The sequence below is a fragment of the Triticum dicoccoides genome, chromosome 5A (genome assembly GCF_002162155.2).
Source record: "Triticum dicoccoides isolate Atlit2015 ecotype Zavitan chromosome 5A, WEW_v2.0, whole genome shotgun sequence".
NCBI lineage: Eukaryota > Viridiplantae > Streptophyta > Magnoliopsida > Poales > Poaceae > Triticum > Triticum dicoccoides.
This window is the reverse complement of record NC_041388.1, coordinates 423,075,582-423,131,614: the sequence shown is the minus strand read 5'-3', so window position 1 is coordinate 423,131,614 and position 56,033 is coordinate 423,075,582. Positions and strand designations below refer to the sequence as shown.

Here is a 56,033-nt window from a genome sequence, read left to right as displayed (position 1 = left end):
GACAACCACCATGTTGTCCAAGTGGATTACTAAGCCTTCTTAAGATCACATCATGTGGAAGAAATAAATCTTGGTTATTCACCAATTGAATCTAGCTTGTTACATATTGAAACCTCACTAGAGGAATATGCCCATATGGCACTTGCATCAGAATGTCTGGTCTTTGTCAAGTCTATGCATGATGAGATGATGGATAAGATCACTCCACTTGTAAAAAAAATGGCTTTGAAAATCAGAAGTGCCATCAAGACTAAAGTTTTTTGTTTGGTTCTTATGCCGAGGGTGATCCTAACCAAGGATGACTTTACTAAAATGGAGTAGAGTAGTAAAAGTACGTTCCTTTTGTGATCATGACTAGAGACATCTGTTCTTTGACTAACGTTTTACTTTTATATCATACCCCCTCCATTTCATAATGTAATGCGTATGTATTTTTAAAAAAGTAACTTTGACCGAGTTTATAGAGAAAACTATTTATATCTACAATCAAATATATAAAATGTGGAACTACATCTTATGAGAATCTAATGATATATGTTTGACATTCTAGATGTGAATGCTTTTCTCTACAAATTTGGTCAAAGTTCGTGAGGTTTGACTTTTTAAAAAATCTATATGCACTACATTATGAAACGGATAATACTACACCTATGTAATACTACTTACGTGTTTTACGTAATATGCAACGTGGACAAATAGAATTAGAGATAGGAGGATGAAGTGGCCCACCCTCCTGAAAATCAGAGGGAGGCAAGTAATTTTTACCTTCGTTCCTAAATATTTGTCTTTCTAGAATTTTCAACAAATGACTACATACGAAGCAAAATGAATGAACCGATAACATTTCCTTTTGTAGGTATGTAAAAGGTTCAGGACAAGCCATCGTGGCCCTCGCGGTCCTGCAAGTGTCCCAACAGGAGTGTGCTGACTAGCGACCACTCGTGCTAGCAAGACGTACCAGCCACCCCCATCAACACTGCTCACCGGTGAGTAGTGTACCGCCTACCAAGACGACCCCATCACCTCACCATTACCACAAGGAAAAAGAAACCGACCCTGTCACAGCTAGGCACCACCACGGATTGATCGAAATGCACACACCACCATGCATGCGTCCATGTCGTCCTGCGTGGGCGGTGGTTGCGCATTACTCAGCCATCATTTCCATCTCCTTCGCGCACGGCATATACTCCACTACATCTCCATTTCCATCTATCTATATATATTCTACGATCTGCTGCGACACATGAACAGCATAACCAGCAATGGCGCCGGTGAAGGTGTTTGGGCCGGCCAAGTCGATCAACGTGGCGCGGGTGCTGCTCTGCCTGGAGGAGGTCGGCGCCGAGTACGAGCTCGTCCACATGGATCTCTTCCAGGCCAAGGAGCAGAAGAGCCCGGAGCACCTCGCCAGAAACGTACGTGTGTCCAACTCAATGCATGCCTGCTTCCACCGTTCCTCCATGCCATAGCCAGACCTGTCCATCCGGTGATGAGTGCTGACTCTTCTTAATTGCTGCAGCCGTTTGGGCTCGTCCCGGCCTTACAAGACGGGGATCTGGTCCTCTTCGGTGAGCATCAAACTTCCATGGCTCACTCTCGCTCCAGGTCTCAAACTTGCACTCTAATGTCCTCATGCATGGCTTGCAGAGGCCCGTGCGATCGCGAAGTACAAGACGGAGCAGGCGGACCTGCTGAGGGAGGGCGACCCGGAGGAGGCCGCCATGGTGGACGTGTGGACGGAGGTGGAGGCGCACCAGTACCGCCAGGCCCTGAGGCTCATCATGCTGGAGTGCTTCCTCAACCCCACTCTGCGCGGCCTCCCCACGAACCAGGCGGTTGTCGACGAGGCCGTGGAGAAGACGAAGAAGGTTCTTGAAATCTACGAGGCGCGCCTGTCCGAGCACAGGTACCTCGCCGGAGACTTCTTCAGCTTCGCGGATCTCAACCATTTCGCGAGCACTTTCTACATCGTCGACGCGACGCCGTATGGGTCGCTTCTCGACTCGTACCCTCGCGTGAAGGCCTGGTGGGAGGACCTCATGTCCCGGCCCTCGTTCAAGAAGATCAGCGCCAATATGACCACCAAGGTTTAGTCATGACAGGTTTCGAAAGTCTTCCCCGGTCCGACAGAGCACGTACCTGTAAACGTTTTGCAGTCTTTTCTGTCAAGAAATTCAATAAAAGCAATGTATCCAACACATCCTTATACAAATATACATTCTAAAAAAGTCAACATCACACAAAAAGGGTGCCCGCGTAGCTTCATGGTGTGCAAGAGTACAACTAGAAGACTCCCATGCTAGCAGCACGTACAGTTGTCCATGTCAACTTTAAGAGTTAATTATATTATGGACTGTGATAACTGGCAACCGTGTGTCAGATTGCGAAAACCACCACACCCCCTTGTGTCGCACGAAACCCATCCCTTCTTCTCCTGATTTTCTGGGCCATCCCGTTCCCCCCGCATGAACCTCTCCCTTCGCCCGATTTTCTGGGCCACCTGAATCCCCCCGCTGGGGGCGGGCCTGTCCCAATTCTGCGCACGCACATTTGCAGCTTGAAAAAAGCGAAAAATGCGCTAGGAGGGGGGATCAAACCCACAACCTACCACAACTAATTTAGCAACAACAACCAACTGGGCTACACCATTTTATTGGTTTCTTTCAACTTACACGCTATTTGTACCTTCTTGAAATGAGATTGAATGAAACTGAAAATTCAAACAGACAGACTCACTTGTCTGGGATTTGAAACTTTTTTATGGACGTTTTGCACCGGTTTAGATGGTTCACAAACTCAGGCGTCCCCTTCCCTCCTTTTTCAGATGCAAATCACCACAGTATTTCAACAATTTTTTCCCTCTTGGTCAAATGTTACCGCAGTGTTTGGACTAAATTTATCAGGTATGAGGTTCGTATATTACCATGCTATTTACATAGAGATTACCGTGCTATATTTTTCCGGAACTTTTTTCTCCTTGTTCAAAAATGTTACCGTGCTGTTTGTACTTAAGCTAACGTGCTATATTTTTAGTAACTTTTTCCTCCTTGGTCAATAATGTTACCGTGGTGTTTGTACTTAAGTTATCAGGTATGAAATTCTTATATTACCATGCAATTTACATAAAAATTACCATGCTATACTTTTCAGCAACTTTTTCCTCGTTAGTCAAAAAATGTTACCGCGGTGTTTGTACTTAAGTTATCAGGTATGGAATTCTTATATTACCATGCTATTTACATAGAACTTACTGTGCTATATTTTTCAGCAACTTTTTCCTCCATGGTCAAATATGTCACGGCGGTGTTTGTACTTAAGTTATCAGTATTGAATTCTTATATGACCATGCTATTTACATAAAAATTACCATGGTATATTTTTCAACAACTGTTCCCCCCTTCGTCAAATTTACCGTGTTGTTTATACGCAAGTTATCAGGTGAACGGTTCGTATATTAGCATGCTATCTTCACAAAAGTTCTCGCCGAACAGTTTTTTCATCCTTGGTTAATGTTACCGCGGTGTTTTGTTCGTAAATTATCGAGTACGTGGGAGGTATATTAGCATACTATTTACACATAAGCTAGCGACGATGTGTTTTTTGACAAAAAGTTTTCTGGGTCAAAAAGTTACATGTTTGTATCTAAGTTATCGGTTATTGGAGTTTATATCACCATGTTATTTACATAGAAATTACCGGGCATGTTTCGAACAAAAAAGTTTCAGGTTAAAAAATCAACATGATTTTGTTTGTAAGTTATCAGGTCTGGGTTGCTTAAAAACCATGTTTTTTACATCAAAATTACCGGAGTATTGTTTCAGTGGTATTTTTTCCCAGGTCAAAAATTATCGTGATGTTTGGACGTAAGTTATCAAGTCTGCAATGCGTATATTACCATGCTATTACACAAAAATTATCGTAGGTATATTTTCCAATATTTGTTTACCCTAAGTCAAAAGGTATCATGATGTTTATATGCAAATTATCAAGCCTACGCTGCTTTAAAAATCTTATTTGATCAAAAGTTACATGTCATTTTCGACCACAACTACTATCCACACCATGAAGAACCAGACACGCACTTCATCGAACATTTCGAAAGCCTATTAGGCAATGTAACCTTGCAGTGAAGTCTCTTCCTGCTCCTGCCAAGGTTGTTGTCACACGCCGACGGTGGTGATGCCAGCTAGGTGGTCACGAGGGGCGTGGAGGTGAAGGCATGCTTGTAAGTTGGCTTTCCTAGGTAAAAGATATTGTGGTGTTTATATCTAAGTTATTAGGTTTGCAACGCATATATTATCATGCTATTTACGTAGAAATTACTGGGATATGTTTTTAACATTTTTTTCTCCGATTAAAGTTTACCATGGTGTTTGTACGTAAGTTTTCAACACTGTGGTGTGTATATTACCACACTTTTTACACAAAAATTACAAGAGTATGTTTCACCAACTCTTTTCCTTAGGTCAAAAAGTTACCACTATGTTTGTATGTGAGTTATCAGATCTGCAGATCTTAAGTTTCCATGTTATGGACATAGAAGTTACCGTGGTAAAATTCAACAACCTTTTCCCCAGTCAAAGTTACCATCGTGTGTGTGTGTTCATATGTTATCAGGTTTGCGGTGCATAAATTAACATGTTATTTACACAGAGATTATCAGGGAAATGTTTCAACAATTTTTTTCATTCGGGCGAAAGTTACCATCGTCAACTAAAACAAATATAGAATTACGGAAGTTGAGATGTACGGAAATTGAGATGCCGATATATATAGTAGCAGCAAATTTTGAACATTAGTCAGTTGTTAGAGAGTGCCCAAGCTTTTCTATTTACGCGAGCACGAGATGGATCAAATTTTGGTTTGGATCCATTTGAACTCTGACAATCTGAATACTTAGCTAATCCGCTTGTGCATATGCCAATGAAATTATCTCAGTGGTACCCAGCCTACATGCGAACCTGTTGGTCGAGGGATCGAACCCCACTTAGCGCTAATTTTTTTGCGCACAGAGGAAAAAAAGATCACGCGCGCGGGAGAAGCGAAACTGCTAGGCGGGATCGTGAGAAGATCGTGCGTGGGAGAAGCGAAACGGTGCGGGTCGATCGGGTAGCGGGATCGTGTCCGCGGACATTGATGGGATCACGTGGTAGTTTTGCAATCTATCACACGGTTGCCAAATACATTTTCTGTTGGGGAATGTAGCAGAAATTCAAAATTTTCTACGCATCACCAAGATCAACCTATGGAGTAATCTAGCAACGAGGGGAAGGAGAGTGCATCTACATACCCTTGTAGATCGCTAAGCGGAAGCGTTCAAGTGAACGGGGTTGATGGAGTCGTACTCGTCGTGATCCAAATCACCGATGATCCTAGTGCCGAACGGACGGCACCTCCGCGTTCAACACATGTACAGCCCGGTGACGTCTCCTACGCCTTGATCCAGCAAGGGGAGAAGGAGAGGTTGGGGAAGACTCCATCCAGCAGCAGCACGACGGCGTGGTGGTGGTGGAGGAGCGCGGGACTCCAGCAGGGCTTTGCCAAGCACTACGAGAGACGAGGAGGAAGAGGGGTAGGGCTGTGCCAACAGGGAGATTCAATCGCGTGTTGGGCTGCCCCTTTGCCTCCACTATATATAGGGGGAGAGGGAGGGCTGCACCCCCACCTAGGGTTCCCACCCCAAGGGGTGCGGCAGGCCTAGATCCCATCTAGGGTGGCGGCCACAAGGGGAAGAGGGGGAGGCGCACCTAGGGTGGGCCTTAGGGCCCATCTGCCCTAGGGTTTGCCCCCTTCCCCTCTTGGAGGCGCCTTGAGCCTTGGTGGGAGGCGCCCCAGCCCAGCTAGGGGCTGGTCCCTTCCCACTATTGGCCCATGTAGGCCTCCGGAGCTGGTGGCCCCACCTGGTGGACCTCCGGACCCCTTCGGTGATCCCGGTACACTACAGGTGATGCCCGGAACAATTCCGGTGGCCAAAACCATACTTTCTATATATCAATCTTTACCTCCGGACCATTCCGGAACTCCTCGTGACGTCCGGGATCTCATCCGGGACTCCAAACAACATTCCGTAACCGCGTACATACTTTCCCTATAACCCTAGCGTCATCGAACCTTAAGTGTGTAGACCCTACGGGTTCGTGAGTCATGCAGACATGGCCGAGACAACTCTCCGGTCAATAACCAACAGCGGGATCTGGATACCCATGTTGGATCCCACATGCTCCACGATGATCTCATCGGATGAACCACGATGTCAAGGACTTAATCAATCCCGTATACAATTCCCTTTGTCCATCGGTATGATACTTGCCCGAGATTCGATCGTCGGTATCCCGATACCTTGTTCAATCTCGTTACCGGCAAGTCTCTTTACTCGTTCCGTAACACATCATCCCATGATCAACTCCTTGATCACATTGTGCACATTATGATGATGTCCTACCGAGTGGGCCCAGAGATACCTCTCCGTTTACACGGAGTGACAAATCCCAGTCTTGATTCGTGCCAACCCAACAGACACTTTCGGAGATACCTGTAGTGTACCTTTATAGCCACCCAGTTACATTGTGACGTTTGGCACACCCAAAGCACTCCTACGGTATCCGAGAGTTGCACAATCTCATGGTCTAAGGAAATGATACTTGACATTAGAAAAGCTTTAGCATACGAACTACACGATCTTTGTGCTAGGCTTAGGATTGGGTCTTGTCCATCACATCATTCTCCTAATGATATGATCCCGTTATCAACGACATCCAATGTCCATGGTCAGGAAATCGTAACCATCTATTGATCAACGAGCTAGTCAACTAGAGGCTTACTAGGGACATGGTGTTGTCTATGTGTCCACACATGTATCTGAGTTTTCTATCAATACAATTATAGCATGGATAATAAACGATTATCATGAACAATGAAATATATAATAATAACTAATTTATTATTGCCTCTAGGGCATATTTCCAACATTTTCCGTTATATTATTTACCACTATGTTTCACATTTTTGGCAAATTTCACTCCATTTAAGGAAAACTCTTCCATTTTACTTTATTTAATCAATTGTTTGCTACCTTTTACCTTGTTAAGAAAATGAGTATGGGTAGGAGGTGCTGAAAAATCTAGTGTTCTAATATTCAGCAAAATATTCATAGAGATATATGCCACATTTACACAGGATGACCGGTTTAACTAGCATACCTCCTCCAAGATTAATTTGCTGGAAAATACCATTTGGTTCTCCGCCCCGTGAGTAAATAGCATAAAACTACTAGTTTACAGGTTAGGGTTTCAAAAAACTACCAGATTTTATTTTTTTCTCAAAAAACTAGCAAACGTGTGGTCGGCTGTTTAAAAAAAACCCAAATCACCGAATGCTTTCAAATTAACCGGCAGGGAAGGGGATGGAGGGGAGTGGACGGCGGCCGGTTGCCGGAGAGAAGCCGTGCGGGATTGGCCTAGGATCTGATTGCTTTTTTCTTTTCTTCACAAGGACCCGATCGCTTTTTTTCAGAAAAAGTACAAGGACCCCATCGCTTTTCTTTTGAAAATTACAGGGACTCAATTGCTTTTTATAAATACTTGGGCCCCACCGGTCATAACCTGTGAATGGTCAATCTAACGGTCAACCTAACGGTGTTAATTTTTATGCCACATGGACCTGACGGGTGGGCCACAACTGTCAAAAAACGGTTTACAATTTAAACACTCGGTGATTTGGGTTTTTTGAAACAGCCGACCACGCGTTTGGTAGTTTTTTGAGAAAAATTAAAATCTGATAGTTTTTTGGAACCCTAACCTGTAAACTAGTAGTTTTATGCTATTTACTCCCGCCCCGTACAACTTTAGAAGAAAGAGATGCTTGGACAGTTCAAAATTCATGTCTTCTACTGATATGTACAAGCTGGCCTGATCTTTCGATGAGATAGTATCAATTTTGTTAGAGGAGACTTTGACGACTCAACTACACCAAACACTTGACGATGCACCTTACCAATCGCTTCACCAACTCCGGTATAGGTGTTGACGGTGTTTGAAACACAGCCAACCAAATCACTAAGATCAATCCCTATATGCAACCAAAAAAGGATTTAAATGCAGTTGGAATTGCAAATATACGATGAAGTACTTTAATAAAATAATAGGGCCTAAACACCCGCGACACTATACTACTCGAGAGTTTCGCACTTGCTAACACCCAAAGATGACTTCCTCCTTGATCCTCGTTATAACCACCATCGTGGGGTCATCGGTGTTGCGGAAGACTCTGACATTGTGTTCCTTCCAAATCTCCCAAGGGAGAGGGCCCTGCTATTCAGTCTTGACTTCCTCACCAAATCGGCCCACCAAGCTCTCACCGAAGTGGCGTTTGCCCAAGACAAACAGACTGAAATCATGGAGACCAAGCTAAGTGCGAGCATGGTCCAAACACGAGTCGTGTATTGGCATTGGGCGAGGAGGTGCAAGGCTGTAACGCCCCGAGACCGATGTGTCAGGTGTCCTTCAGTTATTCGCTGTTGTTGCCTTGTCATTGCTTGCGTGTCATGCATTGCATATCATGTCATCATGTGCATTTCATTTGCATACATGTTCGTCTCATGCATCCGAGCATTTTCCCCGTTGTCCGTTTTGTATTCCGGCGTTCCGTTCTCCTCCGGTGGTCATTTCTACCTTCTTTTCATATGTGGGGATTAAACATTTCCGGATTGGACCAAGACTTGCCAAGCGGCCTTGGTTTACTATCGGTAGACCGCGTGTCAAGTTTCGTACCATTTGGACTTCGTTTGATGCTCCAACAGTTAACCGAGGGACCGAAAAGGCCTCGTGTGTGTTGCAGCCCAACACCCTTCCAAAGTGGCCCAAAACCCACCTAAACCCCTTCCATCCTCTCGGTCGTTCGATCACGATCGCGTGGCCGAAAACCGCACCTCTTTTGGACTCTCCTAGCTTCCTCTACCTATAAATAGGTGCTCTCCTCCCGAAATTCGCGGATGAACCCTAGATCTTACCTCTCTTCGCACCGCCGGACATGTCCGCCCGGCGGCCGGACGCGTCCACCCAGCCGGCCACCTCACCCCGTCCAATGAGGGAGCGCCACCTCAGCGCCGCCGCTCCCACGCCCAATTGCGCCATGCCACTTGGTGCCCCGCCACCCTCGCCTCCCACCGGCCCGCGAGGCCCGCGCCTGGCCCGTGGGGCCCGTTCCCTCGCGCCGCCGCGCCGTTCGGCCGCCGCCGCCCCGTTTCCCCGTGCGCCGCCGCCCGCGAAGAGCGCTGCCTCGCCGCACCGCCTCACCTCGCCGTTCGTGCCTCGCCTCGGCTTCCGCGCCTCGCCGGAGGTTCGCCGGAGCTCATCCCGGCCAGATCTGCCCGGTGGATGAGATCCACCGGGAGATGAACCAAATGACCATCCCGAACCGGATCCACCTCGTCCCGCTTCTCCTCATCCCGGGTTGACTTTTGCGAGGTTAAAATTTCTACTAAGTCCCCGAAATTCCCAGATTCATATGCTCATGTTCATCGCATCGTAACTCCTCATCCGTAGCTCCGTTTTGGGCATATAGCATATCAAAATGTTCGTCTCAGAGAGTATCATTTCATTCCATTGCATCATTTTCATTTGAGTTCACCTTGATGCCCGAAATGCTGTTAGAAGAGTACTATTTGAGTTAATTGTCAGATCTGCTGCTCCAATTGGATATTTGTTATTTTTGCCATGATTATTGTGTGCATGTTATGCCCATGAGCTCTACATATGTTTTGTTAAGGGTTTTTTCATCTTTCTAGAGGTGCAACCCATGTATTTTTAGGATGTGTGTGGTGACTAGCACAAGCTTGCAAAGTGAGGCACTTGGTAATGCTGATTTCAGGGACTTAGCATTTCCACTAAGTCATTGACCTGTTTATCTCATATTGCCATATGTTCATGTTGTTTCCTAGTGATCCGTGCCTCTTTTGAGGATGATCAGTAAGGATATTTTGTTAATCTTGTAGTGCTCTATCCATACATGTCTTTGTGTGCAATTATGGAGCACCCTAGCTTGAGTCAATCGAGCTCTACTTTTGCCATTTCGTGAATCTGGGCAGATTGTCTACTTGTTAGCGATTTTGCCGGGGATGTTGTAGTTGATCCGTGCATGCTATGTTATTGTTCTTGCCATGTCTAGCTTGTATAATGTGTATTATTGATGGGTGTATGCTTAGATTGTCATGCCTTGCTCTGTAGTGAGTGCATCGAGCTCGTAAACATGCCTACTTGATATCTGTTTCAGCATGCTCCAGTTTCACTAAATCTGAGAACTGATTATGTTTTTGCAATGTTCACATGCGTGCAATTGTATTTTCTGATCCCTTTTTGCTCAAGGTCACTAAGAGACTTTTGTTAAGTTCTTTGAGTAGCTCTGTACCATGCTTTACTTTGCCATGTTCAGGTCCTGTAGCATGTAGTTTTGTTGCTCCAAAGTGTGCTATCTGATCTGAAATTCCAGACAAGTGTTAATTTCACCAAGTCTGAGATCTGTTTGTCAAATGCATTTTTGCCATGCTTGTTTGAACCTGTTAATGGATGAATTGGCCGTAGCTCAGTGCTAGTCTTTTGTTAAGCATCATGAGTAGATCCCTGCCATTTTTTTTGTTGCCATGTTTGAGTGCTGTAGCATGTTTTTCTTGTTGCATTTAGATGGCCACTTGCCGTAAATCGCAGACCGGTGCCATATTTGAATTGCTTGCCATTTTCAAACCGTAACTCCGATTCCGGTGATCTTTATATCGTTTTCAAGCGATTTTATCTCATCTTTCCAGTGGCACACTTGGATTTCCAAGTTGAGGCCAGGTTCATTCATTCCTTTGCAAATCATGCATATGCATCGCATACCGCATCCCGCATATCATACCATGTTCATGTGTTGGTTGTTTACTATGTTGTGTGCTTCTTTTCCGGTGTTTGCTTCTTCGGGTTGGTTCCGATAACGTCGCGTTGTGAGGACCCATTCGTCTACGTTCCGTTTGTCTTCTTCATGGACCCGTTCTTCTTCCTTGCGGGATTTCAGGCAAGATGACCATACCCTCGAAATCACTTCTATCTTTGCTTGCTAGTTGCTCGCTCTTTTGCTATGCCTATGCTGCGATACCTACCACTTGCTTATCATGCCTCCCATATTGTTGAACCAAGCCCCTAACCCACCTTGTCCTAGCAAACCGTTGATTGGCTATGTTACCGCTTTGCTCAGCCCCTCTTATAGCGTTGTTAGTTGCAGGTGAAGATTGAAATATGTTCCTTGTTGGAACATGGAGTTGTTGTTCCTTGTTGGAACATGTTTACTTGTTCGGATATCACTATATATCTTATTTAATTAATGCATCTATATACTTGGTAAAGGGTGGAAGGCTTGGCCTTATGCCTGGTGTTTTGTTCCACTCTTGCCGCCCTAGTTTCCGTTATATCGGTGTTATGTTCCCAGATTTTGTGTTCCTTACGTGGTTGGGTAATAATGGGAACCCCTTGACAGTTCGCCTTGAGTAAAATTATTCCAACAATGCCCAACATTGGTTTTACCATTCGCCACCCAGCCTTTTCTTTTCCCTTGGGGGTCGCGCGCCCAAGGGTCATCATTATTTTAAACCCCTGGGCCAGTGCTCCTCTGAGTGTTGGTCCAACTTGTCAGCCGCCGGTGGCCACCAAGGGCAACTATGGGCTGGCCTACCAGAAGTTTAGACAATCCGGTGTGCCCGGAGAAAGAGATATGTGCAGCTCCTATCGGGATTTGTCGGCACATTCGGGCGGTGTTGCTGGTTTAGTTTTACCTTGTCGAAATGTCTTGTAACCGGGATTCCGAGTCTGATCGGGTCTTCCCGCTAGAAAGTCTATTCCTTCATTGACCGTGAGAGCTTGTGATGGGCTAAGTTGGGACACCCCTGCAGGGATTTGAACTTTCAAAAGCCGTGCCCGCGGATATGGGCAGATGGGAATTTGTTAATGTCCGGTTGTAGAAAACCTGAAGTTGACCTTAATTAAAATGCATCAACCGCGTGTGTAACCGTGATGGTCTCTTTCCGACGGAGTCCGGGAAGTGAACACGGTGTTGGAGTTATGCTTGACATAGGTTGCTTTAGGATCACCTCTTGATCATACTTTTATCGACCGTGCTTTGCCTTCTCTTCTCGCTCTCATTTGCGTATGTTAGCCACCATATATGCTAGTCGCTTGCTGCAGCTCCACCTCATACCTTTACCTTACCCATAAGCTTAAATAGTCTTGATCGCGAGGATGTGAGATTGCTGAGTCCGGTGACTCACAGATACTTCCAAAACCAGCTTGCAGGTGTCGATGAGTCCATGCAGATGACGCAACCAAGCTCAGGAGGAGCTCGATGAAGATCTTGTCCTTTGTGTTGTTTCGTTCTAGTTGATTAGTAGTGGAGCCCAGTTAGGGTTGATCGGGGACCATGTCGCATTTGGGGTTCCTCTTTTATTTTGGTTCCGTAGTCGGACCTTGATTGTATTTGGATGATGTAATGCTTTATTTATGTAATTGTGTGAAGTGGCGATTGTAAGCCAACTATGTATCCCTTTTCCCTTATGTATTACATGGGTTGTGTGAAGATTACCTCACTTGCGACATTGCTTTCAATGCGGTTATGCCTCTAAGTCGTGCTTCGACACGTGGGAGATATAGCCGCATCGAGGGCGTTATAAAGGCGGACTCAAGAGCTTTGTTGCAAAGGGGGCATAGACGGGAGTTTGACCATCCCCGCTGATGTAGTGTATCGATTGTCCAAATCCTATTTTGTAGGACCAACCAAGCAAAGAAGTTGCACATGTGTGGGTGGGGGGGGGGGGGCTTCCAAATGGTTGTTGGCATAGTAGAGAGAGACATAATTATATCTTGGGAGGGACCATTTGGAATGCAAGTAAGGGCATGTTTATCACATTTTTAAAAGTCTTAACTCCCCACAAATTGTTATCTATATCAATACCAATATAAAAAGAGTGAGTTGCGGAGATCCAACACATCTCACATGTTCGAACACACTTATCCAATGGTCTATGTTGCTCCGATGTGTAGCATACATTTATAATACTTAATATCAACTTCGGTGCTAACCACATAATTGTATCCTACCTAATATCTGCGTGCAATCAATATCTTTCCTAATATTAACATGCAATGCAATTAATATATTTTCTAACATAACGTGTTAATTATATCCTACCTAATATCAACGTGTAATCAATATCTTTTCTAATACTAACGTGAAATGCAATTAATATATTTTCTAATATAACCTGCATTGCAAGTACACACTTACTAGTTGTATTAGAGTTAGACCACTCTAGCCCATTCCCAACAATTGTTTAGCTCAGCAAAAACAAGGGATCTCCAAACTCCAGCCGATTCTTCCCAAATAAGCAGGGATGGGATGCTCCCTCTCAGCCTGTTCCCAATCCAGATTTTTTGGTGTAGGAAACTTCATTCCCCAACCGTCACCTCCCAATACCGCCAAAATTGCCACAGGACCTCCAATGAACCATACAAATTGGAGTGTGTGTGTGTGTGAGAGAGAGAGAGAGAGGGAGAGAGAGAGAGAGAACTCTAAATAATTCAATACAGTGATAACGTGTTACCAAATAAGATGCTCATGTTCTACAAAAAAGGATTCTTGGAGTAGACACAAAGGCAAAATCCATTGGGATAGGTGTACATGTGCAATGTGGTGGATTTGTGGAGAAATTTATACTCCACGGGGAAAGCGAGATGTGATTTATCGATTTCCTTTCATAGTCTATCTTTAACCCATTTGTCTCAGATTAAATAAAATCTCAGTATTTTATATATCTAATGCACAATCGTACACAAATGATTAACCAATAAATCAATGCACATGTAAGATAAAACAAAAGCATGATTCTTGAAAGATAAAACAAATCCTTTCAAGGGTACATCTATCGCCCATTTAATGGATTAACAAATTCTTAGCCTCTTGAATCTCAATGGCACAATAATAAATGAGAGATAAAACAAAATAATTTAAAAATAAGATAAAATAAAAACACAAATTCAATGAAATAGTGTAAGCTAGGTCCACCGGCACTTAAAATAAAATCATTTGTTGAGCAATCATAAATCTATGTTTTTTAGGTATAGCAGGGTTGGCCATCAACAAAAGTCGAGGAAAAAAATTCACATCTTAGTCCATAGTATCACAATTGTTAGCCACTACCACGAACTGGAGTAGATACAAAAATGTACCTATCATCTTATATGTTACACTTAATTTATTTTGGTGAAAACAGGGATACAACAATTGTGGATACAAAAATGAGTTAATTCTTCTTTAACAAATGGATGAAATATAATAAATTATTTGTGGGAAAGGTGCAAATCTGAGTGATGGGTGGATTGGAAGAGGAACATATGCATTAGGAAGAATAAGAAGACGGTGTCTTGATATTTCAAGGCTATGTCTATCGCTAGTCAATTGAGTCTAAACAAAATCTCATCATTTTCATTCTCTAGATCATTTTCATAAATCAAGGGTAAATAAATTTGAGATAAAATCAAAACATAGATTTTCAGAAAAAGTTATTTATTCAACAATTAAGAATATCTTATTTATTCAACAATTCCTAATCCATCTGTTAAAGTATACCACGGCATGCCAGTCAATTACTTCCTCCATTCGGAAAAGCGTGTCCCATGTTTGTCCTTCAAATGGATGTATCTAGCACTAATTTGGTGCTAAATACATCCATTTGAGAGAGCTTTTTCGGACGGAGGGTGTATCTTTTAAGAGAAGTTGCATGTTAGTTGTAATGCTACAATAATTTAGTCATTACTACACGTCAAACAGAGCGAAAACGAACAGCTATCGCGCACTTACACTTTTTGAAACATAAACACACGCACGCGCACACACAAACACCATCACCACACGCAGACACTCGCGTAGCGCTAACTGACATCTGGAGTTGCCAAGCTTCAAGATCACCAGCTCCTTTGCTATAGAAGGAATTGTTGCTTCCCGAAACGATAATCCACATGTTGCTCACTACATTTTTTTTAAGTGAATAGATGTGCTAATTATTGGATAAGCAAGTCAATGTGATTTTTTTAACAAGCCGTATGAAGTCAATAAAATTATTTCCAAATGCTGAAACTATACATTTCACAACAGATCAGCTAATTCTCCTTTCAAGTTTTTTCACTCCAAAAGTAACACACATTATTACATCGCCCACACATTTGCGCAAGCCACCCTGCGTTCAAAAAACAAGTTATTCCTTTGACTAATTCTATCTTTTCGCAAATCATCACTCTCTCCTTTTTTAGGCCAAAATGTGTAGTTTTCTGCCAAGTTAGGTAAAGCATAAGAGTCTGAAGAAGCATAGTTTTGTGCTGAGCTTTCACACAATGTGCAATTTTATTATAAAATTTGTTCAAGATACAAATACATGTACATATATACCACACAATCAGTAATTGTGGTAAGCAATCTCAAACCAATATCAACAAATACATGTACAAATAAAGATAAATGTGTAGCTAGCTACTTAGCTAGTTAGCTACCATGTACACAAAAGAAAGAGCTAGCGGCCCATTTTGCTGGCCGATCACCTGCTGTTGGCAAATGGCGGGATGCTCTGCTCGTTCCTGAAGTAGTCGTCGGGGTCGATCTGGCCCTTGGCCATCGCGAGCCTCTGGTAGTTGCCCTTGAAGTACTTCTGGCCCCAGACCATCCCGGCCTGGTAGCTGCTCACGTTGCCGACGACGACGTTCTCGCCGAGGTCCAGGTCCCTGTAGTTGAAGTAGGCCTCCCTCGGGTTGGAGCTCACGAACGGCGCCATGAACGCGTAGAACTCCCTGATCCACCTGGTCTGCACGGCCCCGTCCCCCGACGCCATCGACCAGAAGTTCATGTACTGGATGTTGTAGAGCACGCCGGCGCGGTGCGGGTACGGCGTCGCCGACTCCGGCACGGCCGCGATCTGCCCGCCGTAGGGGTCGAGGATCATGAGCCCCGCGTTGGGCTGCGCCAGCTTGGTGAAGATGCTGGCCCACGCGTCCCGCGGGATGGCCTGCCGGACGTAGTCGGACGTCGCCTTGTAGCCGCTGCTGAAGACGGACTCGGCGGTGGTCCGGTTCAGGAGGTCCTCCACGGTCGAGGCGCTGCCGAGGTAGATGTAGGGCACCGACTGGATCCAGGTCATCTCCCTGCAGTCGGAGCGGTTGAACCGCAGCTCCGGGAAGCGGCTGCTCATCACCGGCAGCAGCGCGTCGCAGGTGCCGAGGAACAGGGACTGGAAGTTGGCCGTCTTCTGCTGGACGACCACCCTGATGATCAGGTCCTCCGGCAGGGCCGGCGCGACCTGCTGCCACCTGGTGACGAGGTCCGCGGCTCCCTGGCTGGCGGTCACAGGGACGTTGAACACCGTGACCTTGGGCGGGACGGGCAGGAGCTTCACCTGCCACGACACCACGACGCCGAAGCTCTCGCCGCCGCCGCCTCGGAGGGCCCAGAAGACGTCGCTCCCCATGGTGTTCTTGTTCAGGAGCCTCCCCTTGGCGTCCACCAGCACGGCGTCGATGACGTTGTCGATGGCCATGCCGTACTTGCGCAGCAGCATGCCGAAGCCGCCGCCGCTGAAATGGCCTCCGACGCCGACGGTGGGGCACAGGCCGCCGGGGAACCCGAGCACGCCGCTCGCCTTCCCGATCGCATAATAGAGCTCGCCGAGCTGGGCGCCGGAGTCCACCCACGCGGTCGCCGCCTGCGCGTCGACCCGCACGGCACGGAGGCTCGACAGGTCAAGCACGGCGAACGACTCGGCGCGCACGGACCGGTACGACAGGCCCTCGTAGTCGTGCCCGCCGCTGCGCACGCGGATGCGCAGCCCGCTCCGGCGGCCGCACAGCACGGCGGCCTGCACGTGGGAGGCGTTCGTCGGCGTGATGATATACAGCGGCCTCACGGTGCTGGGCGTGAAGAACTTGGGGTTCCGGATGGAGGACTTGAGCAGCGGCGTGAACGAGGGCGAGCTCGGCGTGAACACGAGCTGGCGGGGGATGCTCGCCGACAGGCACGAGAGGAAACCATCAGACGAGTTACCCTGGGAGGAGACGGTGGAGGCGTAGCAGCAGAGCAAGGCGAAGGCGACGAGCACTAGGCTGGAGCTCCTGGCCATGGCCATCTTTGCTAGCTAGCTTGTTGTACGTCGCCGTGTTGCATGGTTCGGAGCCGCGTCTGCATGCATTTATAGGCTACCGAAGCACACGTGCAGAACGAGTTCGCCTGAAAGCGGCCGTGGCAGCTGCTCTGGTCTACCACGCTACTCCAGCTGGAGGCGTTGATAAGTCATGGTCAGCTATCTGGATCGCTATCCATAAACCGGCGACTGTCAATCGGGTGAACGGTTCTACATTAGTCACATCACATCGCATCGTCTAGCATCTCTATCTGAAGACTGGACGCGGCTTTCGTTTTTCGTTGTAAAACGAAGAACAGATGTAAAAGCAAGAAAGTTCTCATGGCTGGGATCAGATACCTACATGGCAGGTCATTCTTGCATGGAAGATAAGCATGGCACTGTCACGGCCGTAGCCTCCTGGACGTCTAGACGGCGTTGGACTTTTGGACACACGGCTGCTGCCGTGCAGAACTGGTGAGAATAGTGGTGAGAACGATGTGATGGGATGCAGGACGGTCAGCATAGAACTGCTAGGGCTTGGACAAATTCATATTCTAACTACTAGTAATCAGTCAGGATGGAATAACGAATAATCATCATCTAAAAGTCAGAGCTAAAGGAGATTGCATTTCCCCGCAAAAGAAAGAACAAGGAGATTGTGTTTGCATATGCGCAAAAAAAAAAGGAGATTGTGTTTGCAGTGACATATCCATAGCGTTGGTATACCATCAACAACAAAATGCATGGCCGGTTACGACGATCGAGCTGTTACGTACACAGGATCGCATGGGTCAGTCAAATATATTGGACGGTGTATATATTATACCAGCATCGCTATCCAAAGCGATTGTCAGATGTTGACAAGCTGTACTGTCGCTGACATGCCTCTTCTTCTTCTCATGACTGGGTTTTTTTCAGTTGAAAACTCCTCCCTGTTTAGCCGTTTTCCCTCTCAGCTTCAACGTTTTTACCGTTCCAAGGGAACGACTATAGTCCACATTTATGGCCTCCTTCTCCTTTGTTTTGAAGAAACTTTGTAGGAATTTTGTAGGATAGAATTTGATAGGAAAAAAGTATTTACAACCCTCTGATTTGTAGGAATAGAATTATATTACTAGTATAAGTTTTAATCAAAGGCACAGATAGATAAGGTCTTTCAAAGCATACGGAAATTCATGTTTAAATGTCAAATTTGCATAAAAGAAGATAACACACGTTATTTGTGAGGATAACGCCTTCTCCCGGCCATGAAAGTCTCGATTATATCATCTTCATTCACTTTGGAGAATAGCAACTCGCTATCGTATGTGACTCAGCAATCATCCAAAGGACTATCAACCATCATTATACTTCAAACTAAAGGGAATGAAATCATACTTTAAACCAAAGGAGATTGAAACTTGTGGTACTCATGCATACCTCAACATGTGTGCCCATGTGTGATTTGCCATACGTTGATCCACTGCCGCCAGCAAGTGCCATGTCGGGCGCACACGTCACTGGCTCACAACTAGGCGGTAGCACTCACCGCTTCACTAGTTCACTAGGGTTCAAGATCGATGAAGAGAAGAGAACGGCAGCGAATCATGAACGTCTTCAGGAAATAGAACGATTAACAAGGATGTACCCATAGGAGGAGACAAAGAGAGTAGGGGAGGAAACCAAGGGTGCTCCTATTTGTGCTCGTTAGAGCAATTTGTTGGCCAGTCGCACATCAGCCATTGAATGGGCTGGCCCACTCTTGTGATCAGGACATGGAGCGATTTTCTTCCGGTTTTTCGATTTTTCTCTCAGAAAAAATAGGCTGCAGTAGAAAGGTTGGAAAAAATCATAAAATTGAAAGATATACTAATGTCTTTATTAAAAAAATATCACATGAAACAAAAAAATCAATATTTTAAAATATTGTTCATGAATTTTAAAATGTTCTCAAATTTCGGAAAATAAACTCCAACTTAAAACTTCTCATTTATTCTAAATATATATTCTATAAATATGAAAAATGTTCTGGATTTTTAAAATAAAAATAAATAGTAGAAAAGGAAAAATTAAAAACTAGAAGAAAACCGCAAATATTCTATTAAAAAAAGATAGAACGAAAACAAGAAAATAAAAACTAAGAAATACCCACAGGACAAAAAATGGAAACTGCTATTGCTTGGGTCAGTTAGGCTAATCCACCTTCGTGTCACTATGTGTGGTTGTCGTACAAATGGCCGCAACAAGTGGTAAGGTCATCTCCAACGTCGACCCTCAGAACGCCCGCACACGTCTGAGCCGCACTGTTCGGACATGTTGTGTCATCCAACGTGGGCCTGTTTCGATCCGCAGGGCAATCCGGACGTATGCTACTTGTGAGTTGCGTTGGGATTTTCTCTGAAGATGAAGGGAGAAGCAATATAGTAGCGGATAGTATTTCCCTTAGTAGAGAATCAAGTTTATCGAACCAATAGAAGAACAACGCAAACACCCGTCAAATAGTACATGCACATATAAGAGCAAATACTTGCACTCAACACGGGCAAAAGAGTCGTCAATCCCCTTATACTCGTTAATTGCAAAGATTAAATCCGGTATATGTAGATAGGTAAATTGCAAAGTAAAATAAAAGAAAGAAAATTGCAGCAAGGCATTTTTTTTGTAATATGATTAAAATAGACCCAGAGGCCATAGTTTTGACTAGAGGCGTCTCTCTCGTAATAATAGCATATGGTGGGTAAACAAATTACTGTTGGGCAATTGATAGAAAAGCGCATAGTTCTAATGTTATTCAGTTGAAAACTCCTTCCTATTTAGCCATTTTTATCTCCCTATGAGCTTCAACGTTTTTACCGTTCAAGGCAACGACTCCATATGTACGGCCTCCTTTGGTTTGAGAAATTTTATACGAATTCTGTAGGGTAGGGTTCCTATAAAAAAGTCTCTAGAGCCCTTTGGTTTGTAGGAATAATATAATTTTACTCCTATACAAAAATTGTCCTATCCTTCACATTTTAAAGAATAATAAACATTAGCCTCGACTTAATGAAAAAAATCCTATCATGTGAACCAAAGAACATTTTTTTCCTTTTCACATTCATATGATTTGAGATGCACGACATTTTATCCCATGAACCAAAGGAGGCCTACTTATTTACTTTCAGAAAATACAAGTTCATTCAGACATTGACAACTGTTCCAATTAATACAAAACTTTGACCCGCCATTTCTAAAAAAATATCTTAAATTAAAATAACTATATGTTTTGAACAATGCTGTAGCCAGGATTTTGATTCAGGGTGCTTCAACTAACATAAAAATACACCATAAATTCAACATACCAACGCACCGGTATAAATTTAATCAAATGCACGAATGGATAAGGTCTTTCAAAGCATATTAAAATCCACGCTTAAATGTCAAGTTTGCATGAAAAGAAATAGCACACCTTCTTTGCGAGGGCCATGAAAGCCTCGATTATATCATCTTCATTCACTTTGGAGAAAAGCAACTCGCTGTCATATGACTCAGCAATCATCCAAAAGACTACTCCCTCCTTCCATCTATATAGGGCCTTGCGTTTTTCAAGACCGCCTTTGACTATTGATAAAATTAATACTACATGACATGCATAATGTGAAAATTATATCATTGAAAGCTCCTTTCACATATGAATTTGATGATATGCTTTGTGTAAGTTGCATGCTATATATTATTGCTCTAACATTTGGTTAAAGTTAGCCTCGAAAAACGCATTAGCCCCTATATAGATGGAAGGAGGGAGTATCAACAATCATCATATTTTAAATTAAAAGAAATGAAGCCGTACTTTAAACCATCGGAGATTGAAAACTGGGGTGCTCATGCGTCCTGCCTCAGGGTGTGTGCCCATGCACGCTTTGCCATTCGTGAGTCTACTGCCGCCAACGAGTGCCCTGTCGGTAGCACAGGTCACCGGCTCACCACTAGGCGTTGTCACTCACTGTTGCGCTAGTTCACTGGGGTTTGAGATTGATGAGAAGAGAATGATAGCGAATCATGAACATCCTCAAACGATCAAAGATGGTGTACCCATAGAAGAAGACAATGAGAGGAAACAAAGGGAGCTGATGTTTCTTAAAAAAATGATCACGGAAAGGTTAAAAAAAACATAAGCCATTGCTGCGCTAGTTCACTATTTGCCGCTCATTGGGGCAATTTGTCGGCCAATCACACATAAACCTTTGAGTTGGCTGGCCCATTTTTGTGATTAAGACATGGGAGCGATTTTCTTTTGGTTATTCCAGTTTTCTCTCAGAAAAAAAAGCTACAGTGGAAAGGTTAGAAAATAAAATTTAAAGACGTACTAATGTCTTTCTTTTAAAAAAAATGACCACAGAAACTTAAAAATTGTTCTCAGATTTTAGAAAATCTCAAATTAAAACAATTCATGTATTCTAAACAATGTTCTCTAATTTTAAAAATGTCTCAAATTTTAAAAAGAAAAGGAAAGGAAAAATATATAACAAAAAAGAAGAAAAACTAGAAACAAACCAGGAAAAAACAAATAAATTAAAAAATACAGAAGGAAAACTAAAAAAACAAAAACTAAGAAAAACACACATGGATGAAAAATGAAAACCGCTACTGCTTGGGTCAGTTAGGCCAGCCCACGCTCGTGTCACTATGTGTGATTGTCTGACAAATGGCTTCAACAAGTGGCAGAGATCACAACAGAACCTTTCTGGGAGCGCCAGTAGTTGTTTTCAAGAGTATTTCTGACCCAACTACACTCAAAGCACTTGCTGTCAAAGAAGACATGGACCTTTATGATGATCTCTATATTCGGTGGATTCATGTTGCCTTGGAGTGCAAGGTAGTGGTTGATGTTGTAGAGCAAGGAAGTTCTGTGAGCTACGGAGCAATCATCTATGAGACCATTGATCATTCGTCAGTTTTCATAATTTGTAATACAGTTCATGAATTTAGGAGCTCAAATATTAAAACTCTCAATCTAGCAAACCATTATTTATCTTTAGGAGCTGGCCGTCATGTTTGGTTAGACCAGCCTGATAATCTTCCTTTCGTTCATGTAAACACTGTGAGATTTTAATAAAAGCTTTGCGAGATTGCCTAAAAAAGACAAATGGTTGCAATAAGTGGTAAATAGTATTCGCCGAAGACGAACCAATCGTTCACTTGTACATGGTTTGTGCTGGGCCTCGTTCACTTAGTGGCTCGCCACTAATTATGAAAGTAATTTTCAAAAAGAAACTAGTAATGCCAATCTTGTGTTGTGAGAAAAAAAATATTTGAACGAACTTAGAAGTACCTAGATTTGTGACCAGATGAAGTAAAAACAGTGCATAATAAATTTGAGTTGAATATTTGCTTTTGCCACACCAATATACTCACAAAACACATTGACTCAAAATCTACTTCAGGTCACATAAAAATTTCAAATGTGAATAAATGTTAGTCCACGAACAAACATAGGTGCAGTGTTTTATATGTTCAACCTGGGGCATATATTGTTGTCCTTCAGTCATGCCTCGAGCTTCTCCTCTCCATCCTCTCTAGTTCTGGGCTTATCGCCTTCAATCGGTACACCCACAACTTGAGTTTGTCTAGACATTTGGCGGGGCAGGGAAAATAGACATTCTTAAGCATATGGTGAATTGCCTACTACCATAGTTGCAACATACTTCTACAACTCCGATTCTAACGGAAGTTATTTCTTAATTTATACAATCCCCACAACAGTGTTGTATGCACATATTAAAAACATCTTTTTATTACGCAACTAATATTCATCTACAACCTCAAAATCATGTACACCCTAAATACATGTGCAATGGGCATATTTGCATGGAGGATATAAATACCCCCTTCGTCCCAGTGTCGATGTTCAACTTGCGCGTATGTGTGATGTGCATTTGGCTCTTTTGTGTCTCGGTGTTGACATTGGTACGATGTGCGTTGTTTGGTGTGTGACGAGTTACGTTTGTGAGTGGCACGTGTGTGGAAGGAGGTAATGTTGTTGTTTTTTTTGCGAGAAAACTTTTGATCTATTCATCTTCAATCATGGTAGTACAACAAACACCAGAAATAAAAAAAAAATTACACCCAGATCCGTAGACCATTTTGTTGGGGAACGTAGCAGAAATTCAAAATTTTCCTACGTGTCACCAAGATCTATCTATGGAGAGACCAGCAACGAGGGGAAGGAGAGTGCATCTACATACCCTTGTAGATCGCTAAGCTGAAGCGTTCAAGTGAACGGGGTTGATGGAGTCGTACTCGTCGTGATTCAAATCACCGATGACCAAGTGCCGAACGCACGGCACCTCCGCGTTCAACACACGTACAACCCGGTGACGTCTCCCATGCCTTGATCCAGCAAGGAGAGAGGGAGAGGTTGAGGAAGACTCCATCCAGCAGCAGCACAACGGCGTGATGGTGATGGAGGAGCGTGGCAATCCTGCAGGGCTTCGCCAAGCACCGCAGAAGAGGAGAAGAACTTGGGAGAGAGGGAGGGGCTGCACCAAAGGCAAAAGGTATGTTTGAGAGGCCCTCCTACCCCACTATATATAGGGATCCCAAGGGGGGGTGCGCCAGCCCCTAGGAGATCCAATCTCCAAGGGGGCGGCGGCCAGGGGAGGAGTCCTCTCCCCCCCCCCCCCAAGGCACCTAGGAGGTGCCTTCCCCTGATGGGACTCTTCCTTTAGGGTTTCCCCTTCACCCTAGGCGCATGGGCCCTAGGGGAAGTGGCGCCCCAGCCCACTTTGGGCTGGATCCCTTCTTACTTCAGCCCATGGGACCCTCCGGGATAGGTGGCCCCACCCGGTGGACCCCCGGGACCCTTCCGGTGGTCCCGGTACAATACCGATGACCCCGAAACTTGTCCCGATGGCCGAAACAGGACTTCCTATATATAAATCTTTACCTCCGGACCATTCCGAAACTCCTCGTGACGTCCGGGATCTCATCCGGGACTCTGAACAACATTCGGTAACCACATACAAGCTTCCTTTACAACCCTAGCGTCATCGAACCTTAAGTGTGTAGACCCTACGGGTTCGGGAGACATGCAGACATGACCGAGACGTTCTCCGGTCAATAACCAACAGCGGGATCTGGATACCCATGTTGGCTCCCACATGTTCCACGATGATCTCATCGGATGAACCACGATGTCAAGGACTTAATCAATCCCGTATACAATTCCCTTTGTCTATCGGTACGATACTTGCCCGAGATTCGATCGTCGGTATCCCGATACCTTGTTCAATCTCGTTATCGGTAAGTCTCTTTACTCGTTCTGTAACACATCATCCCGTGATCAACTCCTTGATTACATTGTGCACATTATGATGATGTCCTACCGAGTGGGCCCAGAGATACCTCTCCGTTTACACGGAGTGACAAATCCCAGTCTCGATTCGTGCCAACCCAACAGACACTTTCGGAGATACCCGTAGTGTACCTTTATAGCCACCCAGTTACGTTGTGATGTTTGGCACACCCAAAGCACTCCTACGGTATCCGGGAGTTGCACAATCTCATGGTCTAAGGAAATGATACTTGACATTAGAAAAGCTTTAGCATACGAACTACATGATCTTGTGCTAGGCTTAGGATTGGGTCTTGTCCATCACATCATTCTCCTAATGATGTGATCCCGTTATCAACGACATCCAATGTCCATGGTTAGGAAACCATAACCATCTATTGATCAACGAGCTAGTCAACTAGAGGCTCACTAGGGACATGGTGTTGTCTATGTATCCACACATGTATCTGAGTTTCCTATCAATACAATTATAGCATGGATAATAAACGATTATCATGAACAAGGAAATATAATAATAATCAATTTATTATTGCCTCTAGGGCATATTTCCAACAGTCTCCCACTTGCACTAGAGTCAATAATCTAGTTCACATCGCTATGTGATTAACACTCACAGGTCACATCGCCATGTGACTAACATCCAAAGAGTTCTGGGTTTGATCATGTTGCTTGTGAGAGAGGTTTTAGTCAACGGGTCTGAACCTTTCAGATCCGTGTGTGCTTTACAAATCTCTATGTCATCTCCTAGATGCAGCTACCACGTTCTATTTGGAGCTATTCCAAATAACTGTTCTACTATACGAATCCAGTTACTACTCAAAATAATCTGGATTAGTGTCAAAGTTTGCATCGGCGTAACCCTTTACGACGAACTCTTTTACCACCTCCATAATCGAGAAAAATTCCTTAGTCCACTATTTACTAAGGATAACTTTGACCGCTGTCCTGTGATCCATTCTTAGATCACTCTTGTACCCCTTGACTGACTCATGGCAAGGCACATTTCAGGTGCGGTACACAGCATAGCATACTGTAGAGCCTATGTCTTGAGCATAGGGGACGACCTTCGTCCTTTCTCTATTCTGCCATGGTCGAGCTTTAAGTCTTAACTTCATACCTTACAACTCAGGCAAGAACTCCTTCTTTGACTGATCCATCTTGAACAACTTCAAGATCATGTCAAGGTATGTGCTCATTTGAAAGTACCATTAGGCGTTTTGATCTATCCTTATAGATCTTGATGCTCAATGCTCAAGTAGCTTAATCCAGGTTTTCCATTGAAAACACTTTCCAAATAACCCTATATGCTTTCCAGAAATTCTACGTCATTTCCGATCAACAATATGTCAACATATATTTATCAGAAATTCTATAGTGCTCCCACTCACTTCTTTTGGAAATACAAGTTTCTCATAAACTTTGTATACACCAAAAAATTTGATCATCTCATCAAAGCATACATTCCAACTCCGAGATGCTTACTCCAGTCCTTAGAAGGATAGCTGGAGCTTTGCATACTTATTAGCATCTTTCAGGATTGACAAAACCTTCCGGTTGTATCACATACAACCTTTCCTCAAAAAAAAACATCGAGGAAACAATGTTTTGACATCCTATCTGCAAGATTTCATAAATAATGCAGTAATCGCTAATATAATTCCAACAGACTCTTAGCATCGCTATGAGTGAGAAAGTCTCACCGTAGTCAACTCCTTGAACTTGTCGGAAAAACATCTTAACGACAAGTCGAGCTTTCTTAATGGTGACATTTACCATCATTGTCCGTCTTCCTTTTAAAATCCATCTGTACTCAATAGCCTTACGACCATCGAGCCGTTCTGCCAAAGTCTATACTTTGTTTTCATACATGGATCCTCTCTCGGATTTTATGGCCTCGAGCCATTTATCGAAATCCGGGCCCACCATCGCTTCTCCATAGCTCGTAGGTTCATTGTTGTCTAGCAACATGACTTCCAAGACAGGGTTACGTACCACTTTGAAGTAGTATGCATCCTTGTCCTCCCACGAGGTTTGGTAGTGACTTGATCTGAAGTTTCATGATCACTATCATAAGCTTCCACTTCAATTGGTGTAGGTGCCACAGGAACAACTCCCTGTGCCCTGTCACACACTAGTTGAAGAGACGGTTCAATAACCTCATCAAGTCTCCACCATCCTCCCACTCAATTCTTTCGAGAGAAACTTTTCCTCGAGAAAGGACCCGATTCTAGAAACAATCCCTTATTGCTTTCGGATCTGAGACAGGAGGTATACCCAACTGTTTTTGGGTTGTCCTATGAAGATGCATTTATCCGCTTTGGGTTCGAGCTTATCGGCCTGAAACTTCTTCACATAAGCGTCGCAGCCCCAAACTTTTAAGAAATGACATCTTAGGTTTCTCTAAACCATAGTTCATATGGTGTCATATCATCGGAATTACGTGGTGCCCTATTTAAAGTGAATGTGGTTGTCTCTAATGCCTAACCCATAAACTATCATGGTAATTCGATAAGAGACATCATGGTATGCATCATATCCAATAGGGTGCATTTATGATGTTCGGACACACCATCACACTATGGTGTTCCAGGCTGTATCAGTTGTGAAACAATTTCCACAATGTCTTAATTCTGTGCCAAACTCGTAATTCAGATATTCATCTCTATGATCATATCATAGATATTTTATCCTCTTGTCACGACGATCTTTCAACTTCACCCTGAAATTACTTGAACCTTTCAATAATTCAGACTCGTGATTCATCAAGTAAATATACTCAACATCTACTCAAATCATCTGTGAAGTAAGAACATAACGATATCCACTACATGCCTCAGCACTCATTGGACTGCACACATCAAAATGTATTACTTCCAACAAGTTGCTTTCTAGTTCCATTTTACTGAAAACGAGGCTTTCAGTCATCTTGCCCATGTGGTATGATTTGCATGTCTCAAGTGATTCAAAAATCAGGTGAGTCCAAACGGTCCATTTGCATGGAGTTTCTTCATGCATATACACCAATAGACATGGTTCGCATGTATCAAACCTTTCAAAACAAGTGAGCCCAAAGATCCATCAACATGGAGCTTCTTCATGCGTTTTATACCGATATGACTTAAGTGGCAGTGTCACAAGTAGTTGGTACTATCATTACTATCTTTTGGCATGAACATGTGTATCACTATGATCGAGATTCAATAAACCATTCATTTTAGGTGCAAGACCATTGAAGGTATTATTCAAATAAACAGAGTAACCATTATTCTCCTTAAATGAATAACCGTATTACGATAGACATAATCCAATCATGTCTATGCTCAACGCAAACACCAATCTCGATGGTAGAGGGAGCGTACGATATTTGATTATATCAACATTGGAAACACTTCCAACACATACCATCAGCTCACCTTTAGCTAGTCTCCGTTTATTCCGTAGCTTTTATTTCGAGTTACTAACACTTAGCAACCGAACCGGTATCTAATACCCTGGTGCTAGTAGGAGTACTAGTAAAGTACACATCAACACAATGTATATCCAATATACTTCTATCGACCTTGCCAACCTTCTCATCTACCAAGTATCTAGGGTAATTCTGCTCCAGTGGTTGTTCCCCTTATTACAGAAGCACTTAGTCTCGGGTTTGGGTTCAACCTTGGGTTTCTTCACTAGAGCGGCAGCTGAATTGCCGTTTCATGAAGTATCCCTTCTTGCCCTTACCCTTCTTGAAACTAGTGGTTTCACCAACCATCAACAATTGATGCTCCTTCTTGATTTCTACTTTCGCGGTGTGAAACATCGCGAATATCTCAAGGATCATCATATATGTCCCTGATATATTATAGTTCATCACGAAGCTCTAGCAGCTTGGTGGTAATGACTTCGGAGAAACATCACTATATCATCTGGAAGATCAACTCCCACTCGATTCAAATGATTGTTGTACTCAGACAATCTGAGCACAAGCTCAACAATTGAGCTTTTCTCCCTTAGTTTGCAGGCTAAGAAAATCGTCGGAGGTCTTATACCTCTTGACGTGGGCATGAGCCTGAAATCCAAATTTCAGCCCTCAAAACATCTCATATGTTTCGCGACGTTTCAAAACGTCTTCGGTGCCTTAATTCTAAACTGTTTAACTGAACTATCACGCAGTTATCAAAATGTGTATGTCAGATGTTCACAACATCCACAGACAACGTTCGAGGTTCAGCACACTGAGCGGTGCATTAAGGACGTAAGCCTTCTAAGAAGCAATGAGGACAATCCTCAGTTTACGGACCTAGTCCGCATAATTGCTACTATCAACTTTCAACTAATTTTTCTCTAGGAACATACCTAAACAGTAGAACTAGAGCGCGAGCTACGACATAATTTGCAAAATCTTTTGACTATGTTCAGGATAATTAAGTTCATCTTATGAACTCCCACTCAGATAGACATCCCTCTAGTCATCTAAGCGATTACATGATCCGAGTCAACTAGGCCGTGTCCGATCATCACGTGAGACGAACTAGTCAACGTCGGTGAACATCTTCATGTTGATCGTATCTTCTATACGACTCATGCTCGACCTTTCGGTCTTCTATGTTCCGAGGCCATGTCTGTACATGCTAGGCTCGTCAAGTTAACCCTAAGTGTTTTGCATGTGTTCCGAGGCCATGTCTGTACATGCTAGGCTCGTCAACACCCGTTGTATGTGAACGTAAGGATCCATCACACCCGATCATCACGGCGTGCTTAGAAACGACGAACTGTAGCAACGGTGCACAGTTAGGGGAGAACACTTCTTGAAATTTTAATGAGGGATCATCTTATTTACTACCTTCGTTCTAAGCAAATAAGATGTACAAACATGATAAACATCACATGCAATCAAATAGTGACATGATATGGCCATCATCACTTTGCTCCTTTTGATCTCCATCTTCGGGGCTCCATGATCATCATCGTCACCGGCATGACACCATGATCTCCATCATCATGATCTCCATCATCGTGTCTTCATGAAGTTGCTCGCCAACTATTACTTCTACTACTATGGCTAACGGTTAGCAATAAAGTAAAGTAATTACATGACGTTTAAGTTGACACGCAGGTCATAAATAAATAAAGACAACTCCTATGGCTCCTGCCGGTTGTCATACTCATCGACATGCAAGTCGTGATTCCTATTACAAGAACATGATCAATCTCATACATCACATATATCATCCATCACATCCTTTTGGCCATATCAGATCACATAGCATACCCTGCAAAAACAAGTTAGACGTCCTCTAATTGTTGTTTGCATGTTTTACGTGGCTGCTATGGGTTTCTAGCAAGAACATTTCTTACCTACGCAAAGACCACAACGTGATATGCCAATTGCTATTTACCCTTCATAAGGACCCTTTTCATCGAATCCAATCCGACTAAAGTGGGAGAGACAGACACCCGCTAGCCACCTTATGCAACTAGTGCATGTCAGTCGGTGGAACCTGTCTCACGTAAGAGTACGTGTAAGGTCGGTCCGGGCCGCTTCATCCCACGATGCCGCCGAATCAAGATAAGACTAGTAACGGCAAGCATATTGAACAAAATCAACGCCCACAACTACTTTGTGTTCTACTCGTGCATAGAATCTACGCATAGACCTAGCTCATGATGCCACTGTTGGGGAACGTAGCAGAAATTCAAAATTTTCCTACGTGTCACCAAGATCTATCTATGGAGAGACCAGCAACGAGGGGAAGGAGAGTGCATCTACATACCCTTGTAGATCGCTAAGCGGAAGCGTTCAAGTGAACGGGGTTGATGGAGTCGTACTCGTCGTGATTCAAATCACCGATGACCAAGTGCCGAACGCACGGCACCTCCGCGTTCAACACACGTACAGCCCGGTGACGTCTCCCATGCCTTGATCCAGCAAGGAGAGAGGGAGAGGTTGAGGAAGACTCCATCCAGCAGCAGCACAACGGCGTGGTGGTGATGGAGGAGCGTGGCAATCCTGCAGGGCTTCGCCAAGCACCGCAGAAGAGGAGAAGAACTTGGGAGAGAGGGAGGGGCTGCACCAAAGGCAAAAGGTATGTTTGAGAGGCCCTCCTGTTGGAAATATGCCCTAGAGGCAATAATAAAAGCATTATTATTATATTTCCTTGTTCATGATAATTGTCTTTATTCATGCTATAATTGTATTATCCGGAAACCGTAATACATGTGTGAATAATAGACACCAACATGTCCCTAGTAAGCCTCTAGTTGACTAGCTCGTTGATCAACAGATAGTCATGGTTTCCTGACTATGGACATTGGATGTCATTGATAACGAGATCACATCATTAGGAGAATGATGTGATGGACAAGACCCAATCCTAAACATAGCACAAGATCGTATAGTTCGTTTGCTAGAGTTTTCCAATGTCAAGTATCTTTTCCTTAGACCATGAGATCATGTAACTCCCGGATACCGTAGGAGTGCTTTGGGTATACCAAACGTCACAACGTAACTGGGTGACTATAAAGGTAGACTACGGGTATCTCCGAAAGTGTCTGTTGGGTTGACATGGATCAAGACTGGGATTTGTCACTCCGTATGACGGAGAGGTATCACTGGGCCCACTCGGTAATGCATCATCATAATGAGCTCAAAGTGACCAAGTGTCTGGTCACGGGATCATGCATTACGGTACGAGTAAAGTGACTTGCCGGTAACGAGATTGAACGAGGTATTGGGATACCGGCGATCGAATCTCGGGCAAGTAACATATCGATTGACAAAGAGAATTGCGTACGGGGTTGATTGAATCCTCGACATCGTGGTTCATCCGATGAGATCATCGTGGAGCATGTGGGAACCAACATGGGTATCCAGATCCCGCTGTTGGTTATTGACCTGAGAGTCATCTCGGTCATGTCTACTTGTCTCCCGAACCCGTAGGGTCTACACACTTAAGGTTCGGTGACGCTAGGGTTGTGAAGATATGTATATGCAGTAACCCGAATGTTGTTCGGAGTTCCGGATGAGATCCCGGACGTCACGAGGAGTTCCGGAATGGTCCGGAGGTAAAGAATTATATATAGGAAGTGCAGTTTCGGGCATCGGGACAAGTTTCGGGGTTATCGGTATTGTACCGGGACCACCGGAGGGGTCCCGTGGGCCCACCGGGTGGGGCCACCTGTCCCGGGGGGCCACATGGGCTGTAGGGGGTGCGCCTTGGCCTACATGGGCCAAGGGCACCAGCCCCACTAGGCCCATGCGCCTAGGGTTTCCACCAAGGAAGAGTCCAAGTGGTGGAAGGCACCCCTAGGTGCCTTGGGGGGAGGGAAACCTCCCCTTGGCCGCCGCCCCCCTAGTAGATGCCATCTACTAGGGCCGGCACCCCCCCTTGGCACCCCTATATATAGTGGGGGAGAGGAGGGACTTCATACCCCAGCCCCTGGCACCTCCCTCTCTCCCCGTTACGTCTCTCCCTCGTAGTCTTGGCGAAGCCGTGCTACTGTGACGCCCTGCATCCACCACCACGCCGTCGTGCTGCTGGATCTTCATCAACCTCTCCTCCCCCCTTGCTGGATCAAGAAGGAGGAGACGTCTCCCGTCCCGTACGTGTGTTGAACGCGGAGGTCCCGTCTGTTCGGCGCTTGGTCATCGGTGATTTGGATCACGTCGAGTACGACTACATCATCACCGTTCTTTTGAACGCTTCCGTGCGCGATCTACAAAGGTATGTAGATGCATCCGATAGCTCGTTGCTAGATGAACTCCTAGATGATCTTGGTGAAACGAGTAGGAAAATTTTTGTTTTCTGCAACGTTCTCCAACACCTCCTACCCCACTATATATAGGGATCCCAAGGGGGGGTGCGCCAGCCCCTAGGAGATCCAATATCCAAGGGGGCGGCGGCCAGGGGAGGAGTCCTCCCCCCCCAAGGCACCTAGGAGGTGCCTTCCCCTGATGGGACTCTTCCTTTAGGGTTTCCCCTTCACCCTAGGCGCATGGGCCCTAGGGGAAGTGGCGCCCCAGCCCACTTTGGGCTGGATCCCTTCTTACTTCAGCCCATGGGACCCTCCGGGATAGGTGGCCCCACCCGGTGGACCCCCGGGACCCTTCCGGTGGTCCCGGTACAATACCGATGACCCCGAAACTTGTCCCGATGGCCAAAACAGGACTTCCTATATATAAATCTTTACCTCCGGACCATTCCGGAACTCCTCGTGACGTCCGGGATCTCATCCGGGCCTCCGAACAACATTCGGTAACCACATACAAGCTTCCTTTACAACCCTAGCATCATCGAACCTTAAGTGTGTAGACCCTACGGGTTCGGGAGACATGCAGACATGACCGAGACGTTCTCCGGTCAATAACCAACAGCGGGATCTGGATACCCATGTTGGCTCCCACATGTTCCACGATGATCTCATCGGATGAACCACGATGTCAAGGACTTAATCAATCCCGTATACAATTCCCTTTGTCTATCGGTACGATACTTGCCCGAGATTCGATCGTCGGTATCCCGATACCTTGTTCAATCTCGTTACCGGTAAGTCTCTTTACTCGTTCCGTAACACATCATCCCGTGATCAACTCCTTGATCACATTGTGCACATTATGATGATGTCCTACCGAGTGGGCCCAGAGATACCTCTCCGTTTACACGGAGTGACAAATCCTAGTCTCGATTCGTGCCAACCCAACAGACACTTTCGGAGATACCCGTAGTGTACCTTTATAGCCACCCAGTTACGTTGTGACGTTTGGCACACCCAAAGCACTCCTACGGTATCCGGGAGTTGCACAATCTCATGGTCTAAGGAAATGATACTTGACATTAGAAAAGCTTTAGCATACGAACTACATGATCTTGTGCTAGGCTTAGGATTGGGTCTTGTCCATCACATCATTCTCCTAATGATGTGATCCCGTTATCAACGACATCCAATGTCCATGGTTAGGAAACCATAACCATCTATTGATCAACGAGCTAGTCAACTAGAGGCTCACTAGGGACATGGTGTTGTCTATGTATCCACACATGTATCTGAGTTTCCTATCAATACAATTATAGCATGGATAATAAACGATTATCATGAACAAGGAAATATAATAATAATCAATTTATTATTGCCTCTAGGGCATATTTCCAACACATCTAACCACAACTACAAGCACTGAAGCGAGCCGAAGACACGCCGCTATCATTGCACCTCTCTTGCTGGAGCCGGGAAAACCTTGTTACTCGGAAAGTCGTCGTGCTTAGACTCCGTAGGACCATCGCAACAGGACAACAACCGACGCCGATGAAGAGTAGCGTAGATCGAAAGGATCCAACATGAACACACACAAACATAGGCAAACAACGATTAGATCAGAGCAGATCCACCAAAGACAAATCCACCACACACACATATTTTTTTGAGGGTAAAGCAAAGCTTTATAACTTAACGGTGTACGGGCAAGTCGCCCGAAACACAAACAACCACTGAGGGCGGTACAATAGAGTCCCAGCTAGCGCTGTCATTTGGCAAACAACTACGACCAACTTTAGCTAATTCGTGTGCTACAGAGTTCGCAGTACACCGACAAACATTGATGGAGTGTTGAGGAAACCACATCTTGAGCTGGAATTTAGTGTCCTCAATGATGGCCACATAAGGAGATGAATCCACCTTGGTGAAGTCAAGAGCTTCGGACAGGAGCTTTGAGTATGTTTTGAAGATCACCCGGAGTGCACCAACCTCGGTCGCCATTGAGACGGCCTCAGACATGGCAGTAGCTTCCGCAGCAAAAGGGTTGGCAACGTGTTCCTTCCGTCCCGCACGGGCCAGCATGACCTCCCCAGCATCACCCCGTATCACTACGCCCCATGTTACAAAGGACTCGCCCGGGGTGAAAGCTCCATCCAAATTGATTTTGACCCTGTCCTTCTCCAGGGGTTGCCATCTGCAGTCCGGTTTGTGTTTGGCCTTTGCACCAAAAAGCTGCATATACTCATGTGTGTTACTAAACACACGCCGAACCACCTCAGACACAGGGACTGGTAGCTCGCCCTCTCTAACCTTGTTCCTGTGGTTCCACCAATGCCACCAGAATGTGAGAATCTGTACTCTTTTCTTTTCATCTAACGTCCACAGGAAGTCCTGCATTGCATGCACTGATGTGAATTGTTCAAACTCCATTCTGGTCGCTTCCAAGCTCATGGCTCGACAGGCTATCTTAACCTCTTTGCATTTGACGAAGAGATGTGCGCCATCCTCATCTGCAAGGCCACACAAGAGGCACTTCGTGGATTCAAGTTTAACTCCCCTTCGGGCAAGATTTGTCCGCAACGCAAGAGACTCATGTTTGATCCTCCATGTGAACATTTGAATTTTGCGCGAGGTTGGAAGTTTCCAAATCCTCTTCCAGGACATATCATCACATCGGTCCAGGTTGCCAGCCGCCGTGGCGCTGTTGCCTGCGCCATCGCCGCGATCTTGTTTCTCCAGTTGGACCTGCAGCTTGTAGGCATTCCGGACTGAATGTTGGCCCTTGCTGTCAAAGTGCCAAGCCATGAAATCGTCAACACCTTCTCGAAGCGGGATCTGTAGGATATGGCGAGCGTCATCCGGCCAGAACGATGCATTAACAAGTTCTTCATCCCAGGTACCTGTGACCGGGTTGATGAGCTCGCTGACCTGTGTGAGCAGGCTCTGTCCACGTGGGGGTGATGACTTGCCTCGACCAAGCTCTAGGAATCCATGGATCAGTCCATATCTTCACCGTTGAGCCATCCTCGATCCTCCAGATGTAACCCTGTTTAACTAGATCGAGGCCCTTCAATATGCTTCTCCAGGTGTAAGATATCCCGTCTCTCGGCACCGCCTCCAGGATACTGCAGTGCGGGAAGTAGCGAGCTTTCAAAATTCTGCAACAGAGGCTGTCGGGGTTTTGAAGCAGGCGCCACCCTTGTTTGGACAACATGGCGATGTTAAAATTGTGCATGTCCCGAAATCCCAATCCTCCCATTGCTTTTGGCTTCGTCAGAGTCTCCCAGCTTAACCAGTGCATTGTATTCTCCTTGTCCTGGTGGCTCCACCAAAACTTCCCTAATAACGAGTTCAGCTCCTGGCAGAAGGTTTTGGTGAGATCGAAGCAAGACATGGCAAAGGTCGGGATGGCCTGCCCCACGGCCTTAACCAGAGTTTCTTTCCCACTCTTTGCCAAGAGTCTTTCCTGCCAGCCATGGACTCGCCCACACAAGCACCTTTTGATATATGCAAACGTGCGACGCCGGGATCGACCAACATGTACAGGCAGTCCCAAGTAGCGATCATTCCAATCCTCACTCATGATTTGCACTTCCGCCTTCACCCGTTGTTTAGTGTGCTCATCCGTGTTGGGGGAGAACATGATAGCAGACTATGTTGGGGGAGAACATGATAGCTCCAGAATATAAGATCAAGGAGCTCAGGAGGGAACACGATAGCAGACTATGTTGGGAGAGAACATGATAGCAGACTATGTTGGGGGAGAACATGATAGCTCCAGACAGGATTTCGTTAAAATCTCCAAGGCATAGCCACGGTCGATCCTGCTGATGTTGCTGCTTGAGAAGTCGTAGGGTTCTCCATGTTTCTTTTTTCCTTTCTGTAGCCGACTCCCCATAAACACCTGTCAACCGCCATATTGAGCCATCCTCTTCCTTCACGTCTACGTCAACATGTCTCCTCCCATACGAACGAAGTGAAATATCGAGTCCCCGCCGCAAGAACATTGCAACTCCCCGGCTACGACCCATCGGGTTCCAGGCGGATAAGTTAGCGAGCCCTAACTTCCACCGGAATCGATCCAACTCCTTCTCTGTGAGCCTCGTTTCCGCCAAAAACAGCACATCGGGATCCTCCGCCCTCCCCAACTCGAGGAGAGATCGAACTGCCGGGCCGTTCCCGAGCCCCCGACAGTTCCAACTGATGATTTTCATTGTGCCCGGCGGGGCTGCTCGGACAGCCCGGCCGATATCTTATCAACATTAATATTGTTGTTTGTTGTTCCCTCCTTGCATTCGCTCACAACCACTCCCCCTTCCATCAGCTTCCCTCTCTTCGCTTCCTCCTCCACCCCTACCTCGTCCTTCTCATGACATCTCTTCTGTCCCAGTACAAGCTCGCTGCTATGCCCTTCGCCCCTGTTACTTTCATTCTTCCTGGGAAGCCGGTGGAACGTCCCCCCTTTTTATGGTTTTGTTTTCCGCCCGCCTCCATCCTGCCCTTAGTGGCCGCCCGTGGCTGTGTTACTGGACCCTTCTCCTTTGCCTCCACTTTCTCCTTAGGGAGCGACACCTGTAATTTCTCCCTCAGATTGGCATGCTGCTCAAGCAAGGCCACCTCTTTCCCCTGGGGCGTGTTATCACATGTGACCGGAACCTGTGCAGCAGCCTCATTCATATTCAACCTCCTCGGTTTTCCACCATGTGCAGGGTTGTTGGTTAACACCTTTGCAGGACTCGTGACTTCCTCTTCCCCCTCAGCTTTGCCTCCTTTCCCATCTCCCTCCCGAGCTCCCTCCTTCCTCCAAGATAAGCTGTCGCTGTCGCTGCCACTCCCACTCCCCGATCTTCCTCCCGCACGGCTATACCCATACTGCCAAAAACCTCCTGCACTACCTCCCCTTCCCTTCCAACTGTGGTCTTCCTCATGTGCAAACCTCCTCTTCCCCATATCTGCTCTAAGCCAAGGGCCAAATTGAGGGTCCTCACCTTTCTTCATCTTGATAGAGCACTCCTTGGCCACATGTCCGATGAAGCCGCATGTGTAACAAAAGTCAGGCAAGAACTCATATTCGAAGAGGCACCAGAGACCTTCTTCCTCCTCTCCCTCCTTCCCATCAATACTCATATCCTTCTTTCTCTTCTGTGGTTCCTTCTCATCCTCATCATCTAGGGTAAACCCTCTCATGATTGGCTTCTCTATGTTCATCCTGATTTTCACCCGTAAGAATTTGCCAATTGCTCTTCCATCCGCACCAACATCCACTTCAACAAATCGCCCAATGATGTTGCCTATTTCCTCCGCTGTGGCTTCATTCATCATACCGAGAGGGAGACTGAAGATTCTCACCCATATAGGGATGTCATTGAAGTCATAGTCCTCTATTCTCTTGCTTGGATCATAGTCCTCCACCACAACAAGATCCTTATCAAACATCCACGGCCCGTCCTCAAGTGCCTTCCGCTTACCAGACTCCTGTTTGAGTGTGAACACAAACCTGTTATCCCCCGCCTCCTTGCAGTCAATTCCTTTTATCGGGCACCAGATCCGGCCCAAGGAGAGGCAAATCGCATCTGGATGAGCCGGCTTCTCGGACACCACTCTCCCCACCGCCTGAAACTTCGATCCTTTCCCTTTCTCCTTCCCCCCCAGCCGGATCTTGACCCCTTTCCTCTCTTCCTCCGACAACTTGAGACTCCTCAACATCCCTGCTACTCCCTCCATCTACCTCCTGTCGGCCAATGGCCGCCGCCGGGCACCTCCTAGGGTTTTGGTGTCTTATGACCATGCGCCCTAGGGAGCACACAGAAGGTTTTGGTGGAGGGGTTACGACGAGGCTCGCTTAGATGCGAGAGACGAACGAAATCGATCAAGGTCAGAGAGATGGCGATCGATCACAGACGAGAGCTATGGGTGAGGAAGTACGTCCGAAACCCTAATCGCCTCCGCAATCGACGGAGCGATACGCGAACCGTCACCAGGTGGGACGGACCCAACAAGCCACGCCACAATCGTGCACGACTACCTTACCGCACACACATATTGATGAGAACTGTCGTGTTGTTTCTATTGCATTGACGGCTTTTCGCTCTTTCACATGGCTAACATTTCTTAAGCAAAAGAAGAAGAACACATGTGGACGGGCGATGCTACACGCCGCCGGCTGACGGGTGGCCAACCGAGCCACGTTTGCGCCACGTCAACCCTGGCAAACCCCAATCGCTCCTCACTGAAGCCGCGGCCGGTCAAAGCCGTCGCGAGCTCGCAAGCTCCCCCCCGCCGCGCGTGTGTTCTTCTCCCTGACGCAACCCACTTCCGCCGCCGCCGGCGAACGCTATCCCCCTCGCCGCCATGGTCACCCGTCTCCTCCTCGTCCTCCTCCTCACCCTCCTATTCTCCACCTCCTCCCCCGCCGCCGGCTCGCCGCACATCTCCGCCGTCATCTCTCAGTCCGGCCTCGACTTCGCCAAGGACCTGCTCGTGCCCCGAGCCGCCGAGACCCTCGCGCAGCTGAGCGTCCCCGACATCGAGCGGTCCGTCAGCATCCCCATCATCGGCGCCGTCCGCACGGTCGCCTCCCGCATCGTGCTCGGCGGCGTGGCAGTCGCCGACTCCACCGTCGCCGCCGGGGACACGGGGGTCGTGGTGGCCGCGTCCCTGTCCAGCGTCAACCTCACCATGGAGTGGAGCTACTCGTACAGCTCCTGGCTCGTTGAGATCTCTGACAGCGGGAATGCTTCCGTTCAGGTAATACGACTGACGGGCTTCAGGTACTAATTGGTTCATGAATGTTAATAATGCTCATAAGTAGAGGTAATTGCATCCTCAAGAATAGACGTAAACCTAGTTTTCGGAGAACTAATTCATATATACATCGGCTGTAAAGAAATTTTCATCTCTTCAGTAAGTACATGGGTGTCTATGTGTATTATTCAGTAGTACAAACTATTTTATGGGATAATGATATTTTTCCTACCTATTAGTGCAGCATGATTGTTTTACATAAGCTTCAATTGAAACAATACTCATATCTTGGCTACATACTGGTACCAGCATGACTTTTTTACTTAGGATTCAATTTGGTCAGCCTGCAGGATTGCTTTGACCAGCATATGACATTTTAGCACAATGGGGTTTTGAACTTACGATCTACTCCCTCCGTTCACAAATATAAGTTGTTTTAACTTTTTCCTGAATCGAATGTATATAGACACGTTTTAGTGTGTTTGTTCACTCATTTCAATCCGTATGTAGTCCATAATGAAATATCCAAAACATCTTATATTTGGCAACGGAGGCAGTAGAATCTAACTATACACCTAGACAGAAGCAAGCAACTAAACAGTATTTCGGCAAGGTAACTTAGAAATGCCGTATGCGTCATAAATCATTTTGGTCTGATAATAAGCTTGTTGTTCATTTGGACAAGGCAAAAAGTGAGTTACTTTTATTTTTAAAATTATTTAAGTTGAAAAGCTTGCACAAGAAACTAAGTACCTGGATTCAAATTACATGCCTTCCTTTGCAAACAATTGCAGCCTTTTGTATGTAATTTTTACATTTACTTGGAAGTGTTCTTAGCATGTCAAACCTTGCACCTTTGTTTTGTTCATTGTGGTGCGACATAGTATGTGATAGTTACACATCCTTTACCTTTTTAACTTTTTAGTAGTAGACACCCTTGACATGCATATGGAAGAAGGTACAAGGTGTATTCATGAATCCTTTTCACTAAGGTTGAAGGAATGGATGTTGGGGTTTCCATGGGGCTGAAGAATAAAAATGGATCGCTCAAACTATTTGTCATGGAATGTGGCTGTTATATGAAAGACTTGGACATAACACTCAATGGAGGATCCTCTTGGTTTTATCAAGGGTACGTGGTTCACAATTTCATATTTGTGAGTACTTTGTCAACTCCTTTGAATAGGGTTTTTCTATATAAAACTCTTGGCATGATATGTATCTGAAGTGAACTAGGGTTTTTCTTTTTGAACGAATTTTAGTGAGATGTTATTTAACCCACATCAGTTGATATATCCTCTTGCTTTTTGTAGATTCATAGATGCTTTTAGCAATCATATCAGATCATCTGTGGAAAATGCGATTGCGAACAAAATAGTGGAGGGTGCATCGAAGCTCGACCTTTTCCTAGGAGGTCTTCCAAAGGAAATTTATGTTGATAGAGTCGCTGCTATGAATGTGACATTTATTAATGATCCACGCTTCAGTAGTTCCTCTGTTGAGTTTGATATAGATGGACTATTTATTCCATCTGATAAAACTGCTCCTCAGAGTGACATGCATTTTGGTGATACCAAACTTGCACCACCTCTTGGCAGCTCTTCAAACATGCTGTGGATTTCATTGGACGAAGATGTTTTCAACTCTGTTTCAGCTCTCTACTTCAAGGTATACTATGATCATTTATCATTGTAAACTTGTTCCTTTTCTCTTCCTATTTCAAAAGAATAGTATTCTTATTGACTATGTGAGTGCAGAGTTGCTAACTTGAACCTAGACGTTTTCCATGCTTCAACTATACTACTACATACCAGTGAGCCTATTCTGATTGATGTGATTACTTTCGTCATTCAGGCTGGTTTACTACAACATATGGTGGACAAGGTTCCCGATCAGTTTCTTTTGAACACTGCTAGCTGGAGGTTTTTGATTCCAAGGTTGTACCGTAAATATCCAAACAAGGATATGCTGCTGAACATTTCTGCTATATCACCTCCCTCTGTGAGGATTAATGTGGGTAGAATTGACACCACAGTGGACTTAGATGTCACAGTAATCGTATTGGGTTCTGATGATAAAGTTCCAGTTGCATGCATATCACTGGTGAGTTTTTCTTCACTGATTTTGTGTGTTCCTATCCTAGTTGTTCAGTTTATGAGAGGTAATCTATTGGAGTGAAATAACAATGCATATGCACCATCTGGGTGGTATTAAAGTATATCTTCTTATGTTGCTTCAGGCTCTCAATATTTCAACTTTTCACACAATCAAACTAAACTAAACTAAACTATACTTTGCTGTATTGGATAATTGGAAGTTTGTATCTCCATGAAAACATATGCATCTTTCTCAATCTCTTAATGTTATTCTTATTGTAATACATATTGCTTTTGCAGTCAGTTGCTGTTTCTGGACATGCAAGTGTTTCTGGAAATAATCTCGTTGGAAAGGTTGAGTTAAATTATTTCTCGTTCGACTTGAAGTGGAGCGACATTGGCAAACTTCATACTGGTATAGTGCAGGTAATTTTTGCCTCGGCATTTTCAGTTTTTTTGTCTCCCAGTGGTAGGGGCCTTTAATTGCACCCAAATGCACACTTTAGTAAGATGTAGCAGGGGAGATTCCTAATCTAAATGCTAGCACTGAGATGAGCTTGGAAATTGCTACCTCATGTCTAGGAATTATGAAAGATTATGTTATGCTAAGTACTTGAAGGGGCACCATTTTATAACAGAAAATGCCTTCAGAGATGTCCTTAAACCTGACGCTAAAAGAAAAACCAATGGTTACTAATGGAGCTGCACTCATGTTTCATTATACCTAATTTTACTTTACTTACTTGAACATCATTTTTTCCTTCTGGAGTTCTGATACTCTGAACCGATGCTAATCCTGTTAAATTGTCAGAGTCTGATGCGTATCATCCTGAAAAATTTGTTCGTGCCCTACGTGAACTCGTATCTTGGACAAGGTTTCCCGTTGCCCATCATCAAGGGCTTCGTCATAAGAGATGCTTATATCCTCACTTCATACTCAAGCATAATTGTTAGCTCTGATGTTTCCTTCATCGAACCAATGAATAGATCTGGAATAGCAGTTGTTGGACCAGTCAGCAAAGATCCGGTAGTCACCATGAAACAATTAGTATAAACTAATGTACGTTGTGAAGCTATTTCATTGATTGTATCTGTTGTAGTCTGGCATCGGTTGTGTAAACAACTAGTATAAACTAAGGTCCGGCATCGATTGTAGTCTGTAAGTAATCACCCCTCGATGAAAATCTGTAAATAACCACAGCTGTAACTTTGTAAATGTAAATATTTCCGTGAATCTGGTATGTGAGAACTGACAACTAGTCTGGACCCGCTGTAACACTATGTTTTATACTGGAGAATTAGTTGATGGTTTCAACATTGTGATGTATCCGCGGTTCTTCCATATGACAATTATAATACGTGGCCGTTTGTAATCGTAATGTCGTTCGGTCAACTATAATACGTTGGGAATTCCCAGTACAATTGACAAAGATAATGAGAAATAGATAACGTACATATACAAATTGATGGATTGTTTTGATACAAAATAATTAGATGCGATTACTCAACGCCCTGATTGCAGATTTGTCACAGCTTTCTTCTCAATGCTGAAATATTGATCACTGACAATCGTCGAGTGGACCATTGCCGAGGGTTCCTCAAGTAAGCTTTCCATTTCTTCAGGATTCTGTTGCACCCATGGATGGTGCATCACCTTCCTCAGCCTATCGAGCTTCTCTGCAACTTCCTTCATTGATGGCCTGTTCTCACCAGACATCTCCAAACAATGCTTTGCCAGCTCCGCGATCTCTTCAAGAATCTCCATATTGTCCTCGTCCTTGATCCCATCATCCAACATAACCTCAAGCCTATTCTCCTTCATCGCAGACATAAACATCATTGATAGGCTCTTCTCCTGCCCAAGGGCATCGAGATTAAATGGCTTCTTGCATGTGAGCAGCTCCAGAAGAACAACACCGAAGCTGTACACGTCACTCTTGTCTGTCAACTGACATGTTTGCATGTATTCGGGGTCGAGGTACCCACAAGTTCCTTGCACAAGTGTGACAAACTGGGACTCGTCGGTTGGTGCAAGGATGGAGGCGCCAAAGTCGGAGACTTTAGCTTTGTGGTTATCGTCGAGAAGGATGTTGGAAGATTTAACATCACCATGGAGGATCGGAGTTGAAGCCCCCGAATGAAGGTAGGAGAGTGCCTCGGCAGAGTCATGGGCGATCCCCAAGCGAGTGGCCAAGGAGATGCGCCAGCCATGGTTGCCATGGATGAGATCAAAGAGCGTGCCATTTGGGACATACTCGTACACCAGCATGGGGACTTCCACCTCCAGGCAACACCCGAGGAGCTTCACGACATTTCTGTGGTTGATCTGGGCTAGTATCAGCATTTCTTTGCCGAATTCTTTCTTGTGTTGCTCGTCAATTGTCATGCATCTCTTGACTGCTACTTCAACATTACTCTTGAGAAGTCCCTTGTAGACAGTTCCATGGCCTCCCCGACCAATGACTTGTTTTTCACTAAACCTGTTCGTGGCTTGCTGCAATTCTTCTTCTGAGAAGATTTTGAATGCATCGGCGCCTTGCCGTGACTTCATTTCTTCAAATAATATCGTACCACCGTGTTGCCGAAAGTAGGCCAGTTTCATATTTCGTAGCTTTCTTCTCTCTTGGATCAAGCATGCACAAGCTACAACAATCACAAGGACGACAAGTCCTACACTTGCACCTGCATGAGGTATTTGTTCGAAATGAATTAGTTTCCATGTGTAGTGGCCAGTTATAATAAAAGTATTATGTTGAAGGAAAAGTGACCATCATTTTCTATGAATATGCGTTGTTTTCAATTAAGAAACAATCATGCATTATAACAGCATATTCCATAACGAATCTAGTACTTTCAATTTTATGTTGTCAATTTGTAGTAAAATCTTCAACAGTGATGGTCACACTTCTAAAATGTTTGATTGATAAAAAGAAACTGATCATACTTGTGACGGGAGATATTAGAAATTTGGCCAAACATGACTTGCTTCTAAAGAAAACAAATTAGGCTATCATCTTAGTACAAACTTCCGTATTACTGTACTTCGTAGGTGTCCAATTAATTGCCCACAAGCGATGTTATTTTGGTGCTCGCCGTACACACGAACTTACCTACAACTGGCATTGCCTGAAAACGGGAAGGCTTTTTTTGAATTGGCACACAAACGCCATTCGTCATATAATTCCCTGGGTAGCATGAGCAGCTGTAGTTTCCTGGCGTGTTCTCGCATATACCGTCGCCGCAAGGATTGACAAGGCGCCGGCACTCATCGATATCTGGAACCAAACAATTGTTTGTAGTTAGAATTGCTAAACACTGTATACAATTTGATTCTTACGTGAGGTCTTATGTCAATGCACAAGGAAGCAATACCCCGGCATCCATTCGCGATGTAAGGATTGCCTTGGTATCCATCAGAGCAGTTGCAGCGATAGCCTGGGTTGTGGGTGGTGGAATCAACACACACACTGTGGCTGCTGACACATGCGTAGGAACTCTCGTTCCTAACTTCCTTGCAAGTCTGTAGTGCTATTTTCCAGTTCAGGACAATAGGAACGTAGCCCTTGTATGTATCATAAAACACTGTGGATTTGACATAGCTAGTTTTGAAGTTGAAAGCTGCCTTTTCCATCACTGTTATGTAGCTGCAGCGGCTGTCTCGCCATATTTTTGTGGTGTTGTACTTTTCGTTGAAATAGCCATTATAATACTGTATGTCTTTTGGGACATTGGCTTGGCAGCAGCCAGCACCAGAACATGTGTCATTCTTCAGGGGGTCGCCGCTCTCGCACGTGGACGAGCAACCTATTACATACTGCACGTGTGGAAAATATAATATGATGTGATGTCCTGGACCTAACTTACACTAGTCCTCTATTTCAAAATACTTTTAAGTTCTAGGTTTCTTTTAAGCCAAACATCTTTACATTTGACAAAATTTACTAAAAAATATACAAATATTACAACACCAAATTAGCTTCATTAGATTCATCATAATATTTTTTTCATACTATATAAATATTTCATCATATAGTAGAATCTGGTCTTCGGTGGTTGGATCCGGTGACAACGGCTCTTGAGCGCCGTTCCCTTTCTGAAGGCGTTGTTATTGAAGAATATTGTTGTCCTTGTTGTGTTAAAAGATGCTTGATGTGGATATGGTCATTGATGTAATTTGGTGATCGATGTTGATCACTTTGAGTGTTTTTTTCCACTAAGGCATAGATTTGGTCTTGTATGACTTTGCTATTCGTCGGCGGGTTTATTTGTTGTGTGTACGTGTTGATGTTGGTTGTATGCATTCTAACTATGCAGAGGCCAGGTGTGTGCTCATTATGTTTGTGTTTTCTTGATGCTATATTTTAAATCAATTCAAACCACCTTTTATCCAAAAACATATATAAATATTTGATGTTGTAGATGTTAATACGTGATTCTATATACATGGTCAAACTCAAAGAAGTTTGACTTAGAACATATCAAAATGAGTCTACATCTTAATAAATAATGGCTTGCATGATACCACATACATATTACTCCTCACTATGACCAGCCTAAACCGAAAAAGAGAGAGTATGAACTAAAAGGTCTCTTGCAAAAAGACAAATATGAAAGTTAATCAATGTAAAAATTAGGGGCTTTGTTGCTCACGAATGGTGAGAGAGCTTCAAGCTCTACACAAAACACGAGGCTTACAGAAACTAAAGGGCTAGAATTCCCGCAAAAAAAGAAAAGAAAAACTAAAGGCCTAGAAGTTACCGGTCTAGTACACATCGTGGACATAAGACCAGCGGCCGTCCATCGGGTGGATTCAGTGCAGGGTTAGGATAATAAACTACAATACTCCCTCTGTAAATAAATATTAAAGCATTTATTTTAGTAAATTAGTGATGTAAACACTCTGATATTTCTTTACGGATGGAGTATCTAATAACATCAACATAAGAGTTTTAGTGTTTTGTTAAGTTAACTTATAGCATGATCCACAAAAAGAAAAATACTCATAGCATGTCATTTGCTTGTTATCTGATAATGGATATGTAATAATGAACTAAAAACAGTTGTTTGGGGCAGGTTTTACACCCTCTAAATTGATTAAAGAAAAATTCGGCTTTCCAGACATTTTCACCCGGATCAATTCAGTATAAGAAAGCGAAGTACTTACAGAAGAGCTTATCATATAAGCAAGAGTATTGCACCCGATGATGATAACTGTATTATCAACCTCCGATATCCAGAAAGGTGTGTTGGTGAGGTTCAACCATCCATTTGAATAGTTCGTAGTGCCAGTGGCCGGGACATAGCACTGCCAAGAGATGGCCGTGTTCATCGTGGCCGTGCCGTTAGTCAAGGAGATCTTAGTCACCTCGACGGCCCCCGCAAAAGGCTTCTTCACGCCATCCACGGCCGTGCAGTCGAGCCCAAAGCCGGGGTGGAACGCGCACTGATCACCGATGCCGAACGGGAACGGGATGTCGACGTCGCCGCACTTCGCCGGGCAGCCGGGACGATGGCCTGCCGGTACAACGGCCGTGGCGACCACCCAAATCCCTAAAAGGCTGAGGAAAATATAGCCAGAGAGAAGAAACCGAGGATAGCCCAGCTTCATCATTGCCGCCGCCGGTGAACGGGTAGGTGTGGACGTAGGCTCCTAGCTGACCATGGTATTGCTCTGGGTCTACAATTAATTGGATGAATGCCAGTAGTCTCCAAACGAGGAGAAAATTCTGCAGACGAATTGAGGAGTTCGTTCGGGAACAAACCTTGATTTTATAGCCGAGCCTCGATTGGAACTTGTTTAGAGGTCATGTCGCCATCACCCTTGTGGGATATCCAGAAGAATCATTCTAGGAGTTAATGTTGACCGTGTCCAAGATGGACCGGGGACACTCCCTATTAAATTCCATCTGGGAGCACTTCCGAATTAATTGAGCATAAAAGAGATAGCCGACATCACTGGATGAGGTAGCCTCGAGTGAGATATGCTGACGGAACACCTTTGCTTGCTTGTAGAGGGAGGATTCATAATAGATAGATGAATACCCACGGTTTCCAAATTTGAGGACCTGCCATACATCGTAGAGCCCTCCCTCTGCGATTCCTTATCGGTGTCACCCGACATGCACCCTCTACGGACATGCTCCGCTCGTCGAGCATTTAGTCGTGGGTGCAAACCATGCGGCCGCTCGTCGATGTTGTTTGTTTTGGCTTGAGTGGTCGATCTCATGTGTCACCGAGGTTGATCAGCGTGGTCGGCTAGCGCATCTCTCATATGCATATGCATGACCAAGGTGCCGCTTCAAGCTATTGCTTCACCGGATGGGCAATGCATCCGTAAGGGGAAGAGGGTGACATCGACCACGGCTAATTCTACGTTTAGACTTTAGACATTGGCTATGTTTAACTAAACCATGTGGATGCTTCCATGATTTGAAACATTCTGTATGATGTCATGAAGCATGCATGTTGATTTTCCCATTGAAAATTGGACTGTTAGGTGGAAGCAAAAATTTTGCTATATTGATAGAAGGAAGCGTATATTTAGGCACTAGGGGACATAATGTATTCGCAAGTACTTTTCTGGAAAGTGTAATATATTTATATATATATATGTAGATACTAAGAAATTTCATGGATTTGGAAGCTGTCTTGGAACGCGCAAGGTCTATGGGCAGACATGTTGAAGGCCAAATACTTCCCAGCCGGGTCCTTTTCTGAATCCTGTTAGAGTTATAATATAAGTCATGTACCCCTTTGTATTTATCCCGTTATATAAGGGTTTCCTGCATATGTTCCACACCTGTACATGTATATATGGTATTAGAGCTAGGTCAATTTTTTTTGCACGCTTCAACTCGTGCTATTGATCCAACCCGCGTCGCCGCCGTCCTCTGTGGCCGCTGCTCCTTTTCTTTGTCTATCGTAGCCGGCGGCTCTCCACGCCCGCTACTCTCCCTTGCAGGTCAACTCAGGCCGCCTCCTTCCCCAGTCCCGTCTCCCTGGATCGAACACGAGCAAGCCGGTTTTCCTCTGGATCTGATCTGCTGCCAGCTGCCGATCTTGGAGGAGTTTGCTTGCCTGCAGATCTGCCCACGGCAGGACCGGGCCTCCAGATCAATCACCCGTTTGTCCTCAGTTGAAGATCTCATCGATCCGTGCTACATCTCCGCTTGGTGCACTAGCTGCTGGCTGCTGCTGTTACGTGGTGCTACTTTGCTCTCCGGTGATACGTGGTGCTAGCCACTTCCTACGGGTGCTGCTTGCTGCTTCTGCTGATACGTGGTGCTGGCGTATTGATTCGTCACGCCGCCGGATCTCGGCTGATTGGTCTGCTACGTTCGTCTGCCCCTGACTAACACACACACACACAAAAATGTCTGCTGCATCGGGCTATGTTGCTGTCCCTCGCTGTCCGGTGATCTTTGATGGTACTAACTACACCGAGTTCACTGGCTTTATGCGCATTCACATGCGTGGCATCTGTCTCTGGGGTGTTCTTTCTGGCGAGGTCTGCTGTCCGCCACATCCAGTTCCTCCGGTGGCCCCTACTTCGCCAACTCCACCGGTTCTTCCTACGGATGCTAATCAGGTCTCCAAGGATGCGGCTAAGCTTGCTGATGAGGCTGCTGATCGTGCTTATGATGAGAGGGTTTTGGCTTATGAGGAGGCTCTTCAGACGTATCATGGTGCTCTGTCTGTTTACACCCAGTGGCTTGATGATGATGCTCGTGCTGCAGCTGTTCTCACTGCTAGTGTTCTGCCTCAGTTTGCTTCTGAATTTCTGGGTCTTCCTACTGTCTTTGAGATGTGGACCCATCTTCGTCAGCGCTATCAGCCCTCTGGTGATGCCTTATACCTCTCTGTGGTCCGTCAGGAGCATGCTCTTCAGCAGGGTGACTCTACTGTTGATGACTTCTATGCACAGAGTTCTGCTATCTGGCGCCAACTTGATTCTCTCCGTAGTGCTGGGTGTCGTACCTGCCCCTGTTGCCAGGCTGTCCAGGCCAATTTGGAGTTTCATCGCGTCTATGAGTTCCTGTCTCGGCTCCGTAAGGAGTTTGAGCCCCGGCGTGCTCAGTTGTTTGCTCGTGGCCGTATTTCTCTCATGGAGGCGCTTTCTGAGATTCGTGCTGAGGAGACTCGCTTACGTGGTGCTGGTTTGCTGGAGGTTCCCTCTGTGCTCGCTACTCGTGCTCCTACGCCACCTGCTGCACCGACCCCTTCTCGCTCGAGTGCTCCGCCGCTCTTGCCCACTCCTTCTGGAGGCTCAGGTCGCCCCCATCCACATTGCGACTATTGCAACAATGATGGTCATCTTGGTCTCAGTGCTACACGAAGAAGAAACACCTGCGCAAGGCTCGATCATCATCTTCAGGGACTTCGTCATCTACCTCGACAGCTTCAGCCATTGCTTTGACTGAACAGGATATTCTGAGACTTAAGCGTCTGCTCGCGGCTTCAAGTTCTTCCTCGACGGGTACTGCTGGTTCTGTGACTGATGCTTCCCGCACTGAGCAATCACCCTCTACACAGTCAGGTACATCCCCATGGGTTCTGGACTCTGGAGCTTCTTTTCATATGTCTTCTCATTCTTCCACTTTGTCCTCTCTTCGATCACTGGATTCTCCTGTTCATGTCTTCACTACTGATGGTACTCCACTTTCTGTTGCTAGTAGAGGCAATCTTACCACTCCTTCTTATTCTGTTCCTGATGTTGCTCATGTTCCTCGACTTACCATGAATCTGTTTTCTCCTGGTCAACTTACGGATTCTGGTTGTCGCGTCATCCTTGACGTTGACTCTTGTTCTGTCCAGGACCGTCGCACGCACACTCTGGTTGGGGCTGGCCCTCGCCGCCGTGATTCTCAGGGTCTTTGGGAGTTGGAGTGGCTTCATGTTCCTTCCGCTGTCACCACCATCGCCAGTTCTTCCGCTTCTGTCGCCTCCGTTACTGGTTCCTTCCAGCAGTGGCATCATCGACTTGGTCATCTGTGTGGTTCTCGGTTGTCTTCTTTAGTTCGTCGAGGTCTTCTGGGGTCTGTCTCAGGAGATGTCTCTTTAGAGTGTCAGGGTTGTCGTCTTGGCAAACAGATTCAGTTACCATATTCACATAGTGAGTCAGTGTCCAAGCGTCCTTTCGATTTAGTCCATTCTGATGTATGGGGTCCGGCCCCTTTCGCTTCGAAAGGTGGTCATAAATACTACATTATTTTCATAGATGATTTCTCTCGTTACACATGGCTTTATTTCATGACTTCTCGTTCTGAGGTGTTGTCTATTTATAAGCGTTTTGCTGCCATGGTTCATACTCAGTTCTCTTCACCCATTCGTGTTTTTCGTGCCGACTCTGCTGGCGAGTATATCTCTAAGATGTTGCGTGGTGTTCTTGCTGAGCACGGGACTCTCTCTCAATTCTCTTGTCTTGGTGCTCATGCTCAGAATGGTGTGGCTGAGCGAAAGCATCGACATCTTCTTGAGACTGCTCGTGCATTGATGATTGCTGCCTCTCTCCCGCCTCATTTTTGGGCTGAGGCCGTCTCCACATCCACCTATCTTATCAATATACAGCCTTCCGCTGCTCTACAGGGTGGTGTTCCTTTCGAGCGACTTTTTAATCGTTCTCCCGATTATTCGATGCTTCGCTCGTTTGGTTGTGTTTGCTATGTTCTTCTTGCCCCTCGCGAACGCACCAAACTGACCGCTCAGTCTGTTGAGTGTGTCTTCTTAGGCTACAGTGATGAGCATAAGGGCTATCGTTGTTGGGATCCTATTGGTCGTCGGATGCGTATCTCTCGAGACGTGACTTTTGATGAGTCTCGTCCCTTCTACCCACGCCCATCTTCCTCGACTTTTTCAGTGCAGGATATCTCTTTCCTCACTTTTCCTGACTCACCTATCACCCCCGTCGAGACTGTACCTCTCCGTTCCACTTCCTCTCCTTCTCCACCTCTAGTTGATTTGCAGCCACCATCCTCCCTGGTCTCCTCGCCTAGCATGTCACCGGGTTCTCCACCTTCATCTCCGGTGACTTCCTCCCCGGTCTCCTCTCCCAGCCTGTCACCGGATTTTACACCTTCATCTCCGGTGACTTCTTCGTCGCCACCCCCCGATTCTACCTTGACGATTCCTCCTTCTATTATTCCATCTTTTCCTCAGCATTACACTCGTCGTCCACGACCAGTCGATGCCTCTGTGGATGAGTCGTCATCTTCCTCTCAGCCTACTTATGGCTTGCGTTCTCGTCCTCGTCCGCCTGTTGATCGCTTTGGATTTCCCACCGCTGGTGCTGCTGTTCTTGAGCCGACTTCTTACCGTCAGGCTGTTGTTCATCCTGAATGGCAGTTTGCGATGGCAGAGGAGATTGCTGCTCTTGAACGCACTGGTACCTGGGATCTTGTTTCTCTTCCTCCCGGAGTCCGTCCGATCACTTGTAAGTGGGTCTACAAGGTTAAGACTCGCTTCGATGGTTCTCTTGAGCGTCACAAAGCTCGTCTTGTGGCTCATGGTTTTCAGCAGGAGCATGGTCGTGATTATGACGAGACTTTTGCTCCTGTGGCCCATATGACCACTGTTCGTACACTTCTTGCCGTTGCCTCTGCACGCCACTGGTCTATATCTCAGCTTGATGTTAAGAATGCCTTTCTTAATGGTGAGCTGCGTGAGGAGGTGTACATGCAGCCACCACCTGGGTATTCTGTTCCTGATGGCATGGTATGTCGTCTTCGTCGCTCTCTCTATGGCCTTAAGCAAGCCCCCCGCGCCTGGTTTGAGCGCTTTGCCTCTGTGATCACTGCTGCTGGTTTTTTAGCAAGTGCTCATGATCCAGCATTGTTTATTCACCTTTCTCCTCGTGGTCGGACTCTTCTTCTTCTTTATGTTGATGACATGATCATCACGGGGGATGACCCCGAGTATATTGCCCTTGTAAAGGCCCATCTTAGTGAGCAGTTTCTTATGTCTGATCTTGGACCTCTTCGCTACTTTCTTGGGATTGAAGTCTCTTCTACCTCTGATGGCTTTTTTATATCCCAGGAAAAGTATATCCAAGATCTTCTTGCTCGTGCTGCTCTTACTGACGAGCGCGTTGTTGAGACTCCTATGGAGCTCAATGTTCACCTCCGTGCTACTGATGGTGATCCTCTCCCTGACCCGACGCGTTATCGTCATCTTGTTGGCAGTCTTGTCTATCTAGCTGTCACTCGTCCGGACATCTCTTATCCGGTTCATATTCTGAGTCAGTTTGTCTCTGCTCCCACCTCGGTTCACTATAGTCATCTCCTTCGTGTTCTTCGATATCTTCGAGGCACGATCTCTCACCGTCTATTCTTTCCTCGCTCCAGTTCTTTACAGCTTCAGGCCTATTCGGATGCTACGTGGGCTAGTGATCCTTCAGATCGCCATTCACTTTCTGCTTACTGTGTTTTTCTTGGTGGTTCTCTCATTGCCTGGAAGACGAAGAAACAGCTTGCAGTTTCCCGTTCGAGTGCCGAGGCTGAGTTGCGAGCAATGGCTCTTTTGACGGCAGAGGTGACTTGGTTACGGTGGTTACTTCAGGATTTTGGTGTTTCTGTCACTACACCGACTCTGCTCTTATCTGACAGTACATGTGCTATCAGCATTGCACGCGATCCTGTGAAGCATGAGCTCACCAAGCATATTGGTGTTGATGCTTTTTATGTGCGCGCTGGTGTGCAGGATCAGGTTATTGCTCTTCAGTATGTGCCTTCCGAGTTACAGTTGGCGGATTTCCTGACGAAGGCTCAGACTAGAGCACAACATGGCTTTTATCTCTCCAAACTCAGTGTTGTTCATCCACCATGAGTTTGAGGGGGGTGTTAGAGTTATAATATAAGTCATGTACCCCTTTGTATTTATCCCGTTGTATAAGGGGTTTCCTGCATATGTTCCACACCTGTACATGTATATATATCGGCCTATGGCCTCATGGGAATACAAGTTGCATATTTCCTAACAAATCCAACGTGCGCGGCTCTGCATTTTGGAACGGGATCCAAGTGGTCAAGTAAGCGTTTGCCTTGGGGGAAAAGTTTGAGGTTCAAAACCAAATTCATTCGCTTTTGGTTTGATGTGTGGATGCGGGCTGGTCCGCCCTCGATGTCTCACCGTGAATTGTATGCCATTGCAGCTGACCTCGAACGGGAATTGCACAGTCTTGTCTCGTTTTGAGGCCATGCAGCACGCGATGGGCAAGCTTTGACATGGAGTGAATTGCAAAAAATATCGACACTTCAGGCAAGGTTTGCAGGAACCACGCATTTACGAAATTGTGCCAAAAAGTATTAATTTTTTTCAAACGATGGGCAAGATTTGTCCCCGCAAGAGGCATCTCGACGCCTTCCACGGTCGCGCAGTTGAGGTTAAAGCTGTCGTGCAACGCGCACTCTTTGCCAACGCCGTACGGGAACGGGATGTCGACGTCGCCGCACGTCACCGGGCAACCGGGACGCTGGCCTGCCGGTACGTCGGCCGTGGCCAGCGCCCAGATCACTGAAAGGATGAGGAAAATATAGCCGGAAAGAAGAAACCGAGAATACCTCAGCTTCGTCATTGCCGGTGAACGGGTAGGGGTGCGGACGTATGCTACCTCCTGAGCTCCTAGCCGACCATGGTCTTACTCTGGGGCTATAGTTAAATGGATGAGTACCGGTAGTTTCCAAACGATGAGAAATTTCTGCAGACGAATTGAGGAGTTAGTTAGCGTCGATTGAAACTTGTTCAAAGGTCATGTCACCATCGAGTCTTACCACCTTGCGTGGAAGATGCGGTTTCTTTTGGCATTGTTACCCTTGTGGGACATCCAGAGGAATCATTCTAGAAGTGAGTGTTGACCGAGACTTTATTTTCATAAATAAATTCAATCTAGAACACCCGACTTGAGGAGTATATAAAAGATAACACATGAAGAGTTTAAAGCGACATCTCTGGCTGAGGTAGCCTGAGTGAGACATGCTGACAGCATCGGCGGACCTAGAGACTATTCTGAGTGAGGGCACGTCCTCTCTGAATTCATAGGACTAGTATGCGCGCGTTTCTCCATCTTCAAGAAAAAAAGAAAAGAAAACTCCTCACCTTCATCTCAAAATAAAATAATAAACTTTCTTGCATCTTGTGGACATCACATCCATCTAAAAAGATCTAGAAAAACTTTTCTTAAAAAGAAAAAGTCTCACTTCCATCTTTCAAAATAATCTAAAAAAAAATTCTCACCGTAGCCAATCTGGACAGAATATTTGGTGCAAAACAATTGTATTCACCTCAAGGGGGTATATATAGAGTCGTGTTATTCGTCATCTGGGTGAGGAATAGTTATTCTTCACCCCCTCTCTATTTTGACATTAATGCATTGTATTTTTACGTTTCGTAAATTTAGTCTTATTTCATACATAAAAAGAGAACGTAAGAAAATATATACTCATCGTAAAAAATATTTTATGTTACGTAAAATTATGAATGTAAAACATACATAAAATGTGATTTTTCTGGTCTTATGACCTATATTTTGTTTTTTTCATATCAAATTTTTCATATTGAATCAATATGCATGTAATCATTTATATTCTAAACATAATTTATTTAGAAAGCGATCGTAAGATTACCTCGGGTGAAGAATAATGTATTCTACACCCTGGATGATGAATAATAACACTATATATATATATTGTTACTATTCATCATCCAGGGTGCAGAATAAGTATTTCTTCACCCGAGGTAATCTTACGATCATTTCATAATTAAATTACGTTTAGAATTCAAATAGTTATATTCCTATTGATTCACTACGTAAAATTTGACATAAAAAATAAAAATATAGGTTATAAGACAAGAAAATTTGTAGTTTATGTGTATTTTAGACTACGTTTTTATGTTTATAATTTATATAACATAAAATATTTTTTACGGCGATTATATATTTTCTTACGGTCTCTTTTTACGTCGGAAATAAGACAAAACTTACGGAACGTAAAATTACGGTGCATTGATGGTAAAATAGAGGGGGGGGTGAAGAATAACTATTCCTCAACCAGGGTGACGAATAGCGCGACCCTATATGAAATTAATTACGTTTAGATGCATGTTCATGTATTACATTACAATTGACCCTATATGAAATAACTATTCCTCAATCAGGCAGTTTGGGACACCTAGGTGCCCAGGCTCCTAGCCTTTCGACCGCTCGATTGCATTTAGATGCGTGTTCATGTATTACATTACAATTGACCCTATATGAAATAACTATTCCTCAATCAGGCAGTTTGGGACACCTAGGTGCCCAGGCTCCTAGCCTTTCGACCGCTCGATTGCATTTAGATGCGCGTTCATGTATTACATTATAATTGACTGATTTGGAAATAATTATGGCAGAATAACTATCATAAATATGAACCATTAGTAGCATGCAAGGCTATAATTATGTAGTAGTAGCAAATAGGAAAGAGAATTCCACGCATGGCAACATTCCATATTTAACGGCTATTAATAGAAATAGGAGAGACACAAATAAGAAATTAATGCGTATGAAGACATTTTTCATATATATATTAGTAAAAGGTACGTTGTACTCATCCATGGAAATGTTTTTTTTACAATAGGTATACAATATATTAGGTATATGAGACCATGGGTATGACCCGGTCTTAATTTTTTTTAAATGCCATATATACCTTGGAAATTAATTCATTAGAAATAGACATACGAACATCCATTTGGTATAAGATACCATAGGTATATCCAATATATACCTAATAGGTATATATGTACAATTTGGACATTGGGGTATACGATAAATTGGGTAAATAAATAGGAGGTATGTTTCACTCTTATCGCCGTAGGGTATATTATAGCGTGGGTATCATTCATTAGTCATATGATATATTGAATATATATTAGAAACATACATACGAACAAAATGTAATAGTTCCAAAAATAAATTATTAAATATATA

General features: G+C 45.0%; 4 protein-coding genes across 4 annotated transcripts; 2 read left to right on the top strand and 2 right to left on the bottom strand.

Moving 5' to 3' along the window:
* Window positions 1–1,255: 1,255 nt before the first annotated feature.
* On the top strand, window positions 1,256–2,201 carry LOC119297510 (probable glutathione S-transferase GSTF1). The gene is made up of 3 exons (XM_037575273.1): window positions 1,256–1,418; window positions 1,523–1,571; window positions 1,651–2,201. The coding sequence occupies exons 1-3, from the start codon at window positions 1,266–1,268 to the stop codon at window positions 2,094–2,096; spliced, it is 648 nt and encodes a 215-aa protein (XP_037431170.1). The 5' UTR covers window positions 1,256–1,265; the 3' UTR covers window positions 2,097–2,201.
* A 13,200-nt stretch (window positions 2,202–15,401) lies between these two features.
* On the bottom strand, window positions 15,402–17,209 carry LOC119302003 (berberine bridge enzyme-like 18). The gene has a single exon (XM_037579012.1). It carries the CDS (start codon window positions 17,186–17,188, stop codon window positions 15,611–15,613), a length of 1,578 nt encoding a protein of 525 aa, XP_037434909.1. The 5' UTR covers window positions 17,189–17,209; the 3' UTR covers window positions 15,402–15,610.
* A 21,248-nt stretch (window positions 17,210–38,457) lies between these two features.
* LOC119302002 (putative BPI/LBP family protein At1g04970) lies at window positions 38,458–42,386 on the top strand. Its single transcript, XM_037579010.1, has 6 exons — window positions 38,458–38,978; window positions 39,968–40,107; window positions 40,289–40,643; window positions 40,830–41,078; window positions 41,372–41,497; window positions 41,883–42,386. Exons 1-6 carry the CDS (start codon window positions 38,583–38,585, stop codon window positions 42,123–42,125), a joined length of 1,509 nt encoding a protein of 502 aa, XP_037434907.1. The 5' UTR covers window positions 38,458–38,582; the 3' UTR covers window positions 42,126–42,386.
* Window positions 42,387–42,493: 107 nt separating this feature from the next.
* Window positions 42,494–46,794, bottom strand: LOC119302001 (putative wall-associated receptor kinase-like 16). Its single transcript, XM_037579009.1, has 4 exons — window positions 46,236–46,794; window positions 44,444–44,885; window positions 44,182–44,346; window positions 42,494–43,753 (listed from the first exon to the last, which is right to left on the bottom strand). Exons 1-4 carry the CDS (start codon window positions 46,680–46,682, stop codon window positions 42,576–42,578), a joined length of 2,232 nt encoding a protein of 743 aa, XP_037434906.1. The 5' UTR covers window positions 46,683–46,794; the 3' UTR covers window positions 42,494–42,575.
* Between the last annotated feature and the right edge of the window lie 9,239 nt (window positions 46,795–56,033).

Excerpts from the sequence above, each read along its gene's own strand:
- LOC119297510 (XM_037575273.1), top strand. The coding sequence starts at position 1,266 with ATGGCGCCGGTGAAGGTGTTTGGGCCGGCCAAGTCGATCAACGTGGCG. Across the intron at positions 1,419-1,522 it reads CGGAGCACCTCGCCAGAAAC|CCGTTTGGGCTCGTCCCGGC; the intron begins GTACGTGTGTCC and ends TAATTGCTGCAG. Across the intron at positions 1,572-1,650 it reads CGGGGATCTGGTCCTCTTCG|AGGCCCGTGCGATCGCGAAG; the intron begins GTGAGCATCAAA and ends CATGGCTTGCAG.
- LOC119302003 (XM_037579012.1), bottom strand. The coding sequence starts at position 17,188 with ATGGCCATGGCCAGGAGCTCCAGCCTAGTGCTCGTCGCCTTCGCCTTG.
- LOC119302002 (XM_037579010.1), top strand. The coding sequence starts at position 38,583 with ATGGTCACCCGTCTCCTCCTCGTCCTCCTCCTCACCCTCCTATTCTCC. Across the intron at positions 41,079-41,371 it reads CAGTTGCATGCATATCACTG|TCAGTTGCTGTTTCTGGACA; the intron begins GTGAGTTTTTCT and ends TTGCTTTTGCAG. Across the intron at positions 41,498-41,882 it reads TTCATACTGGTATAGTGCAG|AGTCTGATGCGTATCATCCT; the intron begins GTAATTTTTGCC and ends TTAAATTGTCAG.
- LOC119302001 (XM_037579009.1), bottom strand. The coding sequence starts at position 46,682 with ATGATGAAGCTGGGCTATCCTCGGTTTCTTCTCTCTGGCTATATTTTC. Across the intron at positions 44,886-46,235 it reads CTTATATGATAAGCTCTTCT|TATGTAATAGGTTGCTCGTC; the intron begins GTAAGTACTTCG and ends CCACACGTGCAG. Across the intron at positions 43,754-44,181 it reads TCAGGCAATGCCAGTTGTAG|GTGCAAGTGTAGGACTTGTC; the intron begins GTAAGTTCGTGT and ends TACCTCATGCAG.